Here is a 72089-nt window from a genome sequence, read left to right as displayed (position 1 = left end):
GTTCTATTAAAAATGGGAAGCTTTTCCTTTTTGTAATCCCTCCTTTTTTTAGTTTTTACTCATATCTCATTTTTTTTCTTCAAACATTATTCGAATTTATTGTATTAGTTCTACCTGTAACAAAGTACAGGTTTTGCAGTTAGCAAACCAAATATTTTATTATGCCTTAAGTTAAATTAAATCAAAATTAAAGTGGCAAAGTTCATCAGTTTTCAGAACTTAATCAAAATTAGTACAGAAACGTATTACTGTAATACGTATTACTTACGTTACTGTATTACTGACTTTTAATTATGTAATACGCTTGAAATTACAAAAGTGTGAAATAAGGCAAAGCATTTTAAAAGGTTTAATGAAAAGATAAGATCCCGCAAAATGCAGATTTCTTTAGGAGTCCTCATTCTCTTTACAAGTATAATAATAAAAAAAGATTATATTATAGCTTATTTCATTCTTCTACGTGTCCACCAGCGGCCGAGCTATAAAATCCCTGAACACTGGTAGTTCAGTCCGAGGTTCGAATACCGCAAACGGGCTGGCTGAATGGATGTTTTCGTGGTTTTCCCCAAGCGTGACGTATACACAAACCAGTTTTACTTTGAAAGACCTCCATGAAAGCATCCCTTTCTTTAGTCAGATAGCCCTCGAGAGCTTTAATCAAATAAATCGAAACTAAAGCATTCTTCCATGAAAACAGTTTATTCATCCTTCTACGAATCTCGGAGAGGAGTTTGTTCTAAAATACGGGTATTTAAGGCGTACTTTATGGTTTCATGTGGCTGGCCACTTAACTTTTGAATACTCATATTTTCAGGATTGATCCAGGTACATATAGACTACACTAATTTCGTAAGAGAAAAAAAAACCAATGCGATTTTCAAAACTCTTTTTGGAATAACTCAACTTTCAATTCTAAGACTTCAGCCCCTGCACCTTACAACATTCAGGAATCTTTTTTCCAAAGGCGGGCACTTGCTTATAACGATATTGGCCACTACAAAGGCCAGAATTGGTGGCCATTTTATAGTGGAAGCACCTAATAGGCGACCACCGTTATCTCCTCTGAAGGGACAACACAATGTTATATCCCTGCCTTCTTAGGTATTCGAACCTGGGCCTTCGATATCACAATCAGGCTCCCCTAACCACTATACCGTCTGAGGGCTAGAAAACCATTTAAAGAAATAGAAAACAACATAACTCCTACAACTGGAGGTTTTTCATCCATCATAACGTCTCTCCACATTTGGTGTCCATTGTTATGTAGTAGATAAGTTATCTGAAGTTAGAAAGTGATTAATCATCCTTGGCTCATCTTGATTCGACACTTAAAAATACGGGAAACGTATTCGCAGAAATCGATTGGTGGTCAAACTTTGATGTAACTTGCCATTATTCAGACAAGCACTTCTTACAGCTTAAGAGGGACACTGAGAACTGGCATTCTTACATAAATACAGCTTTAATTGAGACTTCTGTAAACTGTTTATTTAGCTAATGACGATATACAGCAGAGACGAACCAAAGGAATTTCACGGGTTTGTCTTCACACAGCAATGAGACATAACAGCTACATAATACTTCGAATCGTGTGGCTGTTTCGCGTCCTGGTCTTTGGATTTTTTTAACGAATGCTTCAGTTTCCTAGTATTCCATATGTAGTGTAAATGCCAGCCAATTACTCTTAGAAATTTTTCTACGAAAGCATCCCTTCCCTTAAGAAGATAACCGTCTAGTGCTTTGCCATATTCAAATAACCAAGCTTTCGTTTTACATATTTTGTTCTATATACTTTTCTGATTTTGATTACTAGCACTGTGTCATAACCGCACTACTGTGTAATTACGAAATTGCATTGCTATAGATACCCAACAATTTAATTATGTAGTTGTTTTATTTTATTTTGTTTATTTGTTGTTTTATATATTCTCCGTGTTTTTCAACCAGTAACTATCAGTTATTTGTCAAAATCTCATTCAGTCGTCTCTTCGATGCATAAGCTTGTATGTAAAATTCGCACAAAAACAGAATTTGCACATTACGTCGAATTTCTGAAAACCTAATAGGCATATTTTCCTGAAATTTGATATAAATATGCATTTATAAATCCAAAACTCATTTTATGTACAAATGATTATTAGTAAAACTCATAGAGCAGGAATGTCCCAAATCCACGTTGCGCTATTGAACTGAAAATGAGACTAATATGGGGGTTTGTTTCCTTCTGACAGCCAACCAGGTCGCGCAGACTCACGGCATACAGGACAGAACGCAGTTGAGGAGTCAACGTGGCAGTCGATCCCACTCCTCCAGCAAGCTAGTTATTTACACCGGGATGGTTCTCAAAAGGGGATACCGAAATGAAATTGCTTTCCAAGAGTGTTCCAGACATGCTGTATAGGGTTAATATCAGAAGATATCGCTTACCAATTCATATGGCGAATAGCCTCACTTTCCATTTAACCGTCGCTCAGCTGAGCCCTACGGGGAAGAGCGTTGCAGTCTATTATCAGGAACCGAGGACCAACTGCGCTCCTGAGAAATCAAACACAGGGCTCTAAGAGCTCTTCTTTATACCACATATCAGTCAGGGAGCCTTTTCAAATACATGCAGGGATGTGCGGCTGTCCAACATAAAGCCTACCCAAACGTTACGCCTCTGTACCGTAAAGATTATTTTCCCTGATGAGGAAGGGGTGATATCGTGTTCCGGGCTCTCTCCAGGTAAAGGTACACCAAGAATCAGTATTTAGGCTGACTCTCGACTCATTTGTAAAACGCACGGTTCTTCACTGAAGTCTGGTCAAAGGCGCATGTTGTCTGCATTACGATAAGCATGCTGTATTGTGTACTGCAGGAGCGGGATGCAAACAGCGGATCTTCTGGCACACAGTTCTATCTTATGAATCCTTCGGTCAACTGTAGACCGTGAAACTTGGATTCCATTTTCAGCATACAGCTCACATGAGTTCTGTGAAGCTGTAACAGTCCTGCGTCGCCTCGCTGAAAGTGCCAAATAACGATCTTTATTCTTCGTTGTGGATCTTGGTCGACCTCGTCCAGGTCTTTTCGATACGGATCCAGTATCCTGTAACCGTTTCCACAAATTGTAGACGATGCTTGGCATTACATTTAGCTCTGCAGCCACCTGCGTTCATGATGATCCTGCTTCCAATCTACCGACAGTTTTCCATCTTATTTCGTTATCCATACGTTTTTGGTTGCTTATTTTACCTAATATCTAATAAAATTACCAAACTCTTGTTAGAAACACAGCAAATGTCGTGAAAGAGTACGAGCCCGCAAATCGCCAAATCCCTCGTGCCCTTAGTTCCCCTCCACAACCAAAGTTTCGCATACTCGTAAGTATAATCTTAGGTATTTCAACTCTGGAAATTAGCATAATTCATCGACGGCATAATTAATACATCTAATTCAATTCTTTTCGTAAAAAAAGAGATATTATTTGAAAATTCTTTTTTAATTTTGCGCACTAGTGCATATGTATTCGACAAAGACTCTCTTCCAGAACTGTGCATTCTAGGCATTGTGTTATAGTTGCAGTCGATTTGCTAACGCCTTAGTGAAATGGCCACCCTAGTGTTGACAAAAAGAAATGAAAGCCACTTTTAAGACTTCTACACTATTTTAAGACTACTAAGCACTTTTAAGGAATAATAATATCGTTTAAATACCCGACACATATGCTAATATTTTATTTTGAAAAATGTTTTGTCTACCGCAGTGAGCCCAATGCATTCAATTAAGTAAACTGTATTTCCCCCAAATGAACTGTAATTTACAGTTATTTCTGGTCATCAGAATGCCATATGAACTCGACCTCCGAAAATCGTTTTTCTGTGCAGGTCATTTCCAAAGTTTTCGCTCTCTATACTTAAAAGGCATGTTTTTAAGCAGTTGAAATAATTTATAATCTAATTAAGTGTTAACAGTTGAAACTAAGTTCACGTTTGCTCCGATAGCCTTTACATACATTTGAATGCCATGCTAGTCGTGTTGGGGTAGAATGATAATAGAATTCAAATTCAGGCAGTGAGATTGGTTCACAATAGGCAGGGTTAATTTAATGTTACCTCTCGTTTTAAATAACGATGTCAGTGCCTGGCGTTCGAAGGGCGTATCCCCAATTCGAAGCAGAATTTCGCCTTCTCAGAATTCGGCCAAGTAGAACGACAAGAGAAGATCACGATTTCAAATTAAACACGCATCCGGTTGCCATTTGTCGTTTGATTTATTCTGCCATTTTGCAACTACATTTAGAATTGTGCTTTATTGTCGTCTGCTAAGATCCCACTCTCGATGGCCTAGTTCTACTTTAAATTACATACAATATCGCCGACCATTGAATAATGAAGTTTTAATGAAGCAGTAGGATTTAGTAACCCAAAATAAAAAATAGTATATCAGTGAAAAGGTTATTGTTCTTACATATCATTCATTAACATAATAGATAAACTGATGTTTATGAAAAAAGAATTTATGGAATGCTTATGAAATCGAAAATAATATATTCCAAGAGTTTTTCAAGCTTTTTTTTCCCGTATTGCTTGAAGTAAACTATATTTTGTATTAAAACATGTGTATACCGAAGAACTGTCCTTATTTAAAATGAAAAGTTTGTTGTAATTTAAATTTAACGAGATCAGATATTTTTCTAAAGGCAAAATTTATTTCATCATTTACTATTTGTAATTCAGTCATGTCCAAGTAAAAGTATGCTATTCGTGTTTCAATTTTATTGTCACTTAACAGCTGTAACGTAATAATTTTTTAAATATGTGCATTAGTTAAAGAATTTTAGGTTAATATTTTTTGTGAAAAGGTCGTAGCTGTATTTTTGTAAGTAATGAATAAGGATAAAGTAAGTATTAACTCATAGTGTAATAATTTCTAGTTAGATCTTTGTTGGTGTTTTGGAGGTTTTAATTTAATTGATAGATCGGTGGCTTCCAGATTTAATTTTTATTTAAATTTTAGAATGCGTTGCTTTTTTTTTTTTTTTTTTTTTTTTTAGAGTTTTACATGACTTATTTAATTGTTTCATTTCATCCTGCCCAGAGGGAATAGCGTTGGGAACGCTGCCTGAGTCACCGAAAGGGCTCCGACCCGAATCTTGAAGAAAGCATGGATGTTTGTTAATGTATGGTATCTGTGCGTAATGGGGACACTCAAAATATGCGGTAAGCCAAAAGTCTCAGATAAGCAATCTGTAACCAAAGACCTGGGTGACCAATGAAATGAAAGATTTTGAAACACTTGTTTTTAAGAAACCTGAGTTAGTCACCCAGACGGGTATAGTGTTTAGGAAAGCCTGACTGCGATTTCGAAGTGCCTGGATTCGAATCCCGGAGAAGGCATGGTTGTAACTGTCCGTCCTTTCATAGGAGGCGATGGTGGCGCACCTATTAGGTGCCTCCATAATAAAGAGACCACCACATCTGGCTTTGTATTGTGAACGGTTACAGTGTAACTGTTCACAATCTGCCATTGAAAAGAAAAAGAGTTAGTCACCCATTAACAGCAGTGGGGCAAATTTTACAAAATTCTAGGTTTAGCTACAACTATAACCAAAATCAATGTTTGGACACAACTGTAAAAGAGAAAATTAATAAAATATAATATCTCGCTTCAATGCTGAAAAAGGAAAGAAAAAAATAATTTAATTTAACACTTGCAGCATTCAGTTAACAGACCTGTGCTTTATTAAATGAGGCACGATAAATCGCATATCTTACAAAAATGCAAAATAAATTCAATTTGTATCTCTGAGGACGGATATATAAAGTTTAAAACGATTTTTATATCAAATCAAGAAAGTATCTCGAATCTTTTGAAATAGTAACACAAAGGTAAAGGAATTTCAAAGAAATTAATTAGTACGTTAATTAGGGCTTAATTTCGAAAATTAGAAATGCCGAGTCTCATTGAAATAGCTACAGAAAAGATGGATAGCAACATTGGATTGGCAAGTAAGTAATATCCGTTTACACAAACAGATGACAGCTATATTCGTTATTCTTCTGACATTCTTATAGCTTCGTTTCTTTTGAGATTTGGCAACTGATATAGATCTCATTCCGGGTATTTTTGTTTACAACTATTATTTTACGTTCAATATCAATAAGAGGTGCAAAAATAAACGTTTTCGACATATTTTACTTTTTACTTTCTTGTACGAAGTAAAGGAACGTTAGTACTTTTTATATTTATTTTTTTACACTTTATATATATATATATATATATATATATATATATATATATATATATATAATTTAAAGTAAAGTAAAAAGTACAAACGATAAAAGAATTATGTAGTCAAAAACTTTGCGCATTGTGCTGCAAAATTTAGAAAAATGTTAAAAGAAAAGTCCTAGTTCGTACTCTAAAAAGCCGCTGAAATACTGTGGTCCCGTGAAAACATTAACATAAGTAAAATAAGTTGCAATGAAATGCGTTACAAGAGAAAAAAATACAGCATTTGAATATTTACATGTAAAAATCGATACTAATAGTAAGCAATATGCTAATCTAATTAAGGTTAATTTAAAACATTAATAAAAGTACTAACAAATTATTTGAGCAAAAGTATAAAAACTAAGAAGGGGTAAATGGCAGATTAGCCTAATTCGAATCTCATTATGGCTCATCAGGGGAAATTATTTTTTAATGAATTTCGAATCAAGCTAACTCCATATCGCGTTTCGCCGAAACAGACAATTGAAACTATACGCGAAACATTTTTAATTATGTTTTTTATGCCTTTAGTTAATCTGCATGCAATAGTTGCTGAATTATCAACAATTTAAAAGCTTATCCGGATTACGGATAAATTTTAGCCCTGTAATGTACTATTTGTACCCTGTATGATTTGTAAGCTGACAAAAAATGTAAGTCAAGTGACTATGTTTTGATTAGATCGCTGCGAACACTCTGCAAGGACTCTTTTCTGTGGGAACTCACTATCTATCAATATCAATATGTTGGATTTAATAAGCCGTTTTATTTATATTTTTATTGTATTAAGACCTTTCTAACTTGAAGCGCATTTAGGAATACACATAGCGTTTCCCCTTCCCCGTTCTGTGTAAATCGCAAGTAACTGAAAACACCGATACCGTCAGCGAAAACGGCGATAGACCAAGGGAGCAATCCCTTCTAGAATTTTCGGAAAGAAAAAGCTACCTAATACCGAAATTAGCAGTTGGCCGCCCAAACGGTATAATGGTTAGCGTTGCTTACTGCCGTGCCGAAGGGCCCGGGTTCGAATCCCTGAGAAGGCATGGATATTTGTAATCATATAGTGCCCATGCGGCATGGGGGCATTCTAAATACGCGGCGAGCCGAACGTTCTCTGGAGAGGTCCATGGTATGGGTATAGGGGTGGGACTGAGCTAAATCACACTGTCAAGTGTAAGGTGCTCAAGTCTATTGCCAACAACAACCATAAACTTGCACTCCTTGCGACGAGGAATTTCGTGGGCTTGGGATGACTATAGGTTAGAAAAGTGAGCTTTAGCAGCAACAATAAGCAGTTGTAAATTTATTGAACTTCCTAAAGAATAAGATTTTGAAATGCAAAAGTGTTCGCTTTTGAACTAATCGGGATGGAACAAAATAAACTTTGCACTAAATAAGCATCTGCCGCAATCCAAACGACTAATTTAATATTAAAAGTAGAATAGACGCTGGCAAAACAGTCAAGGCAACAGAGAAATGAGGTCACCCGTGTAGCACACGGGCAAATCAGAAAAGACGTAAAAGTAGCGTCCGAGTGGCGCACGGATAAAATAAACAAGTGGTTAAGTGTAACTTTTTATTTTGCCGTAAAGTTTGTAACCTGTATATCACAAATTTTTGTTAATCCAAGTTTAATTCAGACTTTGAAAGAACTGAAAGCATTTCTTCTACGCGTCCTTGCGGTCAACATATCTGTCACTGGAACATACTATCTGGCTTGATTTCGATGGAGAATAGGACTCTGTAGCGATAGTGACTTCCAAGATAAAAGCATTGGTGGAAAATAACTCGTCACTAGTTTGACTGATTAAGTCTCGCCTCTTCCTCTCCATGTCGCCGTTTAAATAGGGTGGGACATAAGAATCCGAAGACAGTTTCTTCATATGTTCTTTATGATGAAATATTGAACATATCCAGGTAGTTTTAGACCACACCGAATCCAGTTTTCTCCGAGAATAATTGAAATTTGAAAATTCGCTTAATGATTTCACACGTTTACAATATAACGAATGTTACGAAGTTTACAATGTAGCTTATCGCTGCGTAGTACTTTTTATTACGTTACCTAAGTGATTAATGTTAAATAATAAAAATCTGAGAGGTATCTGAGAGTACAAGTTTTTGCATCTGTAAGGGATTATGATTTGCAGTATTTTATTCCTGAGAACACATCTTAATTCTTTTTTCATTTCTTTCAGAATCATTACAAGCTAGATGACCTCGCAAACTACTACCTTAATTTAATTTATTGTTTTTAATGCGATAGGTATTGCCTGCTATAGTAATAAAACAGAAGCCAAGTAGGCCGTACCTCTGGGTGAAGGCAATTAATAAGTAACCGCAGGTCATAAAGCGAAGTTGAGTGCTTTGTTGACGAACAAAATGTATGCACTATTTTTAATTTCAAGGCCGATTTAATTTAAAAGGAAAACAGTAAAAAGAATACTGTATGTCTAAAATGTCTTGCAATACCTTTCGAAACCAGTATCATTTCAAACGTTCGATTCATAAAAAATAGTTATTTGTGAAACTTTGACATAAATTTACAGTTAAATAACTTCGAGAAATGAGGTGAAAAGTTCAATACATGCATCTACAAAGTTTTAAAACTGAAACTGTTAGAAAGTTTTACTTTAAGTAAACAGCATTATCACAGTTTAGCTTATTAGACACATTCTTTGTATCAGCATACTAAGTTATACACAGTTTTTGCTGCATTTTATTTAATCTTATTTCTTCGAATTTCATTACAGATATACTTCTCAGTAAATTCGTTCAGTTCTCTCTTCGCGGCAAAGCCAAAATACATAAAAACTCAAAATATCTTCATTAAAATTTAAGAATATAGAAAAACATAAAACATAAAACACCAAATACAGTTAAAACTATAATTTTTTTTTTACAATTAACATTAGAATTTCTACTCAAAAACAAGCATTTCGGGCAGTGGGCAAGAAGGCGGATTTATCGGTGTACGGAATTGTAAGTTTACTTTAGATCCCACTCGGCAAAAAGAAACTGAAGGTGCAGACACTGATTTATTTCACTATTCTGCTAAGTTTCAAAGGCAAACAAGTATGACTGCTCCGTTAGGCTTAGTCGCACTTAAACAACTTTTAAATTGTTGATAATTCTACAACTATTGCATATATATTCTAAAGGCATAAATACCTTAACCACAATATAGCAGTAAACAATATAGTAGTACATTTAAAGCAAAAAATGCACAACTTACTAGCACATCTTTATATATATATATATATATAAAAAAAAAAAAAAAAAAAGAGATCTCACAGAGCCGAGTAACAGTGTGAGTGTGTATATTTATTTATATACTTTTGGTGCTGCCAATTGCAATCAATAAGGGTGGTGGTGCATTTAATTACGGCAAAGCACACTAGGGCTATCTGCCTAAGGAGAGGGATACCTTCGTGGAGGACTTTCTAAGGGAAACTGGCTCGTATGCACGTTACACATGGGGAAAACCACGAAAATACCCATGCAGCCAGCCCGTTCGCGGGATTCGAACCTCGGACCGAACTACCAGCGTTCAGCGTCTTTACCGCTCGGCCGCTGGTGGGCGCAACCAATAAGGGAGGTGCACAGCTACACAGTATAGCAGTCCTATATACAAAAGTTCAACGCTCTGACGCTACTCGTTTTTGAGTTATGCGAGATATATACACACGTACGTATAGATCTCACGAAAAAAATCTATTTTGAATCCATTTTATAATCCGTTTTGGGAAAAGGAGTTCTTTATTCTGTTCTTACGCACAAATGTAACGCAAAGCATCCTTCAAAGGGATTGGAGACTGGTCAAAATGAAAATTTTCGTTGAAATATGATACCCGAAATTTTTCGCGATTACACTATTTCCTTTACTTCTTATAAGGAAGTGGAAATCAAATCTAAGGAATCAAAAAATGATTTATAAAAATCATATTTTTCTTTATACTCAAAAGCCGAATGACAATTTTATATCCAAATACTTCCCAATCTTTCAGTTCTTTAAATACTAAAAAGCTCCGATTCTCTAAGGAGTCGAATCATGCTTTAAATTAAAATGGCTAACCAACGTACACTTAGTCAAAAAAGAGGCGACAGTTCTATATTTATCGCTTTCTGGGCATACTGGCAAAACACAACATGTTCCGAAAGCGCAACTTAGATAACGTTGCTGTAATATACGCATTTTGTCAGAAGATCAGAGTTTTTCTGAAATGACAATTTTGTTTTTCATATTTCGATTGTACGACTCAAATAAAGCTTAAGAAATCAAATTTTCTAAAATTTATAAAAATTATTTAAAAAATAAAAAATCTGAAAAGTTTCAGATTTTAAATAACATCTAAAGAGGCGTTTTTTTTTTTTTTTTTTTTTTTTTTTTTTTGTGTGTGTGTGTGTGTGTGTGTTACCTTTATTTATTAAGTATCATCTTCTACGTACTCTAACTATAAAATTCAGTTCAACCGCAATATTGCAAATTAATTTTAAAATGAGAATATCTTTAGAATTTGCGATACAGAATCTCATGCGTTGGAGATAAAATTGTTTTTTTAGTACAGTGTTGCCATTGCTCGCTTTGAAATCGTTTAGGTTTTTAATCAAAAATTCGTTGAAGTGTTACAAAATCTGAAAGCGATAATAAAACAAATTTCAAATTCAAATTCAAATTTTGATGGCTTTAGTACCGTTGTTTTATCACAATGCGAGAAACATGCAAACATTTATGCAGATTCTTCATTATTTAATTTCTTTAAATGTAAGACAGGGCTATAATAAATGGTGACAACGATTTGAAAAGTGATACAGCCTTTTAAAGCTTACAACGAAAAATGCCAAAACTAAATTAATAGTCCTTCAGGTCAAATTGCCCATTTGGACTAAAAATAAATCCGAAAAAAATCTGCGAATTTTATTTGGATTAAACTTAAATTTCTAATTCTGAAAGAAGGAGTCATGTAAGTTAAATAAAAAAATCTGATGTGTACACCACATGATTTCCTTGTATTGGAATATTAAATTGGAATATTAAATTATACGCATTTTTTCTTGCATTTCATTTAAACTTATTGGATTGAATTAAATCTACTTCGCCGTCAGCGCATAAACCACAATAGAATAAATGCACTCTTTAAAATTCACTCTAGTATTTGTTTACCATAGCGACACTCTGGCGCTAGATTCACTTAATAGTATTAGTAATTATATAACAGTTAACTTATATAATAATTTTATAACGGAAACTAAGTTAACTGTTATATAATCCAATAATTATATAACAGTTAACTTATATATTTCGTTCATATTATAACTCATAATGCACAAAATTTATATCATTTAAAGAATAGAATTATCTAATCGTTGCCACATGTTCTATTCAAATACTTTAATAAAGCTAGAATGATGTATAAAAGAAATTAAGCAAACAAAACAAAAAAGAAACAGTTTTTCACAGACGATTGAGTATTTCTCATTGAATTAATTCAGTTCTCACTTCGCGAGATGGCAAAAATACATAAAAACTCAAAATATCTATATTAAAAATTACGAAGTAAATCTTAAACGCTTATTTCCTCGAAAATATTCCAGAAAGGATTAAGCATGATAAATGGAGGCGTTATCTTTGCTGTTGCGAAGCTAAGTTTCTCTAGATTGGCAACAAATCCACTAGTCTCCTGTTTCAAATGCAAACATCATTGGCCGCCATTAAAAAAGGCTTAGCGGCAATTAAACAACTTTAAAATTGCTGATAATTCTAAAAATATTGCACACAGATTTACTAAAGGCATAAAATCCTTCACCGGAAGATAAAAACGACATAATTCAATCATTTTTAAAGTAAAAAATGTACAATTTACCAACATATAAGAGTAAAGAAACTGAGATCACTGAGCCGGGTAACAGAGTGGATATATATATAAATATATTTATATACGTTTGGTGCGGCCGATTGCAACCAAAATACGAGGTGCGCATCTACATGTTATAGCAGTCCTATATACAAAATTTCAACTCGTTTTTGAGTTATGCGAGATACGTACATACGCACGTACGTACATACGTTCGTACAGACGCCACGAAAAATTCTCTTCAGAATTAATTTTAAAGCAGTTTTGAAGGAAAAGAATATTTTATTCTGTCCTTACGTACAGATATCACGCAAAAACATCGTTAAATTGCATTCGATAGCAGTCAAAATGGATATTTTCGTTGAAATATGCTGCCTGAAACTTTTCGCGATTACAATACTTCCTTTTTACTTCGTACAAGGAAGTAAAAAGAGATATTAATTAATATATATGCCAAATTCAATTAGCATTGGGATGTTAATGTTTTCAGACATCATTTTTTTAACGCTACCCGAATGATTTTTACGAATCTTGGTATTTTTGTATAACTTAAAACGTAGGATCGAATATGGAAAAAAATCAGTTTGCCTTTTCAAAAAAAGTTCAATTTTGTATCAAAATACTTATGTTGGAAATATGCTATGTATAAATGTAATATATTTTCTAAATCACGCTTTCGAGACAAGAAAAACAAATTTATCATCAATCTGCCCAGTAGAACAGACCAAATGACTGGACCAGAGACATTCGTTTAAAGGACAGAGTCCAGGACGTGGTCAGGGCAGTCCTTCTGGCCCTATTTGACCTTCCTGTCTCTAATCCTTCCCGTATTTTTCTCTCTTTCTCTTTCTTTTTCTTTAGCACTTGCTCTGGACACGACAATAACAACAACAACACAACATACCAGAAGAAAATTAACAAAAGTTTTAAGCATTTTTTTACAACTGCAAGCAGTATCAAATTTTACAGGTGAAGATATTCGGAGCAAATCTGCATTAATTCATATCCCAAATATAAGTACCATAAAATTAGTATGTAAATGTAAAATAAAATGTAAAAAATATTATGGCAACACTTCATAAAGGTAAACACTGATTAGCTGAGTTCGTCCACGCCCCACGCATTTTTTCCTCTTTGTTTTTTCAAATATAAGAATGTGCGAAAAGTAATGTTTAAAATGTTTTTCAAAATTATTTAAACTTTAAAATAAAAAATGCTTGAACTAACTTTCTATGCTGTGTTTATAGACGATATATTTCATTATGCAAAAATCAATATGAACTTCTATAAAATTTTAAATGCAAAACTTATATTTTTTCAAAATGTTTGATTGAAAACAGGATTGGATATCATTACAAATACTTATGGCTTTAAAAGATGTACTTTCTAATTTCTGTAAATTGCATTATGCAGGTTTAAAAGAAATCATTGATACATGAATTCGAATATCATAATTTCAAAAAGAAATTTTTAACTTCTTGAATTCGGGACTGTTGAACTCCATAACGAAGGAATATATCTGGTTTTCAAAAATTAAAGCATGTGTTATCAAATCCCTCATAATAAAATGGCACGCATGCTTTAAATCATTACAAATCAAGTAAGATTATAGTCAATGAAATTTTCTGTTAATAAACATAACAAAAATTTACAGGAATGGGTTTAGGTGCATTTTAACCCTCTTGAAATGCTTATTTCATATATTCAGGAATAAGTCTTTCATACAATACAAAAGGAAGAAAAACTTTTCTTCCCTTTTCGCTGATTATTCCAAATATAGTTTGTAAGATATTTTCTCCCTTCCAGCATGCCTTCGTGGTGTAACGGTTAGCATACTGGGCGCATATTCGACAGGTTCAGGTTAGAGTCCCGGAGAGGGCATTGCTCATTTTTCATATCTCCTGTTTCAAAAATCTTAAAGTCGCTACAGTGGCACACGAACTAAAATGTAATGGATGATGCTTCTTCACCACCAGGATTTGGGACCTGTTCCCCAGTTGCCTTTTAAAAGGGGGAGTATATATGGTATTTTCTCCCTCCTTCCAGCATGCCTTCAGGGTGCAACAGTTAGCACATTCGTAGCATATTCGAGAGGTCCAGGTTCGAGTACCGAAGAGGGCATTGCCCCTTTTTCATGTCTCCTGTCTCAAAAATTTTAATGACTGTACAAGTTTCATAGTTACCAATTTTGGGGAAATTTATTGTCATGCGCCCGTCTGCATTGCTTAAATTCGTTATCTCCTACTTTTATTCGAAGAGTATATATATATTGTAAAGTGTCATTTAGTTCTTTAACCAATTATTTTATGTTATTTTGCTTTCCTGTCCTCCTCATTTCCCATTCTCCTGCCAAAATGTAAATTTCTACCTCGCGTGAAATTTAAATGAGGTAGCAAAGAGATATTATTTAAAGGAAGGTTTTAGAGAGTACAGCGTGTACTGCCTGCTGAATACTCTCGAGAGCAGTATTCTGTGTTATTTGCGTTATTCATACCATTAGGCTTGTCACGCTCACTTAGGTTACAGCTAACTAGCGCGTTACTCTAATTGTTTAGCCGTTACGCTAACTTAGTCAAATTCATTATCCATTTAGTGAAATACGTTATTTTTGATTGAGGTTATAAATGCTGGCTTCTGTAAGCACGATTTAGACTTCTGTTAACTTCAGTTAAAAGTGTCCTTTACCCCCATTTTCAGACTCTGTGGTACTCTGCAAGACATATTGATGATTTACGTGAAGTCTTAACATGTTTCGTACATTTTATGCTACCCAAGACTACGAGACATTATAACTTATTACACAATATTTAGTATTTTATTTAAACTTTATTTTTAACGCTAAATTAGCAACGCAATTAATCTGATGCATTAAAAATATGTTATGTTTGATAACTGTATCTATTAACCAAGGGAAAATAAAACTTTGAAATTAAAAACTAAGTAAATTATGAAATTATAAGTTTTTACAATAAGTATTTCTTAATTTTTTACTTCCTCGTACGAAGTAAAGGAATTATTGTAATCGCGAAAAATTTCGGGTACCAGATTTAAACGGAAATTAATCTTTGATCTTTGACTGGACTTTGATCGTTTGCAAATTTGCTTAGACATTTTTTTGACGCCTGTACGTACGGACAGAATAAAGAATTATTTTTCCAAAACAGTCTGTAGAATGGATTTAAAATAGATTCAATCTATAATTTTTCGTGACATCTTTACGCACATATGTACGTACCTATATCGCCTAACTCAAAAACATTTAGCGTAGAAGGTTGAAATTTTGTATATGGGGCCGCTATAACATCTAGTTGTATGCATTTGCCTTTTTTATTAGAATCGTATATTATAATCGGCAATACCAAACGTATATTACATCTACACATCCACTCCCTTACCCGGCTTTAACGCCTCTACCCTGCCTTTATTTCCGCAATCTGTAGTAATTATCATATACTTCCAATTACATAAGTGTTTTAAATGACGAAAATATTCGTGTTTTGGAAACGCCATTTTTTTTATTAATTTTGAACAAATAGCGAAATCTAATTTTTAATTCGCTCTTCCAGTTCCTATACTTGCGTTTGAGGAAGTTTTATACTCGTTATGAAAATAATTAAATTATAGGAAGTTCGACTCCCGTGCGACCAAAATTGACCGGGGTATTTAATTTTAAAATTTGTAATTTATTGTCTTTTTCAACTTGTCTTGAGAACTAGTTAATTAATTTAGAACAATTCGATGAAATATGTTTAAATGAATTGGAGTGAGAACTGCGTATAATTTAATAGGTCGTATAAGATAGTTATGTACTGTCTACATCAGATTTTTTTTGCAATAGTGAAGAAAATTTCAATGCAAATTTACTTAGCGCAACCTTTTCTTAAAGGAAAAGTCTAATAAATAGCATCGTGTAACTTCGTCTAATAATAAATCTTGCATGAACATGTAAGAAGAAATGCTTCCTGGATCATCTTTAACAACACTTTGGGCGACATTGGCTAAGTTAAAAAAAAAAGTTTACAGATATGCTATCTGCTCAAGAAGTAAAAAGCATTCTGTAACATCTGTGTCCAGATTTGCTTTCGGTGACATCCGAATGTGGGCTAACCCAATAAATAATTTCTCTTTTCCCTTTTGTCACATTCCCTTATAAACAAATAAAAAGTGGATCATAGGAAGTGTGTTTCTTCCTCAACACCTGGGACTTCTTGCTCATCGTGGGTCGTTAATCGCTTTTACTTTTTCTTCAATTTGCATACGAGAATCTCAATCTATGTCTTAAAAATACGCTGTTCTTGCACATCACAAACATGACTCTTCAACAGGAAATGAATTCATTAGTTACCGTTTAAAGATATTTTCATGCAAATGCACAAGGCGTTTTAGCTTGGAGTCATACATTCATACAAGTATCGTATAACGAGTTTAGAGGTAGATGCGTGAAACTCAACCCAATGAGATTATTTCTTCAATGGAATTGTACTTCAGAAAATGCATAGGTCACCGAGATCGTATAGAATGAATGGATTTGCGTAACACTTCTAAAACGTAGAAGCTTTTATTTTGTGCTACAGTTTCTTGGATTCGTAGTTAATGCCAATTATTCAGGTATAAAATAAATTTAATACTTCGAATTGAATAAAAATTAAAAATTTTGAAAAGTCTGTAAGGGTTCAGATTTTAACGGTCGCACAAAAGGGTTTGTTGACGTTGTTATACGCTCTCGCTGAATTCACAATTTACCAGGCTGTTGTTGCACCCACTCCTGCTACCCATTTCTTTTTTTCTTTTCATCTTTATTATTAAGCATTATTTTCTTCGCACTTACGCCGTATACAATTCAACAGCAAAATTTAAAAAACAATTAAAAGTAGCATGTATTTAGAATTATCGATGCATTCTTAAGTGTTGGTATTACACATTTTTCAATTCTTTTCAGCCTTTTCTCAGGTTATCGTATCAATGTACAGTTTTCTTAGCAAGATGGCTAACAAAATTTGTTTATCTTTCTATTCTTATTAACGTTTTGTGTGTTAAATTTATTAATTAAACATCATATTTTTTCGCACTTGAGCCACATAAAATTCAGTTGAAAAGCAAAAATCATAAAATATTTAAAAACAGCGTAACGGGTTTGAACTAAAGCTGGTTTGAGACCTCATTTTTTAAAACTGTCTTTTCATAGGAAGCCATCAAAAGTGTCGTATATCAAGATCCTGTTCCTTCTGAAATGGATCTCATGGCAAGACTCGTCTGTGCAGCTGCTTTAATCAAAGAGACTCCCAGTGTGTTTGAACATGCCCGGTAATAAATAGTCCGTCGATGTCAAGCATGTTTGGCGTCTGATTGTACAAACTTGGAGCATGTGTTGTAACATTCAAGCTGTCGTACACCATTTGTATTCATGTCCAATAAATGTTTCAAATTAATCACTATTGTTTCTTTTCCCATCTTCTACTCCTGCTACCACTTACCCCTGACATTTCTTGGCATGGGTTCATATGCAATTCTTAATCCTTCCCTATAAAGTTTGTCGCAACATTTACGGTACACCCTGTATATTTACGAAATGTCCCATGCCTTCTCCGAGATTCGAACCCGCGTCTTTCGGTACGGCATTCAAAGTCACTAACCGCTATCCCGGTTCAGTGGCACAAATTTAAGTAAAAAGAGTTTCTTTATGTATTATAAATTGCATGATATATGTTTTCTAGGAGATAAAAAAATGCATATAAATTGCATGATATATGTTTTCTAGGAGATAAAAAAATGCATATAAATTGCATGATATATGTTTTCTAGGAGATAAAATGCATATAAATTGCATGATATATATATAAATTGCATTATATATGTTTTCTAGGAGATAAAAAAATGCATATAAATTGCATGATATATGTTTGCATGATATATGTTTTCTAGGAGAGAAAAAATGCATATTGGATTTAAAACCTTTTAAGCATTCTGGACTGTCGCGGTGCAAATCAATAAATTTTTCATAACTATTAATACTGCTCAGATATTATAAATACACATTTTTATTTATATATTTTAGCTTTTATGTGTCTACTTCCCAGAATCCCATGAAAAAAATCCAGTAAGAAACAGGTAAGATTTACCTAAAATTATTAACCTTTTCTCTTGAAAATGCTTTTATTTATTCAATTCGGATAACAAAGATGAGTTTATTCTCAATATGCCAACCACTTCCTGATTTCCTAGACGAATTCCGCTTTTGGTTAAAGTAGTCATGTACTGTCGTCTAATCAGTTTAAAAGACTAAATTCGTAATCCTTCAAGTTAAACCTGAATCGAAATATTCGCATCACGTATCTACGGCACGTTTAAAGATTTTTCTATTTTTTTCTGTTGGCAGATGTCACTGATAAAAACGATGATTGGAATATTACTTTTCCTTGCGCTAGATTTCAGAGTGTTTATTTTAAACTGCCGAAGACGACTTTTGTTCCACTTTTTCTTCAAATGAATTATTTCGAAAGCATAAAAAGCAACATAACTTATCCTCTTCTCATTTTGCTTGAAGTTATTTTATGAAATTAATTCCTAACGTAAACGAATTCGAAACGCTACACTTCATTTGCTTTCAAACATTCTAAATGAAGCATCAGTTACCATTAAGAAGGATGAATTTAAAATTAATAACAATTCTGAGAAACGAAATAGTACATGTTATTTGCTGAATTTACAAAACGTAACTACGGATTAATAAATTTCATAAGTATAACTGAGACTAGTTTCACATCTGCATTTCCATTAACTGAGCCTGTACTTTTTTAGAATTAGTTAGTTTTAATTAAGTTCTGTATATAATTCTATTCTTAATTACTATTTTTGTTTAGCAAATATTATATTTTCAGGCCCCAAAAGTATTTCATTCTGTCGTAATAATATTCATAATATATTATGGGAAAATTAAATGAAAATTATACGTATGGTCAGCCAAGTAGGCCTAAAGGCAGTAAAGGAAATGCTTGAAGACAGACAAGTTGTCTGGAGCGATATACTGAATAAAGGTTTGTAACTGCCTCCCGAGGTTTAGGTTCATACATGGAAAACTATGAAATAAATATACAAGCTTACAGAAGAGAATTTAACTGAATTTAGATTCAAGAAATGGCACTATTAGTTTAGGTAGCCTTGTGTAGCTGATTGCATATAGGCAATGACAGCTACTTCGAAAAGGTGAGATTACAAAATATGGCTTCTGATCTAAATCAAGTAATTGCAGCTGTCTTTCCGGGGCTTAAAAACATGCCCTTATTCGGAATTCAGCAAGAATGGTGGCAATATGGTGGTTAAGTAAGGGTGGCAAAATGGCACTATTGGTTCTAATTTTACATTATTAAGGTAGGAACGTGACATCGCAGAAACAACTGAGGTTCTAACGGACGGTAGTGATTAACATTTGTGTATTTAGAGATAATGAAGACTGAAATTGCGCAATCAAACGACCTATTTGGTTCATCATGTTGAATAAACCTGGCTTTTAAGAAACCTTTATGCAGTTTTATGCGAATCAATCTGTAAGACTGAAATGTGATGGTGCTCATTTTAAATAAGCATTCGAAGGATTCTCTTGGAGCACTCTCTAATTTATTCTGAAAGGAGTCATTTCAATTACCTGCTGATTAAATTTCGCCCGAATAGGGCATGTTTGACATTCTAGCAATGTTGTCTACAGGTGAGTATTTTGTCTGAGGATGAGATGTGCTTCCATTGTTTCATTCATGTCAACAAGTTTTTGTGTCTGTACGACTATGCAATGGAAATACAATGGTTGCCGCCAAAAAGGAAGATTGAAATCACTCCATCTCCTGGAGGAGACAGGAATCTGTTTTTAGGGATACCTTGTTTGATTTTCTGAGCTTCTTAGAGCACAGACTAATCATCATCACTAAATTTTTCCTATGCTATGCTTTTTCGAAAATGACAAGGTATTATCTGAGAATCGGTGCCATTCTCTCTCAGGAAACTACAAGTTCTCATAAGTATCGAAGTGGGACTGCAATGGGTGTAAGTTACCCAGAATCTGGTTTATGCAGAAAAAAGAAACTAATGAGAAAGTAAAACATTATTTTATTAAAATTCTTTTCATTTAAATCAACCTGATTTTCAATTTCCGAATAAGCACTTCACAACTACGATTGTGGTTCATGCGCAAACATGGGAGGAGTATCAAAATAGAAACTAGGAATATTTAAATCTTCTATTTCCTTTCTCTGTACAAGAGTACAATAAAAAACTTGATATAAATCTGTACCCAGAATGCTTTGTTCTTAATTCGAAATTCTTTCAATGATGAAAAAAAAACGCAGTTGTAAATTCATTATATTTTATGACTCGGACTTATATTCAATTTTAAAATATTCAGAGTTATCGCTCGCTTTACCACTCAGAATATAGATGGGCAGAACAGCAGGAACAGTATGTCATGTTAAAATATTCTAGAATTCATTTTTTCCCTTACTAAATAGTGAGTATATCAGTGACTGAAAAAGAACAGATTTGATTTAAAAATCATGTTACAGCAAGTTTATGAATCTGAAAACTATTGTACCGAATGTACGAATTGTGGCATTTTGGATACTGTTTATGTGAAAGCAGCCGTGGTCTGTTCTGCAAGCAAATATAGAAGACTATATTATTTTTTTAATTCTCTGTTTCATGAATGAGTCATGTAGTTTAAACAGTTGGTATATACTAATTCAGAAGTCAAACAACAAAAATACGTTGATTTTTGTTGTTTGACTTCTGAATTAGTATTTATTCGGCGTGTTATTGTGTCTTAGTTGGTATATAATAAAGACGCATTTTGAGCTACTGCTAAATACTGTTAATAACAGTTATTCTGAAGTAAATTTGCATATTTTGTTAATAATATACAACAGTTTTTAGTATTTTTAGTATGCGTAATGTCAATGCAAAAAAAATGTATCCTTGGTATCAGGAGAGAAAACTGTTATAGAAAGGAAAAAGAAAAAGAACAAAAAATATTCAGATTGTCATAATCAAAGTTGGTTTTGCGGTTGCGAAACAAATCTAATAATTTAATTAATCAAGTTCGAGAGTTCAGTTTCAGGCAGCTTATGAAGGAAACCAAAAATTAAAAACTAAGCAAGCTAACAATTAGAACTCAGAAACTGTTAGTTACCTAAAAACACTAACAATTATATTCACACAAAGGTAACGGAAAGTCGTGATGAAGTGCAGTTTCAAAACTAAACTAGCAGCAACAATCTGGTAAATGTAAGTGATCTGGTTTTTATGGTCATGTGTTATAAATGTACATTATTATATGTTGGAACTTGACTTAATTAGCACACTTTTCTATAAATGCTAATTACAGCGTTTTTACTAAATTTTAATATGCCGAATGAAGAAACACCGAACTCAAACTGGTTAGTTATTCAAAAACCCAAGGTTCGGTGTATTGCTTCAGTAGCCTGTAGTTTTTGTACTTCTTTAAAGTAAGAATATTATTCAGTTAGTAAATTATTTTAATAAATGGAGAAAGCTGGTATTAATAAATGAAGGACATGAATGTTTCCTAGAACGTTCTGAATTACTTAAATTGGATACAATAATTATGTTGCTGGTTGACAAGAATTGATAAAATGATTTAATTTACATCCCAGTATTGGTAATTCATATTAAATTAATATTTCGGAGAACTTCTTGACGTCTGTGAACACACTTTAATACGGCAGAAGAATTTAATGTCTAGGAGTTATAAACTAGTCCAACTAGTATTTTAATTTGAACATTTAATGAAGATTTTGTAGAGTAATTTGCAAACCAAATTGCCAACAAAAAGGAGTTTATAAATATTAGAAATTGAGAAGTAAACCAAATAATTTCTAAAACTAAAACTCACTAAAACGGTGTCTTAATTGACATAAGCAGGTGTCTGTTGTCTTAAAAAACAACTTTCGATATGAGTATGAATAGAGAAGGAATTATAAAAGGATATTAATAAAGGAAGAGCAACGGATGAATATCAAATCTTAGACTAGAGAATTTTGGGCAAAGATAAATCTCAAACAAGCCGATAATTTTCTCCCAACTGCACAGAATCTGAACAAGAATATCAAAACATGTCACCAAGAATAAGATAGCCAGTGGTATTTTTATGTAATTACAAAGTTTCTTCACCTACTAATATTCTTTTAAAAATACCATTTTTTCTAATAAAATAAAATAACCTTTATTTATTCAGTAGTACTATACATTAAATAGACCGGGAATAAAAATTCAGGTCTTCTAAATCTGAATCTAAAAAGCATTTTAGGCTTTGAATAAATGAGTTTTACTGATGTCATTTTGAATGATGATTTGATGATTTGAATAGATGAGTTTTACTAAACAGAAGGCTTTCATTATAAATAAAATGCGATTATTTTGTTTCCAATATTACCTGGATTTCTAAAATCAGCTGTAGAATGATGCACTCTTAATTTTCTGGTAGCAATTTAGCATTTCATGTTTACTATTTATCTGTTTTAACTTTTAAAATAGTCTTCCCAACCCTTCTGTACTTACTTTAACTAAAACACTTCTAAGAAAATACAAAACTTTGAACTGTTATACAAAACATTTTTCGTTATACATACGAATCAAGATCCAAGAGTTTTAATTACGCACTTCATTTGTTAAACTTCACTTACATTTTAGTAAATGCGGATATGCTTTAAGTCCTTTAAATTTGCTTTTCTTGAAAAGTAAAGTATACTTTAAGTAGAAATGTACCTTAAATAACTGTACTTTAAATTTCAAACTGAACTTTAAATAGATTTTTTTAATATTAAGCAATAGTTTTTTTATTATTATGATTCTTATATGATTGATTCAAAATATTGGAGATTCAAAAGTCTTTTAAGATTCGGTTACGGATTTGAGAAACTTTTCGTCTCATTCTTAAATGCTGCTTTGTTTTTAACTAACGTGTAGAGACGTTAGGTATTTTTTTAAAGCAGAAGATGTGAAAAATGAGCAACGTCTTCGCCAGGACTCGAACCACGGACCTCTCGAATACACGCCGAGCGTACTGACCACTACACTACGAAGGCATGCTAAGATGGCAGGAGAAATACCTTATAAACGTAACAAGAAATACTGTTATAAGTTTAATCTTTTGAAATCTATGGTCAATATTATTTCTAAAATTAAGAATGAAATTTTAATTATTGACTTCAAAACCTAATTTTAACTTGGTTTTTTAAGTAATAAAATCTTCCTTGAAAAGTTAATGGCGTGTACGGCAGGTTCTACAACAAAACTTAAACTACTCAGAAGAACCTCGCACGCAATGCGGTTTAATGTGACCTTTTAACAACAGATGAATACCAAATAAATGTTCTAATGACAGTTAATTTATCTTGTCCTTCTCCGTTCTCAGCTTTACAGAGCAAGGCCACTTATATAATTATCTTCTGTTTTACGATCCTCGTAAAATAAAATTACCTGAGCCTTTCCATTCAAAGCGTTCTGAAAGCAATCAGATCAGTTTAAGCTCTCTTTCAAAGAGACCTCACATCTGTTGTAAAAGTCGATCATTATTTCTACAAAAAAAGGTACATATTGAATCCTGAATTCTTTTTGATATGCGCATCGTGGATGAACGTGAGCTGTATTAATCATCCTATTAAATGCTTTTCAGTATTCCGTCTTGGCGTGCACATAAAACGAACTTTCAAATGAAAGTATTATGTATCTTTGAAAATGTTGTAGAAAAAAAAAGTGGCTAGTGTATAGATAGCTTCATATATATGAAAACGATAACTTTAGTGGGTTCTATAAGGCATATAACCGAATTGTCTAAATATCCTATTAAGTACTTTCTCTTAATGTAAATTTCCCATATTTTAATGTAAAAGAATACGTCGACGTAAAAGAAAATAATTTCTTTTAGTTTAAAATTTAAGAGTACATGAAAATTCTTAATATAATATTTTTTACTTGTTTTATCATGTCTATAACTGAATGTGGCTTTCAGCAGAGAATTTTGAAGAAAACGAATCTCATATTTTAGGTAAACAGTTGCTCCCAGTTTTGTATGAAGGCAAAACATTTTTGTTAAAACTTCACTTTCTTATAATAATAACACTTTTGTGATTATTGTTTGAATAAACGTATGAATACTGATATAAAAAATTGAAAAAAATGTGTGATGTTGTTTCTTTAAAGAAAATATTTAATCCAGAAGCTGAATTTTACATTACTGAAACTAGTATCTAATAAAATCATGTATTTCATTTCAGTAAAGACTTCTACAGCCTGTTCTCTTTCAACAATTACCATATTTTGTATTCTTCTTTGAAAAAAATCGCTGCATTTCGAGGCAATTGTGCACATAAATTTCAGGAGAGCATCTTGAGAAGACTGTAACTACCTCAGCTTCAGCTGGGAACTGGGCAGAGAGTCTCTTGCTTAACCCCTTCGCGCCGGGTAGCCCAAACGCGTGCTTATCGCGGAGGCCGGCAGTGTCTTACGCGAGCGTCTGTCCAGGGCCGGGGGCTTTTTTGCTATTAACCCTTTAACTGTCAAGTTATTTTGATGATTTGGGTACACAAATTGTCAAATTTTTTTATTGGAAAAACCAAATGTAGCCGAAATAAACATCTCCCGATATATAATCGGGTATGACAATACGATGCACTCAAAAAAAAAAAAAAAAAAATTACCCCGAGAAATACTTGGGCGTGACATTTTCGAACACCAGTGCTGTGCCCAAGATAATCTCGGGCATGACAGTTAAAAGGTTAAGCCTAAATACATGAAATTTCCGAAGTATCAGCGCATTGTTTAATAATGCTCTTAGAGTATTTAAACGGCTTATGCTTTATAGATAGATAGATATATACTTTAATTACCTTATTTCTTGTTTAAATGCATATTTTACACATTTTATTTTCATTACACACCAGTTTATGACTTTTATACATCTGAAAACTAAATATATTACTTAAAATTTTCTTTTCGTATGAAAAATTTGAAAACAGGGATCTACACACAGTCCTGCGTTACATTCCTTGCACTCGTAATAACTCATTTGCTGTTTTGGAGGATTTTTCAGGGAATGTGAACAAACGAAGCATCGTCGTCTCATTTTCTTATCAGTCTCTTCTGAACAAAGTTTTGGAAAATGTCTTTCAGTTAATCTTTCAGAATCAATATCAGAATTTCAGAATCAATATCTGAAATATTTTGCATCATTTCTGCTATTTCATGCTCTGTTAAACATTTTCGACGCTTCGACGTTGCAACGGTAAAAACAGAAAGAATTCACGTCTAACAAGATCTAATTATTTTCTAAAAACTGAACTGCAAACCGAAATACCCAACGCTTTAGCGAAAATAAAACTTCTCTACTTACAATAAACAACTACCACGTGCGAATTTAAAGAGACGTCATAAATCACGCCATTCGGAAACATTTATTTTCCCTTTTGTTTATATAATCAAAAACACGTGTATGTGAGTCATGCTTCTCTTATTTCGAGTAGAAGGTCTAATGTACATGTATCTGAAACCATATGAACATACAGTGCCATCTTGTGGCAGAAATTATAGTTTTTAAAACGTTCCAGGACACTGGCACAAATACGTGACAGTCGGGGCTGAACGGGAAAACGCTTTGGCACGCCTGCGTGTCAGCTGGTAAGTGAGTGTGTTCGTTGCTGGCACGTAGACGTGACAGTCGGCGCGGAGGGGGCTTAAAGAGATCAGATTTTTACTAGTCAATTACAGCGAAGTCGGACTTTCAGATTAACGGGCGTTATGTGTGCCTACTTCGCGTAGACATGACAAATATTTGTTTAGTCAAACCCAAGCCCATTTACACGATGGTTTACACAATTACAAGATGGTCATTTGCATGCTTCTAAATACGTAATCCAGCGGTCTCAAAATGGCGACTTACGGGCCTTATTTGGCCCCCGATGAAATTTCATGCCTCCTACTTTAATATAATTGAAGTGTATTTATTGTTAATACAGTGTTAATACATTTAGATACAGCAAAATTTCACCGCATAGTGGATTGAAATTTAATGTTTATTAGGAGAATAGAAAAGCACTGGCATGTATTAGAGCAGTCATTACATTCCAGTCGAGTACAAGGCTATTATTGGCACAAACATATGCATTTTTCCTGCATATATCAAAGAAAACTTTAATATATAAAAGAAAGAGAATACGATGTCATTATTTATTCTCAGTTCTTCACCATTCGGAACGTTTTGTCTAAAAATTCGGAAACTTTAGTAATTTGTAGTAATTTTAGCTTATCTTGAAAGTAAGTTATTTCGCGATTAATTCAATATTGTTCTGAAATGCCCTGCTGCGGTAAGATAACTTCCCCGCAAAGCGGGATTAGGGTTGCAGAAAGTGACAGGGAGAAGAAGGGTTGCAGGATTTAGCGCGAAATCACCCCATTTGGCAATATTTGGCGACACAACTGGCGATATGCAATAGATGGAGTGAGAACATGCTAGAAGGCATTCTTAGTGGTTTTCTCGAATGTAGGTTAAATCTATATATGCCCTGTCTGTCCTGGGAGAGAGTAGTATTTTGATTTCAGAGATCAGCTTGAGAGCAACGACCGAGTCAGAAGCTGTACTTTAGTGCGCTGCCGTGAAGCTGTCTTCACCGTTATAGCCTGAAGGCTCTGTTGCTACCTTGACGGAATTTTTACAGTTTGCACTAAGAATAATTCACTTAGCGGAATTCTTAATTTAGAGAAACTTACTTTCCTTATTTTTCATTCATGCACGAGACAAAAAGAGGTCCATCGTTCATTCCTTCAAATACATTTAACAAAGTGCGTAAACCACATTTTCCTTATTATCGCTTATACACTGACTACCAATAAGTATTTGGACACCTGTGATAGAAAGGAAAAACTAACTTTATTCAAAATCAATAGTTGGTAGAGCCTCCACGAGAGTTAATTACAGCATGGACCCTCCAGGGCATATTTTCCACAAGTCTTTGTATGACAGCTAGTGGTATTTTCTTCCACTCGGCTTGGAGAAGACACAGAAGTTCCTTCACCGATTTTGCACGGGTAGTGCACCCCTGAATTCGGCGATGCAACTAGTCCCAGAGGTTCTCGATAGGATTCAGGTCTAGACTCTGGGCAGGCCAGTCCATTCGACGAACTCCATTGGCACCATACCAAGCCTTGGTTAACGTCGAAACATGATAACTGGCATTGTCGTCCTGAAAGTAAAAGGGGTCCAACCCGTAAAACTGCCCCAACGTAGGAAGCACATTGTCATCCAAAATAGTGCAGTAGGCATCGGAGTTGAGCTTACCATGAATGGGGACCAAGGGTCCCAGCCCATACCACATACCACACCCAGACCATAATTCCACCTCCGCCGAACTTGACTGTTGGCACAATGCATTCTGGCAGGAGACGTTCTCCAGGTAGACGCCAGACCCAGACCCTGCCATCCGAACGGTAAAAGGTGAACCTTGATTCGTCCCTCCAAAGAACCCGTTTCCACTGATCTACGGTCCAATTTCGATGTGCTTTGCACCACATTAACCGAGCAGCGCGATTGGACTTTGTGATCAAAGGCTTATGGGAAGCAGCACGACCATGAAAACCAAGCAGATGTGCTTCTTTAAGCATAGTATTCATTGAAACAATACTCCCGGATGCCTGTTGAAACTCCTTGCGGATGAGGGCCATCGGTTGGGTGCGGTTCTTCCGAATTTCTCTGGACAGCCCTCTTCGGTCTCTATCTCCCAGTTTCGTTGGTCTGTCGACTCGGGGCACATTCCGACAATGACCGCTCACCTTCCACTTCTTAATCACATAGGCCACTGTCGATTTTGAGTACTTCAGATCGCTAGATTTGTCCCTTAAGAATCGGCCGCATTTGTGATACCCGATAATTATACCTTTCTCGAAATCAGAGAGCTCCGAACTGCGAGGCATCTTGCACGCGGCTAAAGCCGATGCTGTGTCCTACACGATATATACCGGCGGATTCCGTGACGTACCTTAGAACCGCAGATATCGTCATTTGCATAGGTGTCCAAATACTTATTGGTAGTCAGTGTATTAAATACGAATGTAAATTTACGTATATCTTAGGAAATTTTGAATAAAAAATTCTAATTTTTTCCAGATGTGCTTAGAAATACATCTACTTTAAGATGATGTCTTAAAAATAAATTTTTTTAAATAAATAACAAAAAAATGTGCAAATTATATTTGGATTAAACCTAAATTTCGAATTCTGGAAGAAGGAATAAAGTACGTTTAATAAAAAAGAAGTATTAATAACTATATATCAAATTAAAATAACACTGAAAGCTAAAATTTTGAAAGCTAATTTTTAAAAACTACTCGTGCGATTTTTGCAAAATTTGGCAGTTTGGCATAATTTGAGTCAAAGAATCGAAATATGGAAAACAGTTGGCATGTCCTTTCAGAAAAAGTCCGATTTTGTATCAAAATACCTATATTAAAACAATACTATGTGTAAATGTAAATACCTATCCCAAGTCGCGCTTTCGAGATATGAGAAACATAAGTTGAATTTCGTCAATCTGTCCAGCAGAACGGATATAGAACTCTCACCTCCCCCTTTTTTTTTTGGCCGTGTACATACAGACGTCTTGCCTTCTGAGTCCATTTTATATTCATTTTGCAATCCGTTTTCGAAAAAAGTCCTTTATTCTGTCCTTACGTATAGATGTCACGTAAAAAAATTGTTCAAATGGTTTCTAGAGAGATGAAATTGTATCTTTCCGTTGAAATATAGTACCCAGAATTTTTCGAGATTACAGCGCTTTCTTTACTCCGTACAAAGAAGTTAAAAGGAAAAAAAAAAAGGTTTCTTTACCTCTGCTCATCATTCAATAATATATCTATCTGCTCTTATTTTCAACAGAATCAAAAGTGTACGTATATAATGTAATTTTCTGTACCATTTTATTACGTTTTTACAATACTTTAACTCTGTTTGTATCAAACAGAGCTATAAATATTGTAAAATGTTGTAATATGATAAAAATTAAAAATTTGTGTCAGACAAAAGTACCATTGATTCCTCAAACCAGTCCAATTACAGAACTTATCTCTGTTATTTAATTGTTCTTGAAATTATTACAAAATATTTATTGCACATGTATAAGTTTGCAAACACACGATTGCATTTTCATTTTGCAATACATTAATACGGTGATCAGTTTTACTGGCATGTGTTCTTATCTGAGTCGAAGATGATGACTCCGCTTTCTTTTCCACACCTGAAAGTATCACAAAAAAATATATTAGTTTTAACAAATTTTAGTATTTAGCCAAAATTAAACATTAACACATAATATTAATTAGTTTTGTTTTAGTCAACAAATAACTGTTATGTAAATCTTATTTATGCGTGTATTTTGACTAATAAAATCTATTAGAAGTGTAGTGAGTGTAAGGTGCAGAAAACTATATACATGTTCTAAATTGGGAAACTTTTCATCTTTGATCGATTATCTCGAGAATTGAAAGATACGTTTTCCTGAAATTTGAATGAGCATAGATTGATATACCGCAAAAATAAATATTCCATGCAATTATAGCATATATGTGTGTTCTGCATATGTAGCATGACGTAGGCTCATCGGCGAAGAAAAGTCTAGAACAGAAGCTGCAAGATCAAACAAAGTAAGCTTCTAGGAGGTATGGTCCATTCTAACTGTCCTGCAGCTCTCACAGAGTGACTTCATATTGAAAATGAGGCATTTTATGAGTTCTTAAAGCAATCAGTCCTACATATGCAGAAGCGTTGTTTGCAGATTCTGGAAGATTCTCTTTTGGAAAAAGTCAATTGCTGCTCTCCCAAGAGCGTCTCAAACATGTTCCATAGCTCTGGAAATCTGGCTAAGTTATCTGATTAGCATTTTCACTTTCCAAAAAATTGTCCACCAACTTAGCTCTATGTGAACAAGCCTTGTCATTCATAAAAAGAACCGGAGATTAATTGTACTCTTGAAAATTTAAAAATCTGATCACATTCTGTACCTAAAAGGAGTAATGCGTTCTTAAGGGAAACTGTCTTATACTCCCATTACACATGGTGAGCAGCCCAACCGGTATTAGCTTAGCGTCTCTAACTGACGTGCCGAAGGGCCCGGTTTCGAATCCCGGAGAAGGCATGGATGTTTGTAAATTTATAGTGTCCTTGTGGCATGGGGCGCTCTGAATATGCGGCGAGCTGAAAGTCCTCTCGAGAGGCCCGGTTTCGAATCCCGGAGAAGGCATGGATGTTTGTAAATTTACAGTGTCCGTGTGTCATGGAGGCACTCTGAATATGCGGCGAGCTGAAAGTCTTCTCGAGAGGTTGAATCCTCTCGAGAGGCCCGGTTTCAAATCCTGGAGAAGGCATGGATGTTTGTAAATTTATAGTGTCCGTGTGCATGGGGGCACTCTGAATATGCGGCGAGCCCAAAGTCCTCTCGAGAGGTTGATGGTATGGAAAGAGGAGGGGTGGGAGATCTTTGGAATTGTCCCTCCTGGTGTGCTCTCAATCAAAACTGGGTGAGGCGGAACTAAGCTAAACCGCAGTGTCTTCCATAAGGTTGCTACGAGGAATTTTGGGGGATTGGGCTGACTGTAGGTCAGACAAGTAAGCATTAGTCAACAACAGCAACAACAACACATGGTGAAAGCTATTAGTGGCACCTATGCAGTCGGACATTGTTTCGAGCCCAGGTCGAAATACCAGTATTCAGCGGTCTTTCCCACTCCGCTACTGCTGGAGTTGGGAATGTTTACGCCTTTTGATTTAAAGATCGGTAAGTGTTAATATCTGCATAACAACAAAAAATTGAAAAATTTTGAAAAATTATCAAAAATTTAAGATACATTCATGTTGAAAATTTTTTATTGTAAATATCATGTATGTCATCCTATTATGAATTTTATGATTATTAGTTTGTAAATATTCAACGCAAAATAAAAAATTTTAAAAAAAAACCTGTACTGAAACTTATAAAAGCAAATTCTATGTAACATGGGTATTGAAGGCGCCAGTACGTATCTATCAGGCATTTGAAGAATTCAGGTCCATAGCAAGGGTTCAAAATTAAGTTTTAGAATTTGATTAAAAAAAAGAAAAAAAAACGAAGTGAGATGAAACCGTGGAAAATAATTGCATCTGTTAAATTCTCTCATAAAATTTTAATTGCTTTTTTCTTTGTTGTTACTTTTCTCATCTATATTCTACACGTGATTGTATTGTTGAACATAGCATTTGTAACGACATACATCCGTATGAGATTTTTCTTTTAAATTTCTAATTTCATTCGGTACGTATGCATGAGGAGTATGAGGTGTAGTTTTAAAAAATAATAAATCTTAACAAAACTAGAGCTCTTAGTAGAAACAATGTGAAGATCTACAAGTTCCGCAAAAAAGAAAAACCGAAAGGCTACTTTTAATCTATGAGAGGAAAACGTGTTTCAGAAATAAGATGCGTGATTTTCATTTAAAGATTAGTATGACGTATGCAGATTATCTACGTATGCAGATTAAGATGATAGCATTTCTCAATCAACATATCAGTGCTTAGTTTTATACAGATTCGATAAAAACAAGGAAAGCTTATAAGAATGATTTTTATCCTGCATTTTGTATCGGCAGAAGAAAATATTTTTTGCCCTTATATTCTTGCGTTCTTTCTTTCATTCTATTACTTCATTCATTCATTTTAATAATAGTGATAAGGGCAAGGTAGGCAACCTATCCGCAGACGAACCGTGTAGAGTTATTCTCTCTATTCTCGACTAAAATACTGTCTAAAATGTGGATTATATATATATTTTCGATTCAGCGTAGACTTAAATAAAGTATCTATAGTTGAAATGTGCTAAAACTGAAATTAGCGGTAAATAATAATTTGAATTACGAATTCAACAAAACCTACACTCAGAGTTTGCTTTAGTATGATTGTTCTATGCACTGATAATTTTATATTAACTGACAATTTTCCATATGTATGAATCTAAGAGATAATAAAAGCTTACGTAACTTAAAGTAATCTTCAGTCTGTATTAAAAAACTATTCATTAATGTATATAATAATCATCATTATACAGAAAAAGGTAAGAAATTTAGAACCTAACTCACAAAGGCGTGTAAAAATAAAATCAAAGTAAGTAAAATCCCAAATTCCCTAGTGAAAAACATCAACTAATCGTTTCCAAATTTCCAAAGTTTTCCTCAAAACTTCCAAGTTTTTTCCCCTGAAATGCTTACTATTCGAGATTTACAAAAGAGGAAATATTATCTCTATTTCTCGCTTTTTAATAACTTTATCAAGCATGCAAACATTCTCTACCTGCAATCAAATGGTATTCGAATGGAAAGTTCTTATTCGATTCACTTATTTAACCTCTATTTATTTTCTAAAGAATTCAAGTCTCTCAAAACCCTTTCTGAAAATGATTACAATAAATTTGCAATAAACATTCAGATATATTTATGATATTATTGCATTCAACAATAAAAATCTTATTGAAATAAGAAACATCTATACCCCCCAAAAACAAAATCTTTAAAATCCAATAAAAATCAATTAATTTTATATTATCTGGATCTTAGCACTTATAATCTTAAAGATGTAAGACTTTATGATAAAAGAAGAGAATTCAATTTTTCAACAATTAAACTTATAAATTGGAATACCAACATCCCTTAAAGGTACAATTTTTAATCACCTCACCAGAATTTTAAAAGCATGCTCAGAAATTGAACAATGTTCTTATTAAAATTTTACAAGAAAACGAAATTTCAATTAACTTTATTAACGGTTTATTTAAAAATGCTGGAGTAGTCCACACGTTATAAAATTATTTATTAAAGTTAATGAAAGTTTTTGTCTGAAAGCTCTTAGGGAAGGATAAAGAAGAATATTTTAGAGGGTATTATAGTGTAATTTGTATAAATGACTATACATTCTTCCTTGTCTGTACTTTTATTAACAGAGGGTCTACTTTGTTCTAAGTCGCCATGATAAGCCCACGAAAATGGAAAATCGTTTTGGGAGATTTCAAACTTTCCATCGCCAATTTTTTTCGCCAATGGCGCAAAACTAGCAGCCATTAGCGTCTTTTTATGCTTGCCTTTTGGACTACTGTCTTTTGTTTCTTTGTTCTAATAGTGTTGAATTCAAAATTGTGGTTATTGGTCAATTATTATACATTTTCTAATTTACATTTTAATTTGAATTTTTATTTGAATTTTAATATCTATATATCTAATATATACGTCTATTTTTCTTGTAATTTTTGGACGTTGAATTTATTTCATATGGAATTGTTTTTATACGTTTTTATTTCATATGAATGGAGATTTATTGCGTCGGGGAGGCATTCAAAATTTTTGGCTAAACTATTATAATTAAATTATTTAAGATGGTTCTACTTTGGGGTGAATAACGCAACGATTTTCCTGGGGAATTCCATTGAATTTCATCTTCCTCCTCTTGATAACGAATTAGATTTTGATTGAATTCCTTTTCCTATTCTTGTATTTTTATATTGTTTTCGGAATTTCTTCTGATTTGAAAACAATTAGCTGATGTTTCTTATTAGAAAATATTGTGATTTTATTGATTTTGATTTTACCTTTTTCATGTCTTTGTGAATTAAGTTCTAATTTTCTTACTTTTGTGTGTATAATTAACCTTGCAGCAGCATATTGCGCGTAAATAATATTGGGATATTTTTTTTAATTTACGATACTGTAATAATCTTTATTATTATAATTTATTTCAAATATTATTTATAGTTAGTTTAATAGTGTTATTCAGCAGAGTACACAAGTGAGACAATGTAACGCCCTGAATGCATTTATAAAATTAATACATATTTTAATACTGTGTCTTAGTGCAGTGGTCAAAAACTAAAGTTTCAGTCGGGCCGCATGCACGATTTAAAAACATCTGAACGGCCAAAAAAAACATTTCTTTACAAATTCAAATTTTACAAACTAGAGTGGAAGTAGAAGTCCAACTTTCCTTGATCCTCTGACAGCCATTCTTCCATGAAATTCATGGACAAGACAACGACCATTTCCTTTAAATACTAAGTTAGAGGTAAATAAAACTTTTATAATGAAAAAATAATATCAAACTATTTTAAACGCTCGTTTTTCAAACAATAAAAATCTTATGCACACTGCGCATAAAAAGGGGGGCAGTTTTATATCTCCCGTTCTAATGAGCCGATTCACGAAATTCAAATTGCGTTTTTCATGTCTCGAAAGCGCAACTTAGGATATATATTAGATTTATATATAGCTTTTGTTCTAACGTAGGTATTCTGACAAGAAAATGGGACTTTTTCAGAAATAATTTACCATATTTCGACTCTACGACTCAAGTTATGCCTCGATATTATATTTTGAAATTTTTGATAAGAAAAATTAAAAATTTATCTTGGCGAATTTTTTCCGTTTACGCCAAGAATATTTAACTTGGCGAACTTCTTAATTTATAGCAACCTATTTTTCTTTCCTTTTTCTTCATTGTCCACAAGCGAAAGAAGTCATCGTGCGCACTTTCAAACAATTTTAACAAAGTGCATAAACCACATTTTCGTTGTTATCGTTTATAATAAATACGCCAAATTTCGAAACGAGCCAAAATGTAAATTCCCGTATATCTTAGGACATTTTGAATAAAGAACCCTAATTTTTTGCAGCTATACTTAGAAATACATCTACTTTAGCAAATAGCAAAACTTTTATGGGTTATTATTCAAAAATGTTTTCAAAGAAATTATAACAATTATTTAAAAATACAAATTTTTAAAATAAATCATAAAAATAGGCGAATTTTATATGGAATCAACCTAAATTTCGAAATATGAAAGGAAGAATCAAATAAGTTTAATGAAAAAGAGATATTAATAAATTTATATCAAATTCAATTAATATTACGAAGCTAAAATTTTGTGAGCTAATTTTTTAAAAACTACTCTTGTGATTTTTACAAAATTTAATAGTTCGGCATAATTTAAGTGGTAGAATCGAAATATGGAAAAAAATTAGCACATCATTTCAGAAATAGTCCTATTTTGTGTCAAAATACCTGTATTAGAACAATGCTATATATAAATCTAATACATATTCTAAGTCGCGTTTTCGAGACATGAAAAACGCAAGTTTAATTTCGTTAATAGGCCCAGTAGAACGGAAGATATAGAATTGTCTTCCCTTTTTTTTCGAATCGAATTTACTTAAAAATATGTAATGAAACTATGCACGTTAGATAGGGAACAAATAAACACTTAGAGCCTTTATTGATTAAGCATTTGCTTCGTGGCCGACGTACTACTAATTCAAACGGCACTTTTTATTCAAATTTTAAAGGCGTAAAATTAGCGTCCGGCTTTATCGAAGGGAATCTTTAATAGCTTATTTCTGTTGATTACCCTTTCCTAACGACCGATCTTAAAATTCAGAATGATTTCATAATAGGTAATTTTCAATGCTTATTATAAAATCATTTTGTATTTTTGCTATTTTTACACGATGCCAAATTTAAAATCCTACTGGGTATGCGAGGTAATACGGTGTTTTGCTGTCAACATCCGACTTCTAGCATTATATTTTGGCTCTTAACGGAAATTCGATGCTCGTAGTGCTGCCATCTGTTGAGCAGATTATGAACTTTCCCGTTGAAAGTAGGAGCAATTGTGATTTAACGAAGGGTGATACTGTTCTTAAACTAAGGGTATTTTTACCATTATTTTCCCCTTCTAAAAACATTTAGAAACTTAAAACCGTTTTGAGACTTTAACACTTTTATTAAGTTTTTTTTAATTAATTATTGATTAGTTTAAAATTTTCTCACAGATATCCATTTTTACTTAATTACTGTAATTAATAGCATTTTATTTAAATCCTGAAAGCTGTGTAAGGAATAAATTTAATTCCGAATATTTAAAAAAATACGGTTTGACGCAGTAGTATTGAGAATCCCGCCTTTCCCGAATCTATAAGCATAAAAAAGAATGATAATAAGAAAAAAGGTTCTAGAAAAATTAGGTTACAAGTTTATTATCACAGTGTGCAACATATTATGTGCTTCTGAAGTTCGTTGGGTTTCCTTATTTCTTACTCTGAATGAAATGATGTAATATTTCAAATCTAGTATTTTCTTCAAATACCATTTTTAAGTATAATAAATTACACACTCACCTTAATTTAGTCTTTCTTGCGTGTTGCCAACAAACTAAGAGAATTATTCCTCACTGTGGATGTTACCGTTTGCAGGGAAGCCAGGTATGGGTTTAGAAACTTCTGTACCCTATCGATGATGTTTTTCTTCTCATTTTCTTTTCCTTCTTTCTCTGATGCTGGATGCAAAAATGTCTGCACTCTATCGATAAGGGAATTATTTCCCTTTTCTTTTCCTTCTTTATCCGATTTCATTAATCTGTGAGTGAGATTTGATCCTAGTACAAAGAAATTAGTATTAAAACTTTAAATGATCACAATGAATGGAAAGAAAAAATCATCCGAAAGACATATTAAGACTCATATCGACCCTATTTCCAAGCTGAACCTATTAAGACTAATATTAGCAATTCGAGTTGACTTGAATATTACATCAGTAATCTACTTCTACTATGCAAAAAAACTGTATATCTGCCGCTTTCTGCTTATTTTCTTTCACTGTAGATGTCTGTTACAGTAATAGTTTCCAGAAAGGTTAAGGTTACGTAAGTCCTACCGTCTAAGAAAAATTGTTATAAATCTTAGAATCTGTGAAAAAAATCAGTACTATGTGGGGGTAATAATATCTTGTGTTGTTGCAGATATATACTACAATAAAACTCCATATAGTCTACTCTCATGGATAAAATTAATCAAATTTATGAACATGAACTTTATACGACTTAGATAACAAATATTCTAAGTAGTACCACCTACAGCTTAAGTCGTACTGCATTTTAAATTGGACAATTATAACAAAACATTCTTTTTCTCAATTAATTTATTTATACAATTAATTACAACAATGATCGCAAATATATTTTTTCATTTTTTTATTAACTCCAGCACATACGTTGTGTACCCATCCTTTGCATTTAGGCCCTGAATCATATTCTTTCCGTGGTTTTCCTCACAAATATTACAGGAAGATGGACACGATGTGACAGCTACTGACACTTTGCAGACGCCAGGAAAGCAGAACGGTCTGTCTACGAATACCGATATAGGCTGCCGCTGTTTCATAGCGCTCCGATAATAACTCATTTTCTACAATTAATCCCCACATCCTAGTAGTAATCTATTTCATTTACCTTGTCAAGATGTTTTTCTCAAGCGCACAAGACATCCTTTTCAAAAGATTTTAAGTCGGTATCATTTTCCATAAATGCTAGGGAGTAATAATTAATTGAAAGCGACACAGTTTTCGACTCAGCCCAAACTTCGTTCAGTCATAAGGCTCATAAAGACCTGTCCAGCTGGCAGCCACCGTGAAACTTAAAAATTTAAACAAAACAGCTCATCAGATCTAACATCCACAAAAAAGAACGAGGATAATAACTTGAACTAAAATTCCATATTCAATCGGCCCACAAGCAGCTGAGAGGCAAAGTCGCTGAACAGTAGGGGTTCGAATCCCAAGAACGGCCTGGCTGCATGGTCGTTTACGTCATTTTCCTCACAAGTAACGAGCCAGTTTCCGTTAGAAAGTCTTCCATGAAATCATTCCTCCCCTTAGGCAGATAGCGCTCGAGGCTTTGCCATATTTAAATAAACCAAATTCAATCTTCCTGCTATTTAGCTCCCCAATCAATTTCTTTGCCACTGTCTTTAATTTTATATAATTTTTAAAATCAGTTTCCAGATCGATCTGATGATTCGGCAGAAGATGCTTAGTTGCTTAGATGTTTAGTCGTCGAAGTAGACATTGTTGCCCTTAAAATGCAGCGCTACAAAAATGCACCTGTATCAGTCAAACAACTATAGATACTGATATAGGCTAAACAAATACTGCACGAGATAGCCGCATAAGCATATAAAGACTAGTCCCTGGCTGATAATGTTGCCTGTAATTTCCAGGAATTGATCTAGAACTCAAACCCTAGAACTTTGGAAACATCTTACGTACAACGCAGTATTCATCGCCGTCATCTTTTATTATCAACATCTATGTTGGGATTCTTTTTTCACTATAACAACAAAACAAAAACAAAAACCCACTTTCTTATTTGCTTATGTAACAGTTTCTAGAACCCTATCAGAAAACATTGTGTTGCTATATCTAGTATATTCCCCAGATCTGTCACCCTTTAATCATTTCTTATTCTCCAGTGTAAAATGGGAGCTGAATTGACACAGTCATGGTGATATTCCAGATATTTACAAAGCAGTTAGATTGCAGAGACCTTGGGTATTTTGGAAGCAAAAGTGATGAAAAATGAGCAACACCCTCGCCGATAATCAAACCACGAAGCTCTGGAATACGCGCCCAGCGGGCTGACCACTACACTACGAAGGCATGCTAAGAAGGCGGGAGAAATACCTTATAAGATGATATACAGGAATGTTTTCCATAACTGTTTCAGAGACCCTCAGTAATTCTTAGGGCTCTGATTCTCAAGGCAGTTATTTTAAAGGAAGCAATCAGTAATTTTAAGAACATTATTTTTCAGATTTTTTTTAGGCAGAACCTTGGAACATTTTGAACATAGGCTGTGTAGGCACATGCCTATTTATCTGTCCGTATGCATATACGCATAAGAGAAGTAAAGAAAAAAATAACGAAGTATATTTCTAACATGTTTAATAAAATTTAGTGATTGATGTGTACGATTGTATTACAGTTCCATAAAAAACAAACTTTTCTGCATTTATTATAAACTTTGTAATATAAACATATATGCATATAAACTTTGTAAGGTGCATGTTGATTTTATAACAGTTATTTTTAATTTTGAAACTCTTTAATTTCATTTCTTGTTTCCCACTTAGGAATCCCTACCAGGAGGAGTTTTTAGAATCACGTTGAATGCAAATGAGTTTTAAAGTAGCATTTAACGGAAGTTCAATTGACTTTGATAGAGAGTGCTTAAAAGTCCTTAGTAGCGTGTGTTTCCCTTCTTGCTAATTCATTCCTGAATCTATTACGCTCGGCCGTATTGTACGTGCCCAGTGATAATCGCCGGCTAGTTTAAATTAAGGGCCATCTACATTAGATATTTGTGTCTAGCTTCGGCTAAGTTTATTTTAGTTTTAGATCAGTTTCTTATTTTCTTACCCTGATTTAAAAGCCCAAGTATAGGCTTTTTTGTAAACCCGAGAAGGGGCCAACTGTTGTTATTTTTTTGAGTGAATAAAAGGGTATTTGAACCCTTCTCGAGTCTACGTTGCAAGTACTTGAACTCAGCGATAAGTAGCTACTTAGTTCGCTAGGTTCCACGACATCTCATCATTGCCAAAGTAGCGAGGGACATTACAACTTAAAACCTTATTTAGCATAACCCTTAATGTATGCAATTTTATTCTTTTTGTTATTCTAACTTTAGATCTTTTTAGTTTACTTGTCATTCCTATAATTTTTATAAAGTTGACTGTGAGCTATTAATTTTGAAACGTAATCATTATAACTCATTATTAAATATGATTCTTTTGTTTGCAGTGAATACAGAGGCTGTTCACACATTTTTAGACGACGTATATTGTATTCACAAAACTAAATTACATACAATTCTTGTGTTTTAAATGTTCTATTTGACATCCCTTATTCTGAACTATCTTTCGACACTGCAATTTCCAGGATAATAATGCCTTTTGAAGTGGCAGAAGAGGTATTCTATCCCATTCCTCCCGAACAGCTTTCCAGAGTCCTGTTAGGGTTTTGGGACAACATTTGGATAATGCAGTTTTTAAAAGTCCGAAAGCACAAAACTCCATAGGTGACAACATCGGGAGATTTAATAGGGATATCAGTGAAGGGTATGGCCTTAATACCAGTTTTTTGTTCCATTTCTTTTATGAAATTTACAGTGGATTTTGATGTGTGACTGCTAGCTGATGGAGTCCTGATGGAGTCTCACAGATGGATGGCACTGTGGGTAAAGCGATGGTATTTCATTCAAGAAAATTGGCGATAAAATATGTTCCGGATAGTATTTGGAGTTAATCTTGACATTTTTTTGCACTCTCTTTATTTTTAAATTGCCATTATAAGGAAAACCAGCAACAATCATGAATCCCTAAGAAAAACTTTCTTCCGATTCTTTGAACCACATACTTAAATTTTTTTCTCCCCTTTTATGATCATAAATGGCTCTTTTTTTGTTACAGTCATTTAAATACACCCATGCTTCATCTATTGTGATAATGTTTTTCCATTTTTCTTTGAATAAGTGTTTCTCATATAGAATTCTGCAGCGTGTCCTGGGTTGAGTGATATGCTTTGAAAGAAGACGATGCACATTGCGTTTTTTCGCTTTCTTAAGATTTAAATCAACGTTTATCATTTTGTTTACAGTGGACACCGAGCATTTTAATGATTTTGCAACTGTCCTTTGACTAGGGAGATTTTCTTTTAACATTAAACAACGTACCTTTGCAATAGTCGAAGATGTCCGTTTTTTCCTTGAATACTTGTTTGGAATTTTTGTCCCACTTGAGGCTCCAATTTGACGTTTTTTTTTCCTTTCCTGTTGATGATATTACCTATCGAGACGCTTTAGATATCACAAAACCATGACTCTCACATCGTTTTTGGATAACGAGTATGCATATTTCTCTTCGGAAAGAGCGTAAATGTAGCCTTCGAACCACTGCTTTGTTAAATTCGCCATTTTGAATAAAAACAAAACTTTCAAGCCACAGACGATAATTTTGACTTTTAAAAACATAATAGAATTGCAATGACTTCTTATGCAGCAAACGATTTTTTATTACCGCTTACCAAAATCGTCCAAAAAATGTGCGAACAGCCTCTGTATATGCACCAGAGTTAATCAACACAGTTAGTCACTACTGGTTACATTTTAAGATATAATGGCAAATTTTATATTCAAATTTAATTATTTTTTGAACTAATTATTATTTAATAGCTTGCTTTTTAAACTTTTTGCACTTGGATCACATTTTAAATTAACATTTGAAACGAAAATTTAACATTTTATAAAACTGAAGTCTATTATAAATTCACTTTTAGACTAACCTATGGTTTCTATAAAATCTCTCAGCCCTTTCATAGAAGTTGAAGATTCTTCATCCTTGCCTTCTTTCTTCGTAGGCAATCGAAGAGGTAAAAAGCCAGAAGGTAAAATCTTTCCTAATGGCCCTTTTTGCAAGTCGGTAATTGTTTCAGAGAGTTTGCTTTGAGGCGAAGCTGTTGCAGTTACAGCCAATAGTATCAACAGCTGTAATAAAGAAAAGAATAATTAGTCAGATTTAAAATACTATATTGTGCATTATAATTATTTGATATGAACTACGAGATTTAACATTGTTACTTCAATTTTAAGCAGTTTATATACTTTAAATCAAGCTGCATAAAAAATACCATTTTCCAACAATCAAACTTTAGAAAAGAGCCGCCCAGTCGTTATAGTGGTCAGAGAAGCTGAATGCGATGCCGAAGGGCCTGGGTTCGAATCCCGGAGAAGGCATGGTTGTAATTGTCTGTTCCTTCGTAGGAAAGGCGATGGTGGTCCATTTATTAGGTGCCTCCATAATAAAGAGACCACCACATCCCGCCTTGTGTAGATTAATGGACAGAGTTGTAATTGTTCACAATCTGCCATTGGAAAAAAAACTTTAGGTGTAGGTGTATTTAATTATGGCAAAGCACACTAGGGCTATCTGCCTAAGGGAAGGGCCTTCGTGGAGGACTTTCTAAGGGAAACTGGCTCGTATACACGTTACACATGGGGAAAACCACGAAAACGCCCATACAGCCAGCCCGTTCACGGGATTCGAACCTCGGACCGAACTACCAGTGTTCAGCGACTTTACCGCTCGGCCGCTGGTGGGCCAGAAACAAAAAAACTTTAGAAAATATTATTTTAAAAGGCCTCCCCTCGAATCTTTCAATATCAATATCAAGAGGATTTCTCAAAGAATTGTTGAGTCATTTGGTTCCTTTGATGCGGAAGACATGAAAAATGAGCAAAGCCCTAGCCGGGACTCAATCCTGGACCTCTAGAATACGCGTCGAGTGTGCTACCATTGTACTACGAAGGATGCAGAAAGGAGGGAGAAAATACCTTATATACTCCCCCTTTTAAAATGCTACTGGGAATTAGGGTTTCAATCAAAGAATTCAATGAAGAATCATCATCCACAACCCTTTAGTTCGGGTGCCACTGTAGAATCGTTAGGGTATTTGAAGCAGGAGAGGGAAAATTGTGCAATGCCCTCTCCGGGACTTGAACCTGGACCTCTTGAACACGCGCTGAGTGTTCTAACGTTTCACCACAAAGGCATGCAGAAAGGAGGGAAAATATACCTTATAGAATAATTATAATACAACGATAATGCTGATGAGGTCCTTGTGTTATTATATCTTCTGAGCAAAAGAAATTGCAGTTTTCAGAAGAATAACACGCTAGCAACAGGAGCTTACATTAGCAGAGTTCCTTTTCAAAGAGTCCAAAATATTCCGAGAAAAGCACGATGACCAAATCTTTCCCCATTAAAATACACACGGGACACGTTAACAGGCGAAATAGTCGCTATCCAATCCGTTCGTAGTGAGATGAACAAGGGACTTCACTCACGTTTCGACGCATTCTTTTGTTCATTTTCCTTGTTTTGCACGTGACGCTCTCATTTCGTCTGTAACTTATTTGAAATTTTCACATTGTTTTATGTCTCAAAATTAGAAATTAAAAGTTAATGACCTAAAACTGCAATGGTATATTACAGTACAAACGAAAAAATTGACAGTTTCACTTAAGCATATGTCGAATTTGCGCAATACTTACGGAGGTCCCACAAAATTTCTGTTAATATTATGGGGTCCTGGGGGTCGCGAAAATCTCAGTAATAAAAAGGGGTCGTGACTGAAAAAAACGTTTAAGAAACCCTGCTCTAGATTACTATGGTAATATTGATAACTGGTCCCCTTTTGAATATAACTATTAAGTAAACGTATTTTTTAAATTAAAATCATATTTTTAATCTTCTTTACCGGTGTGTCCCATTTTGTGTCGTTTCTAACATTTCTTTATAATGTTATGAATTGTGAACTAGTGCACACTACAAATACAAACTAGCCGCTTTCTTTGCTGGAACATGAGTCGATTCTAACTAAGTACTCAGTACTTTAAAAACTTCTATAACTTCTGAATATTTTTGCATTCAATTGATGATAAACCTTAAATACAGCGTTTGGAAACTGCTGAAAATTTTCGTAAAGATTTCATTTAACCATACATATCGCCATGCGTTGTTATAATCAAATAATTTAAAATTCTGATCAAACATTTTGCTGCTACATCTTTCTGCTTTTATTTAGTTGTCATAATATGCTAACATCTAAGGAAACAGAAATTTTAGTCTGCTATAAAAATCTACCTCGAAATTAAGGAAAATTTCAGTGAAAATATTTCATCAAAAAGTAAAAGATAAATTTTTTTTAATTCTTTACGTTTCTCAAAGGAAATCACTGCTAGGAAATCGTGTTTTAAATGTTCTATTCAGAAACTGCATGTGATGTAGATAAGAAATTTACAAACATAGCATATATTCCGGCGTATAAGGCGCACTTTTAATACAAAAAAATAAGATCGAAATTTACGCGTGCTCGTTATACCTCAGATATAAAAGAAGGGAAAAGATCAGCATACAAAAATTATATTTCTACATGTACCTAATTGCTGTTTATTTAAAAGAAATGACTTCTATGAATTTAAAAATTTCTTTATCTGATAACATGAAAAGTTCGTGAAATTCATCTTCTGTTATACACTGAGGAGCCAAAACATTATGACCACATAATAAATAACGCGTTGCGCTATCTCTGGCCTGCAAAATAGCTGCAACTCCCCTTGGTATGGATGCTACAAGTTCTTGGTAGATGACTGGCGAGAGGTTGTACCAAATGGTCTAAGCAGCGGGTCACGCAAAGTCCAGCTATTCCGACATGATGGTGTTTGAGCTCAGAGTTGGCACTGCATGATATCCCAAATGTGCTCTACTGGGTTAAGATCTGGCGAGTTAGGTGGCCTGAAAGGCGCCATTTAACTGTACAACTGATTGGCAGTTATGTTCGGATAGTCTGCAGCTTTCAATGTTTATTCTACCGCAACAAATTGCCCCAGAGGGGAACGTCCAAAGCAAAATACCGCCACCACCAGCCTGTGTATGACCTGCTGCAAAAGGGAGCAACTGTTCGCCTAGAAGACGGCGTATTCTGACAGCCATCGACGTGATGAATGAGAAATCGTGATTCAACCGACCAGGCAACTGTCTTCCACTTATCCATGGTCCAGTCTCGATGTTCCTGGGCCCAGTATAGGCGTACTTGACAATGACGCTTTGTCAACAGAGGCACACAAGTGGGGCATTTGTACGCAGTCTCATATCCAACAGTGTCTGCTGAACTGTTCCGAAACACTTGTACTTGGATCTGCACTGTATTGGGCTGTCAGCTGAGCCAGTGTCATGAGCCCATTTTGCTCTAACAATCGGGGCAATCTTCGAAGTCTTTTTCTTTGATGACGCGTGGACGTCCAACATCTTGGCGTCTATTGCTGGTTTCCTCGTTATTTATACACTTTGCATAAATACTAGCAATGGAGATCATGAGCAACTTACCAGTCTTGCAGTTTCAGAGATATTCGTCCCGAGTCTTCGGGCCATTACAATCTGCCCTCTATCAAATTCGCTTAGACCAGCATCACTCGCAAAAGTAAGTGCAAGAATAATTCCATACTTTCTCTAAGCAGCAGATAAATATCATTTTCACTTAACCACATACCCTCCACATCATCCAGACGAGTTCATTGAAAAATGCGGGGATGGTCATAATGTTTTGGCTTGTCAGTGTATATTATATTTTTAATGTTCGAATTATACAAGGAATAATTTCGTTCCATGCTTATATTCTGCATTGAAAAGCTATTGTTAGACTGGTATGACGCGTTTGGCCTCATTTTCCTTCTTTGTTCCTTCCATGACTTCGATGTTCAGTTCAAAATCACGGTTTCAAGTGACTACAGAAAAAGAAAACATCTAACTGCTAATTCCTCGAATTCTTTCGGGTCGCAGGTATATTATTAACTCAAATAATGTTCCCTTTTTTCTCAAATCACTATAATGACATTCTTGTGCACACCTGCATGGAGTAAAAGCCCCTTCTTTTCAGAATTATTTATCCCTCATGCATTTCTCCCCACATATATATTGTTTTCCATATGGGTTTGTCAATTCAATATAACAATGTTCGAAAGCCTGTAAAAAACTTCGAAAGAATCACTTCAAAAGATTGGAGCACAGCACATGTATCTTTTAGGTTACTTCGTAAAGAAAAGGGTGCGCGTTATCTAAAAACTAAAATGTTTAGTTTGAAATCACAGTTATATTGTATATTTATTCTTGTTTCCGAACAGAAATATTAATTTTTATTGGCAAAGAAGAGCTGCAAAAACATTGTTGCTTAAGAGAAATCTATTTTGTCTGAAAACAACATCAAATATAAATCAAGTTTATGATATAAAAATGAAGCAACAAAATATTTAAATTTAAATTGTATTGGACCATGGCACGTTTCGAGCTTTTTATCTGTTTCTTCTCTCTATTGTTAAAATATTGCTGCTAACTGTTCTACACTGGATAAAATTAAAATTAAAATAAACTTCATTAGATTACTTTCAATCACAATAATAATCGCATAAAAGATCAAATAGAAAATAATGCTGCATATGAAAGAATCAAATAGATTTTTTCCCCTTGACTTGACAAAAAAAAAAAAAAAAAAAAAAAAAAAAAAGCTGTAATGAAAATTCTCGAAAAATAAAAACTGTATGTACAAAGTCCTGTTTACTTGATTATTATTAGTCCTATTTACTTGATTATTTTCCTAAAAATATCATTCAGTTTAATATTCAAACGCTATTCATGAAAATAAAAATGAAGTCGAAGTTTGAATATTCTTATAAATAAATATTACAATGAAACTGGGTCGGTGACTTTTCACTTGTAAAACAATAATATCTAACTCTAATTTTATATTTTTAAGTTTTATTACATATTGCCGAAATCAAATCATATTAGTAGTTAAAATAACCATCTCTTTTTCAAGCAACTGGTTCATGCGAAATATTTACAATAGACAAACTATACAAGGTAACTAATATGCGTAAAACAATTATAAACGTAATAGAACATTTTAATAAAATTTTCTAAACATTTTAATTTTTAAAAGTGTTATTTAATTTTAAAAAAAGTATTGCTTTTACAGAAACACTGTAGGTTTGTTTCCCGCTACATCTACATTTATTGTTTTTGAGTAATAAATAAAACTTGCGAACTTAAAGATTAATAATTCTCTGGCATGGAGAATAATGCATTAATTTGTTTAAAAAAATAGCAAAAATATTGCACGCATAGTTTGAATACGAGTAACAATTATTTAAACTAATACTCACCAATGCACTTACAGCTGACATTTCACTAATGAAAAATAACTGTTCCTTTCTCTCGGCTGGCGATTACATCAATGTTTTTCACGGTCTGATTCTTGAAAGCGAAAAAGAAATCCTCACTTCCGAGGACACGAAATCGTTAAGAAATATAGTAAATGCGGAAATAATACGTGCTAATACATTCAAATCCGTGATATTTCTTAATTTAGTTTAAAGCTTACGTAACCTACATCTAACAGTTTAGTTTTAGATTCGACATCTCAAATTCCTTCGTTATTCGAAGCTGTTTCTGAACCCTTATTCTAGTTAATTTATAATTCTTTGAAATCTTTTCAGCATATTTTCATTCTTCAACAGTTGAAGTTCTAGGAATCATATTTATTTGCTTTATGATTTTCTAAACTAAAGTGTAATCCTATTTTACTCCCATATTATTCTTATAAATATTATGTGTAAAGTTATATTAAGCCGCCCAGACAGTATAGTGATTAGGGAAGTAAACTGAGTTGGCTTCCGACCCAGGCATAAATATATCCATGTAGAATTGGTTACCAACTCAGCGGGAGTTAACCACTAGCTGCCAGGCCGCAGCTCTGGCCATCCCCGGCTGAGCAGACGACATTTATAAAATGCAAAAAAGAAATATACGTGTGCATACAAGGCACTTGAAGAAGAGTACAATCAAAATATATGTATATATATATATATAAATACCAACTCAGATACAGATATATGCACACTTACATACATTACATACATATATATATTTCGAAACAAATAAAAGTATACATACTCTCACTCATATTCATATATACATCTATACAAAATATACGTTATCATGATGGTTAAAATTTACATAAAGCATGCCAATGAGGTACGCGGGATCCTTAGTATAAATTACGCACCATAAATAAAAGATATAAACATGAACAGATACAATACAGCATTCAGATACAGTACAAACTTTGTGTATGAAAACTTCGTACAGCATAAATATAAAATTACATATTGAACATGCATATCACATACTCTGTTGCTGACATATTGAACTAGCTTCTATAGTTCTAACGTGCATACTGCTATGCTTTGCAGAGCAAGTAATCTGTCTTCAGGTTAATAAATGTGCCAATTCAAGAACAGTTAATGCCATACTGAAGGTGCCATGTCTATTTCTAAGAGAACTGTGCTTAGAAATCGCATTGTTAGAACCTAATGTGTGTTAGATACGACTAAAGTTTGTACTTTATGGCTACTATCTTCCAGCTTCAGAAGAGTAATTGCTAGTACAGTAGTCAATTATTGTTTTCAGTTTCCGCTGGGAAACTCTGTTACTTTGTAGATTCTGGAAACAATTTGGCCAGAATCTGGCTCCTGGTTGCTTGAGGCAGTTAAGTGCTGTGTGTGGGCAGGAGAACACAAAATGGTCTGGATGACCCTCCTCCCCATATTCAGTTACCATTCTCTCTCAAGCCAAAGCGGCAGAGGTATGAAGGGAAGGCCCATAACCAATGAGGAAATACTTCATGTAATTGCTATTAGTTTGGATTGTTGTCTTGACCTTGGGAATGCGATTGTATACACGTCTCCCTGTGGAGGCTTGATCCCAACCTTCTTGCTACATTCTTAGCAGCTGAAAGAATGTCCGACTCTTTATATCCTAGACTGGCCTAAGGGTCGGGACTTCTCGCGAAGTGAATGAATCCGCTGCTTCCTTTGCGACTACATCTGCTCTCTCATTTCCTTCTATTCCCGTATGAGCGGGCACCCAGATGAGTGAGGGTCTTTGCGAAGCAGGCATGTGGGTTATAATGTCTGTAATGCTGCTGACGATAGGGCTGCGAGAACGAATTCCAGCTATCGCAGGGAGGCTTGAGGCTGAGTCTGTCTAGATGATATTGGGCACCGCGGGACTATTCTTCAGGTGGAGAAGAGCTGCTCTGATAGCTATGAGCTCCGCCTGAAAGACAGAGTTTTCAGAAGTGAGCTTTCTTTTCCACTCGTACGTTAAAGCTCTTCCAGAAAGTATACAGAATCCGCTTCCCGTGCCCCCTGGAGTTTTAGAGCCATCAGTGAAAACACCATTTGCAAATCCTGAGTCCTGTTTTCTATTGAAGTAGGTAGTGTCCACAAGGTTACTTTTAGCTGTGCGGCAGGGAGCTTGCGGTATGTGATGCTCATAATCGGTATGGATATGGATTTGTCCCCGGAGACTCATGGTGAGTCGTAGCCTACTTACGTTAGCCACTGCCGCCTCTCGTTCAACTAACAAGTGCAGAGGCGGCGTGCCTGCGATAATTTGTAGAGCTGCTGTGGACGTGGTACGATAAGCCTTGCAAATGGGAAGAAGCTGGTGTCGCTGTAATGAGAGTAGTGAACGTCTCATTTGTGAAGAGATTTTTAGTTCCCCAAATAGCAGAGGCATACAGAATAATTCTTTCCACCACTGTTCTTGTACCATATTCTAAGCAAGTGACATGAGAAACTCCATCTTAACGAGGTTGTTGATTGCATGGAAGTAGTCAGTCTGTTCATTCTTAACTTTAAATGTGGTTAGATAAGCCTTCAGAACTGAATGAAAACGTATAGTATATCACCTGTATGGTGCTCAAGGCTCTTGCCAACGGTAAGCGCAATAGCACACTCCTTGCCACTATGAATTCTGTGGGCTTGTTCTGATGTTATTGTCAGACAAGCAAGATAAGTCACAACATCACACAATAAGACATATTAAGAAATTTAAAACACAAAAAATAAATGTGTTCTTAGATTAAATCGCGTTCCATTTTTGTTAAAACTTTCGAATTCGCATTAGTTTTTTTTTTTTTTTTTTTTTTTTTTTTCCCTAATATGTCTTTCTTTTATGTGAATTTTCAGTGAACTACCTTTTTTTTTTTTTTACAAATAATGAAGTGGATGCCCTATATTTTTTTCCTAGAAAGTCTTTTACCTTGTAGAGACATTAGGTTATTTCGAAGCAGGAGAGATGAAAGATGAGCAATGCCCTCGCCGGGATTCGGACCACGAACCTCTCGAATACACGTCGAGCGTGCTGACCACTACACCACTACTGAGAAGGCGGGAGAAATATCGTGTAACCTAATAAATCAGTACGTAAAAATGTCCACAGCAAAAAACGTTATCTTGACGACGAAGTTATTCCGAGATCCAGTGTAAGATGCATCATAAAATAAAAAAAGCCCACCGTGTTGAAAACTGGTTCAGTGATTATAGAATTTCATTCGCCACTGCTATTAGATTTATGCATTCTTGGGCAGAGGAGCTGTCATGCATCAAATGATATGATAAATAGCTTTATATGTGTGAAAATGCTGCAACTGATTGGAATAATTACATGCGGGGAATGTGTTCCTTACATCTGTTGCAAAGATTCAATGGACGAATAGGCGGTAACAATAAAATAGTTGAAATCGATTAATGTTTGCTCGTCCGACCTAAGAACAACTGCCAGAGTACTTCCACAGCAGTGGGGTCGCCCCGTGCCGAAGAACTCGGGTTCGAATCTCCGAGAGGACACGAGGGGTGGGAACCTTCGGACCCGGGACCCCGGAGTGCTTTTCATCAAAATTGGAGGAGGAACAGAGCTTAATCGCACTGTCACTTATAAGGTGTTCATGGCTGTTGCCAACGGCAAGCGTTATCTTGCGCTTCTTGCCTCGAGAAATTTCCTGACCTTGTGCTGACTTGTACGTAAGACAAATGACCACTAGTCAACAAGAACAGAGGATTTTTGTTGGAATACGCCGGAAAGATGCCAAGCGCTTTGTCGTTCAGACCTCAAATAGCGGTGCTAGTCGCTTATGGAGAAAATTATTCAACATATATTGAGTTGTTCGGAAAGTAATTTAGCTTTCTCCCAACAGAGGGTTTTATTGTGTTTTTTCACAACCCACTTCACACTTATGCCGTATAATCATTATATATTTTGACGCTTCATATTACAAGGCTTGTTTGTGAAAAAGTTCAATTCATTCTACGCAATAGTTTTTGATTGGTACCCTTTCAAATATGGAAAGTACACTGGTGTGCAAAATTTAAACAACAGGTGTTCTTTTTGACATAAATCCACGAGTTATCATCTGAGAGACATGAAATTCAGAAATAAGAGACATAATTTTGTATTTAAACGATGACGAATGCATAATTGCGCAAAAATGAATACAATGCATACAGTATAGAATTAAACAAAAACAGACTTTATTGAACTCATAGTATCGTTACACGTGATTGTCTGTATAAGAGGAAGAACAACAAGCAGATGTTCCTTGGTATGGGATATGCCCTCCCCTTACTGCAATAGTTACTTCTAACTGTCTCCCCACACTCAGCACCAGATTGTCCAACAGATCTTGAGGTGAGAGTGCCCATTCCTCAATCAGCATCTGTTTCAGTTGTTGGATGTTCGCCGAGGATGTAATCGTGCCTCAAGGCGTCTCCCCAAAGCATCCCATACATGTTCTATGGGATTTAAATCAGAGTAGTACGCTGGCCAATCCCTTCGAGTGATATCTCCACTTTTCTATAGCTTCTAAAAAGCAGAAGTTCGGTGTGGCCGTGCATTGTCATCCATAAAAACGAAGTCTGGTCCAATGGCACCTCGGAATAGACGCACATAGGGAAGGATCACCTCCTGTCAATAGCGATCTCCGGTTACAGAACTTCTGTCGAAAACGTGGAGCTCTGTCCGCCCGTTCAGCATAATGCCTTCCCAGACGAGATCTCCAGGACACCGCAATGGTCTCTTTCCGTGATGTTACTGAGATTAAACCGTGTCCTTACCTCTCTCCAAATAAGCTGGCGTTGAGAATCGCTTGGGGCACTAAAACGACTCTCATCCGTAAGGAGAACACGACTCCATTAATGAGATGCCTAGTTTTTGCGCTCCTTGCACCACTCTAAACGAGGGTGCCGATGGCCAACTTTCAAAGGGATGCAGCGTTCAGGACGGCGGGCGAACAGGTCATCTTTGTGAAAGTGTTTGGACACAGTAAACCACGACAATTGTCGCCGGTTGCTGTACACAGTTGCTGAGCTATGGAACTTGCTGACTGGTTTTGGGCCCTTTCGCCTGTAGGACGATATATCGGTTATCTGCTGCAGTTGTTGTCCAGGAGCGGCCACCACCAATCTTTCTAATAGCTATACCTATGGCTTGGAAGGCTTTCCAAGCCCGCGAAACGACACTTTTGTTGACTTCGAAATCTTCAGCCACACTGGTCACACTACGCCCCTCCTCCAGCTTTCCAATCATTCTTCCACTCGTGAAGTTATCAAGATGATTTCTTGTAGCCATATTTCACGAAAGATTTCACCTCTATTTGCATCGAATGTCTTTAATTGCGTCTCTGTCTTTCCTTTTATGGTAGTCTCGAGTGGAGCGCGCCGACCGCACGCATTTTGCGTACGATCACGTAACCTGTGACTTTTTTCCTGACGTTTGCATATGCATGACCTTTCTACTGAATTTCGTGTTCATTGTACTGATATAAAGAACCCCTTTTCTGCAACTGCATGGTTATCTGATTAAAATTTGCATTGTTGCTTAAGTTTTGCACACCAGTGTAAAAAGAAGCATTTTCGACATATTTTACTTTTATTAACTATCGAAAAGGTAAAAATGCTATTCAAGCAAGAAAAAAATTATCCGATATGTATAGAGAAGACGTATTTTCAGAACGCCAGGGCACAAACTGGTTTGTAAATTTTGAGCTGGCAGTTTTGATCTTGAAGATGCAGTACGTTCTGGAATGCCAGCTGAAGCTGATGAAGACACAATAAAGGCATTAATTGATGCAAACTTGCAAATAACAGTTCATGAGATCACTGATAGACTAAATTTATCAAATTCGAACGTTCATGGTCATTTGAAATGCCTAGGTTTAACCTCAAAGCTCGACAAATGGGTTCCTCATGTTCTTATGCTCTCCATCAGCTGCTTCAATTGACCTTCTAGAACGTGGTGCCGCTTTCAGATCAAAATTGCCAGATTGAAATTTTGCAAACCAATTTTTCTACTGTCAATACATCTTCTCCACACACATCGGACAGTACTTTTACCTTTTCGATAGTAAAAAAGTAAAATATGCTGAAAATGCTGCTTTTCACTTTCCGTATTTGAAAAGACACTGCGTAAAATCAATCTAACTTTTTCACAAACAAGTCTTGCTATACCAGCTGTCAAAATATAAAATGACCATACGACTTAAGTGTCAAGTTGACTGTGAAAATACAATTAAGCCCTCTGTTGGGAAAAAACGAAATAGCTGTCCGAATAACCCAATACATGTGGATCAACAATCTAGTCAGGCTGCTGGATTTATGTGGAAAAAGTACATAGGAAAAAAAGGAATATGTTTTTGAGAAACGGTTGAAAGCAGTTTCGGAATTAAAATATTCCTAGGGAGCTTGTGAGTATTATTGTTATTGTTGCATACTGTGTCGTTTATTTTTATATTCGTGCTTCACGAGCTGGCTAGATATCTCGGTTGATTAGCGATTAAATAATTCACAATTAATTTGGAGTGGATATAATGAGGGAGTACCAAATAATTTATGATACTAAAGTGACTTTTTATTACTGGTAAAGCTTCAGTGAGGTAAAATAGTTCACACAGATTTAAGCTTGTTTATGAAAACAATGTAAATTTCCCTCTTTCAGACCCGCTTGATATTTGAATGTCACTTGCTTGGATGTCACTGAAATAAATTTTAAGGAACTATAAATGTGTGCATATTAAAGTAAAAATCAACATCACACAGTAAATGTCAATAAAATCTAACCCATTGTAATATACTTTCCCTTTTATTTAAACATCTAAGTAATATCTCTAAGCATTTACGCTTCACTGTTTCGACAAGAACAGCGACATACGTTTTCAAAACAATTTTTTTTTTGTTTTGTTGTTGTTGTTTTTGAATATTGCCACTAAACGCTATATAAATCATCACCTGAAGCCAAGGAGGTTAGAATAGGAGCAAGCAGGACATCGCCAATATGAAGCCAAGAAATTATCAAGAAGATGACGTCAAGATTCATCATGGACGCAGTACAGTGTACTGGTAAGACTTTGAAACCTATTGTTAAATAAAATTATACTGATTTTGATAGCAAATATCGACGACCGGAGGCTCAGAAAAGTATCTTTAATCATAATTTGCATAAGATACCATTGAATCCTTGCGATTTTTCTGTAAACTAAGTAGAAAATCAATAACGTTAAGTATTAAAATTTTTTAGAATGGGAGACTTACGTTCAGTGATGTATAGATAACATACAAACAACACCAGTTAGAAGGTAAACAAAATCAACCAGAATCCCGCTTATGGCAGCGGCCATGATAAGTGATGACATCATACGTGACGTGTCATGGCTTCATTTTCATTGCACGGGACATAAAGATTCTAACCTCCTTGCCTGAAACATAAAAATTTAAACATCATCCATGGAGTTGTAAATACGTATATGATTTCTGCCAGTAATTAATAAAAAAATTCGTACGTTTCCCTTTATTTCAAAGTTATATGAGAAGCAAACCGAAAAGAAAGTAAAGAAAACAAATATAATCAGTAGACAATGAAATTATGCAATTATCTTATCAGCGAGGGGCATTTATACAGCTCCATCAGCTGCGTTACTGTAACTTCGGAAATTCATCACGAATTTTCTTTTTACTTTGCTACATCTTTTCAAGTTTTAGTTTTAACATATGGATACAGTATTTGCTATTTATTATTATATTTTTTTTTTCGAATCATTCTGGAGCTGCATAGAGGTGGACATGTTGAATAATCAGTATGCTTACTATTTAATGAATTCATTTTGAGCTTTTATCTTGTTGTAAATTTCTAAAATTATTTTTGTGAATAGACTGCCAAGTCAGAAGCGTGGAACAAACAGAAATTGGCTGTATAAGTATATCAATGTTACCAACATATATCGAGCATAAAAACGCGCATTTATTTTTTGACGTAGGCAACAATCAAACTAAGCACTGCTCTGGGCATCATACAAAAACAGAGTTTTAAAGTTTTTTACATAATTTCCTTCGAAGCGAGTTTTTATGTAATAATATTTCCTTCCATCCTTGTATTACATTGGAAACATCTTCCTTCTTTAAAAATAAAACAGAAGAAAAAGAAGAGAGAATGTCGTTCGAAACGTTTTTCCACTAACACCCTGGCCTCAATTCGACACAGAATTCAACAAACGAAGAATTCCTTCAGCACAATACAAATTCGGATTAATCATGTGCAAGATATCAGCTTGCGTAAAGAATGAGATTTTTATTATTATTAAACTTCAGAAGCCTTTCAAAAGCGTGCTATTTTTCTTACAAAAGGCTGTGCTTGGATTGAAAAGATTTTTAATACAAGCTCTGTGTTGAATAATCTCTTACAAAATGGAATGTCGTCTTCCGATTGCCATTTGGTTTTATTTCAAAGAACTGCTTCCCACGGTTACCATAAGCCAAATGACTGTAGAGGATAAAAACAAAAGACAACTGGACAAAAACAAAATCCATTGGAGGTGTAGTAATCAGAAAGCATCTTTTATATTATATTTAACACGATTATTGTGATATCTGGAATTACGAAACATTCATAAAATTGGAAGTAATGTTCCAAAATCAAAGTTTAGATCCTGAATATTTCTCTCTTTTATTTCTTCCACAGTTATATATGATTTTTAACCCACATTTCATGCACATTTATTTTTGTCTTATTGGAATTACTCAAACTTTCTTCTACATCAATAGCCAATCTGACGGTATTTAAACAATTAACAATATTTTTTTTTCAACAATTGTTTACATATCAGTTTGAGGAATTTTTTAAAAACATCTTCTTTTTCATTTGCGGTAATATTGAGGTACACTAACAAATTTTCTACTTTACTTTTCAGTTCAAATATTTAATTGAAAGCATTGTGGATCTTCATGAGTATCGAAATCAGTGCCACAGTTTTAGACATTTAGCCCAAAATGGCGTTAGCCTAATTGGATTATTAGTCCCAAAAATGGATTTAGCAGCTTCAAATGGCTGAACCACTTTTCAGATTGTTACCAAAACATATTATCTCCCTGTATGACTTTTAAATAAATTAAATAATGAAGAATCTGCATAAATATATGTACGCTTCTGGCACTGTGAAAAAGCGATAGTACCTACGGCCATCAAATTTTAAATAACGTAGCTCTCCATTTGAAGATGTGCACCTGGGAGTCCAAATTTGGAATTTCTAATCTTTCATTTTTTATTTTGTAAATCTTTTATGAATTTTTAACGAACTGAACGATATGAAAGCCAGCAGTGTCAACACTGTGCTGATTAAAACATTGTTATCTCCAGCGCTCGAGACTATTTATCGAAAGTTCTAAATATATGCTGTTTTTAAATATTTCGAGATTTTAATAATCAACTGAATTTTATGTGGAGTAAGGGCGAAGAATACGATATTTAATTAATAAATTTAACACGCAAAACGTTAAAAATAAAGAGACAAAAATATTTTGTAAAGCCATATCTTACTACGAAAACTTAATAAACTGAGAAAAGACTGAAAAAAATAGAAAAACATATGCCAGCTCTTAACACTTCATCGGCAATTCTAAACACATACTGCTTTAAAATGTTTGTAATTTTGCTTTTGAATTGCATGTGGCGTAAGTGCGAAGAAAATGAGGCTTAATATTAAAGCAAGAAAGACAAAAAGAAATGGGTTAGCAGACTGCTAGCTCTTCAAGAGCATCGAAAAGAATTAACAAACTATTTTGAGCCGAACCAGCAGCCGAGCGGCAAAAGCCGCTGAACACTGATAGTTCGATCGGGAGTTCAAGTCTCGGAGAACGGTGGAGGGCTGCATGAGCGTTCTTGTGATTTTCCCCATGTGTAACGTGGATATGAGCCAGTTTTCCTGAAAAAGACGTCCACGCTCCATCCCCCCTTTCCATGTAGTGCCTAAGAGCAGAACACGTAATAAGTAAAAAAAACCCTTTTGGGAGACCTTTGAGATGTTTTATTTATTTAACGTTATAAAGTTTAAATCGGAAATCGCTTGTTAGCCATCTTTTAAGTGTATCAGTTTTGGTTAAGATAACGAAAACAAAAGGATTGTGACTCCAATTTATATATAGATAGTATCCATTTTATTTAAATATTGAGTAATAAGTGTTTCTGCTTCAGAATATGTTGTTGTTGTTGCATATGTTAACTTATCTCACGTAGTCAGCCCAAGCAAACGAAATTCCTCGTGGCAAGGAGCGTTAAATTACGCCAGTAGTTGGCAACAGCCTTGAGCACCATTCAGGTGTCAGTGCGATTTAGCTCAGTTCCGCCCCCAATTTGGAGGCGGATTTGATGGAGAGCACCCCGGGGGACGGGTCAAAGGGTTTCCTACCCCTCTCCCCTTCTACCAACCCCACGAGAATACTTTCGGCTCGCCGCATGTTTACAAACCGACACTATGCATTTACAAACATCCATGCCTTTTCCGGGATTCGAACCTGAGTCCTTCGGCGCGGCAATCAGCGACGCTAATCACTATACCAGTTGGGCCGCGATTCAGAATATAATTTGGTAAAATCAACAATTATAGTTATTACATGTTTTAAGTTCTCTTTCCTTAAAAGTAGAATTTAATGTTGAAATTAATTACTTAAATTGAAGCTTGAAACTGAATTTGTATTTAGTTAGAATAAATAATATAAATTTCAAGAAAACATTCTGTTCTTGAAATATTAGTTTTTAAAAATGTTTTCAAATTCAGATAATTGTCAAAGCTGATTATGAAAAAATAAATAAATAAATAAGATGATTCTTATCCATCTTGTTATTCAGCTTGTATAATCAAGCTCCTATAGCGCACTTATATGGCAGCTAGCAACCAGAAATATCAGACTGTACCAATTCGGCAGCTTTTTACTTGCTTCGTACTTGTGTTCGACTTAGCTCATGGTAGAGGTTTAGAGTGTGCCAGCGATTAACTCTTTTGAATTTATTTTGCATTTATTATTTTATTTGATTCACTTTAGTTTTGAATACTCAGCTTCAGTAATTGTCACTGAACTTGTAATTCAGTAATGGTTAGTATACAAAATAAAGTACGATATTTAGTATACAGTATAAAGTAAATGTTATTCAGTAACGGTTAGTGTACAAAATAATGTACGACTTTAGTATAGAGTATAAAGTAAATGTTATTCAGTAACGATTAGCGTACAATATAAAGTACAATAGCTAGTGTACAATATAAAGTAACGGTTATTCAGTAACCACTTAGTGTACAAGTTAGTGTATAAAGTACAATGGTTAGTGTATAAAGTACAAAAGTTAGTGTACAATATAAAATACCGTAGTTAGCGGACAACATAAAGTAACGGTTATTCAGTAACGTTTAGTGTACAATATAAAGTACAGTAGTTAGTGTACAGTATAAAGTATAGTAATCAGTGTACTAGTAGTTAGTGTTAAAGTAACTAGAATGTTCTAGTTAGTTAATGTTCTAGTTTCAGTATAAAGACATTTTTTACGTTTTGTTCCCCATACGCACAGCGTAGATATCAATGCATATTTAGTTGGTTTTAAACGTTGTTTCATTATTTCCGTAATAATTTCGGTGGGGATAAAAAATCGCCAACGATACCAAAATGCTCAACATTGTCTTAAATTTGATTAGTAAAATTCAAAATTTTACTAAATTAATATAAAAGTTTCATTTGGAAGTAAAAATGCTGGCAGGAATCTGACGTTTGATAGGGAACGAGAAAGAAAAAAACTGTGAATAAATACTATAATATTGTTCCTTATATAAATATATCTTAATAAACAGCAAGTTTTAGAGAAATTACAGGGATTATTCGCTTATTTCTGCAAGATTTTTATTAATCAAGTAATTAAAATTAAGTAAGTATAAAAGCGTTAATTGGTAACAACTTTTACATTAAAGAATAAAGTATTGGAACAAATTATCCGAATTTTTATGAATTTTAAATGTCTCATGTAAGTAAATTATGGGAAGAGGACCAGTTTTTACTCTTTCCGAAGAAACATATTTTCATTTTTCAATCGAAGAAAACTATGTAGAAATATAATGAAAATGTGTGAAATGTCGTTTTAGTTTACTTACCAGTGTTCCTATTGTACATTACGTAATGTAAAGAAAGAGCTAGTGTAATTTTTTTTTTTTTTTTTTTTTTTAATATTCTCGTTTGAAGGATAGGGAAAATAATTTGTAAGAATTGATTGCAATCAGTATACTTTAAAACGATTAGTAACATGTTATATCCGCTGAATATGATAATCAATAATAAAATTTTTTAAAATTTATTTATTGCGCAGGAGCAGAAAGGCAATCATTATATATTTTCCATGTAATTCGTTATTTTTCAAGCAGAAAAATACAAGGGCGCTAAGTAAATGACAGCAGTATGACACCAGGCATGCAGGAGACAGCACAAATTCGACAAATCTTGTAGTTTTCATTTCTTTCAGAATTCTTAGCCAAGCCTTAAGAACCTGAAAAAATATATATATGTAGCAATATATAATCATAAATCTTTACGCAAAAATCCTGGTTATCAAAACTTATGGAATATGACCAACTCTGTTTTACTGTCTGTAAAGAAACACTCTTCATTGGTTACGACAAGTAAATCAAGTACAAGGCACCATGAACGTCATGCTTGTTAGATATAAATTCTGTTTGAAATCATTACATATATATAGTTACACATATATTGTATACTAAAACCACGAATCTGCTATACGTGCTCGTAGAAAAAGACACATTTGGCACTTTGCCAAAAATCGACATAGCACGTTTGTATAGCAAGTTTAGCCATCATTTAACAAGGTAAGTTACTGAGACTCTCCCACGACAAATTTCAGATTCAAATTCAAAGCAAAGCGCATGTTTAAACTTAGCATTCTGGCAAACAGTCACTTTTAAAGTCTGTCTTTTTAAACTCATCTTAAGGTTTAGGTTAAAATAACACACCGAATAATGATTATTAGAGAAGTTCAACAGCAAGATCTTGCTGGACTAGTTTCGATGGTTTAAATACAAAACTATCCTCTTCAGCTACGTAAGTGCGAATGAACGTGATAGAATGTGGTGATAAGAATGACAGGAAATGAGTCAAACTACTGGCGCCATCTATTGATGAAACAAGAAAACTAAAACATAGTTTGCCATAGACTAAGCACAATCGTACTATTACCACCGTTTTCATGGCAATTTTAGCACAACTTTGACTGTCCATTGACAGGCAGGGACAAATAATTACATAAATACACCTACACATTGCAGAATATACATTTAGTTTTAATAACCAGTTATTTTATGTCAATTACTTTTACTGTCTTTCCATTTGCCTGCCAGAATGCTAATTTCTAGTTCGCGTGTATTCAAATGAGGTATCAATAGATAGTATTTAAAGTAAGGTTTGAGAGGGTTAGAATCAGAGAGTGTCTCGCCTGCTGAAAGCCACATTTTCTCTTGATTCTCATGAGTGCTGGGTAACTGCGCCGTTGCGTTATTCTCTCCATTGTCACACGGATATTGGGTCTGAGACAATTTGCGTGTTTTGAGCCCTTTGCAGTCAGCCTGTTGCCTCATTTACGATTAACTTAGTTGAATGTTAATTCTTTTATGTTTCGAGTTAAGCCGTAAATGCTGGCTGGTTCGGCAAGCACGAGTAGTTCCTTCTGTTAAACTTTTTTCTGAGTTAAATAAAAATTTCTTTTGCGCCCTTTTCACGTGTCGGTCGTAATTTAAAAGACGTGATAAGTCACTAAGTCTTAGATAGAGTCCTCCACCAAAACGAACGAGGCTTTATAAAGTTGGTTAATGTGGGTGACAGCATTCGCGCCGCTATTAGTCACGATGCTTTTTTAATTCCTACTAAGAGCTCACACTCTCCCTATATCTTGTTCAAATTTTCAGTCGTTAATAAAATGCCTTTTATTCATCCATTCAAGTTAAAATACATTTTTTTAAACTTGCAGTGGAGGACACTTGATGTTAATACAGTTTTTTTCACATATTAAAATTTTTTTAGTTTTTAATTTTTTAAAACATTTTTTCTTTGTTGACCTATGTAGGAATTGACTCTTCGTGGTGTAGTGGTCATCCCGCTCGACGTGTATTCGAGAGGTCCATGGTTCGAGTTCCGGCGAGGGCTTTACTCATTTTTCATGTCTCTGCTTCCAAATAACCTAAGTGCTCTACAGTGGCGGATAACGATTCTCCACCACCGGGATTTGGCGATTGGGTCCCCTAATCCTCAGTCGCCCTTTAAAAGTGGGAGTAAATAAGATATTTCTCCCACCTTCTTAGCAAAACATCGTGGTGTACTAGTCAGCACGCTCGACGCGTATTCGAGAGGTCCGTGGTTCGAGTCCCAGCGAGGGCATTGCTCATTTTTGATGTCCCCTGCTTCCAAATAACTTAATGTCTCTACAGGTTTATTTATTAAATATCACAATCTTCGCCCTTATGCAACAGAAAGTTCAGTTCAACATTAAAATCACCAGATAATTAAATCATAATTATCTGGTCGAGCATATCTTTAGAATTTCCAATAAGCAGTCTCGTGCGCTGGAGACAAAAATAAGTTTTTTTTTTTTTTTTTTTTTTTTTTTTTCGTACAGTGTTGGCACTACTCGCTTTGAAATCATTGGGTAACCAAAAATTCATTGAAGTTTCACAAAATATGAAATACATGATAAAACAAATTCAAAATTCGGCTTTCCAGGTGTCCATATTCTTGTGGACCAAAAACGCTATTGAAAATTTGCTGGTTCTAGATACCGTTGTTTTTTCATAATGCAAGAAGTATGCATACATTCATGCAGATTCTTTATTATTTAATTTATTTAAATATAATACAGGCCGATAATATTTGGTGGCAACAATTTTAAAAGTGATACTACGCATTTAAGAGTTTTGACACAAAATACCGTTTCGAGACTAATATCCCGTTCGGGACCAACATCCCTTTCGTGCTAAAAAGAGGGAAATATTGGAGACTAGTGATTTCAACATGATGAACCTTCAAAAAAGTATTATATGTATATTGAGCGTTAATTCTTTATTTGCTGAATGATTAAGATAGCTACTTACTCTGTACATTTTTTCTTCAGTATCCAGCTGATTCCCTGTTGTAAAACCCGACGCTGGTTCCACCAAGTGAGCCACTTGTTATTTCTGGTCCATAAAGACCTGCTCTTTGGCTGTAGAAACCCACGGGAGCTCCGCCGAGAGATGCTGCGTATTCATTCCCGAAAATCAGCGGCCAAGGTATGTATTCCACGTATGGAAAAAATTGACCATTTGCAACAGCTATCAAAGCAAACAGAGTAACCTAAAATATTTTCAAATAATTAAACATACTTGGAAAATCATTACCTTATATTGCCTTAAAAACTAGTATACTACTAGATAATTTTTTTAAAAAATGAACACGATATCTAAATTATTCATGTCAAATTATAGAGACTTATGAAAGTTCTCAAGTATTATGCTATTAATAATGAACTCATTTTGGTACTCTTCTATTATCGAAACCCGACTAATAAATGTATGTAATTACGCACGTGTGTGTGTATATAGCTGCGTATATAGTATGTGTGTGTGTACACATATATACATAAGTACGTACATATCCAAAGGCATAGATGGACACATATATCCATACATATGGCCATATATGTCTGAATTCGGTCCCTATAGCAGAAGAGTACCTTCAACTTCTAAGCTGTTCTTTTTTAAAAAAAGAACACCGTGTCTACAACGTAATCAAGAAAAGCCATTTTAGACATCATATAAGGAAGTTCTGGTGGATAAATGAACACATTTGTGGGAATATGTAAAAGTTCCTTTCCTAAAGAATTTAAGAAATTAAAAAATTTAAGAATGTGTGTATGGTCTTATGATTTAGAAGACCATCAGATGATGGACACATTCAGAATTCATAGATGGAATTTCATGCAACATTAAACATTATTCATTACAATGTACAAAATAAACAACAATATGCACAAGATATTTCGAGCTAGAATAAAATAAATTCATAGTTCTAATGTATTGGGTTGTCTGGTTCGTTTTTTCCCAACAGAGGATTTAATTGTATTATTTCACAGCCAACTTGATATTTAAGTCCCATAATCATAATATATTACAAGGTTTGTCTGTAAAAATGTTCGATTGATTCCACGCAGTAGTTTTTGGTTGGTAGCCTTTCAAATATGGAAAGTGAAAAGCAGCATTTTCGGCATATTTTACTTTTTTAATGTCGAAAAGGTAAAAATGTTGTTCAAGCAAGGAAAAAAAAATATCCGATGTGTATGGAGAAAATGTATTGACAGAACGCCAGTGCCCAAACTGGTTTGCAAAATTTCAATCCGGCAATTTTCATCTTGAAGATGCATGATGTTTTAGAGGGCCATTTAAAGCTAAAGAAGAGCTTAAGAACATAAGAAACCCATATGTCGAGCTTTGAGATTAGATCTAGGCATTTCAAAATTTCAAATGATCACGAACGGGGGAATTCGATAAACGCAATCTCTTAGCGATCTCACGAGTTGTTATTCGTCGGTTTGTATCCATTAATGCCTTTACTGTCTCTTCATCAGCTTTAGTTGGGCTTCCAGAACGTGACGCATCTTCAAAATCCAAACTGCCGCATCGAAATTTTGCAAACCAGCTTTGTCACTGGCGTTCTGTCAATACATCTTTCTGCATACACATCAGAGCAACAAGCCTTATTTATACCAACTGCCATAATGTGAAGTTCGCTGTGAAAAAATGCAATTGAGCTCTATGTTGGGGAAAAGCGAAATTTCTTTCAGAAGAACGAAATAAATCCTGAAAATTTCTATTTTAAAACACACTTTTACGAATCAAGGTACAATCCTACAGGATCATCTTTCATTTGGTTAAATTATTTTGCCAAAAAAAAAAAAAGGTTTATGTACATACATATCTATAATACAATAAAGTAACATTACGACAGGTTGTTTTCGCATATTATAAAATACCTAAAATTAATCTTCTAATTTCTCCACATTATTACTTAGTTTTTACTTACCAAAATACGCATTCTTCAAATTCAAGTATAGTAGAATGATATGAAAAATAATATTATACGCTTAAATTAATTTCCGATGTAATCGAGTCAAACACATTTAATGAAAAATAAATCCCTAAAACTCTCGCTTTTATACAGATACTGTTTAGATTAGCTATTCAGCGTGATGTGTCGAGTTTCAAATTAATTGTGCAGCATGTCTCGACGGTGAGCTGTCAAAATAGAATTCTTCGAAAATAAAATGCAATAGTGACATTCGCTTCAGTTATATGAGAGAAATAAACATGTAAAATATACCTTAGATTAAATAACGCGGAGGTAGCGGCGCTAGGTTTAGGCTCAGGACAATAGAAATTTCGATTCCCCAAACATACGGGGAAATTTAGTTTTCAAAAAAGACGTGCTGTTTAATGAAGTTTTTGAACCTTTGCGTTAATGTAAGGTAATTAGTGTTATTCATATTCCGTAGGTGACATTTTTATGCAAGTCTTAAATATTTTAAAGCACAGGGATTAGTAAAATAGTATTCATAATAAAAAAAAAGTTTCTTAATTCATTACTTTTAGATATCTGATACAGAAATCTTTATAGACTTAGACTGCAAATATCAATTGATTTTATAAGATTGTATAACTATGATGTTCTTGAAATAGATGCAGCGAAGTTGCTGGATAAGAAATGTCTAAGAAAAGGTGCTGGTAAACCATGTGAAGGCGAAGGTGTGTGTGTGTGTGATTATGGCAAAGCCTCGAGGGCTATCTGCCTAAGGGGAGGGGTGCCTTCGTGGAGGACTTTCTAAGGGAAACTGGCTCGTATACATGTGAAAGCGAAGGAAAGGCCTTCTTAAGCCACATCACTAGGCTGAAAGATACATGGGCCAGATCATACGAGACAAACCTAAAATGCCAGGGAAACATTATTGCAGTATTATGGGTCACCAGGGAAACCAAAATTGAATTAGAATCGCATCAATCTGAAGTTATGGTCATTCTCATGGCGTTATTCAAATATTACAAGAATACACCTTCAATATGCAGCATTACTATTCATTTTTGGACTTGGATCTTTGAAAGTTCAGCTTTGTAAAACAAGCTGTGATAACTTTCTCCTAAATCCTGCCATATCGTTTTGCAGGATAATGCTCAGATGTATGTATCACAAACTATAATAGGGTTGATTTGCTTGCCTGACGGTGTTTAAATGTGCTTTGCCATCAACCATACTCTTCTCAGGAAAATTTCCAAGACTATGACTGGATTTCTGCGCCGAAAAAGCCAATTCGTAGCATTCATATCCGAACTGTGTCATTCGTGCTTCAGGGAAGAGAAGCTTCGTCAAACCATCAAGAGAACTGTGACTTCTACATATCTGGCAGCAAACTGTACACAACCTTAGTGACTACCTCTAAGGAGAGTAAAGTTTTCGTAAAGAATGTCTTTTTTTTTTCATGTAAATAAGGAGTTACCACCATAAAATTTTCAACCCTCTTATCAATTCGGTTTACTGCTGTAAAAAATCCTTCCACTGGAAAGGAAGTACGCTGGTGTTAACTAAATTAATAAATCAAGCTCGTACATTTCTCTTATAATATAACAAATATTTACAGTGTACGTATATGATAAAAATTAATAACTGATTCGCTTTCTATGTCAAGAGCGACGAATAAAAACAAATCTGCTCATTCTTTAACTTTCCAAGGTCAAATAATTTGCAGTATGGACTAAATTAAGAAGAACATTTTTAATTAGAAAGGCTCAAAAATTTGTCTTAGTATAGGAACCAGGCTTTTTTGGATATTGATTGTTTCGTATTTTTAATTCGAATTTAAAATATTTCATATTTATTTACTGTTTCAAAAATTCTTTTATCTCGTGCGTATTTTTCCATGTTGTTTGAAAGTCACTTCGTTACGTAGTCAGTAGATTTTCAGACCTTTTTTGTAGAACCTCTTTACTACAGAACAGAGCCTAATTATTACCTAGACTCAGGACCCTAGCCAGCAAATCAACCTATAGCTCCTCATAATCTTGTTATTCTCTCACAAAAACGTTGGAATTCTTTTAAAAGTAAGCAGTGCCGGAAACAAATTTTAAGAACAATTTTGTACATTTGATTTATTTTTGTTTTTAATTTTCTGTAAATCATATAACAAGGTATATGTCAGCAAAAATGAGTTGAAGTTATTTACACTCTTTCAGCAAAAAGAAAAAAAAAAAAAGAGTTACTTTAGAAATCCTTTTTTTTTTTATTTTAAGTACCTTGATAATGTATAAAATGCAAAATAGATGATATACAAAATATGCAAGTTTCTATACTTGCGTACTTTGTATAGCATCGATATTTTTTGGAGCTGGTCAAAATGTGAGGAGAAAAGGAAACAAATTTGAAGCTTCAATTATTTACATTATTTAATAAACGATTATTGATGCTTACTGTAAATTTGAACAGTATTACAGGTTTAAAAGCATCTTTATATGTCTAAAAACTTACTGAATAATTTTAAAAAAATAAATAAAAATTTCTTTTGTTTTTAATCTGAAAGGTTTCAGATTTTAAACTACGTCCAAAGGGGCGCTTTCTTAACATTTTGTGTGTTACCTTTATTTATTAAATATCCTGTTTTTCGCCCATAAACCATAAAATTCAGTTCAACAGCAATATCGCAAAATAATTTTAAAACGAGCATTTCTTTAGAATTTCCGATACACAGTTTCGCGTGCTGGAAATCTGTTTTTTTTTTTTTTTTTTTTTTTTTTCCACCTCTTCCATTAAAGTGTTGCCATTGCTCGCTTTGAAATCGTTGAGTTTGTTAATCATAAAGTGTTACAAAATATGAAATTGATAACAAATTTTCAGTTCAAACTTTGGCTTCCACGTACCCATATTCTATGGAAGATTTCCTTATTCAAATTTCGATGGCTCTAGGTACCGTTGTTTTATCACAATGCGAGAGACATACATATATTCATGCAGATTCTTCATTATCTAATTTCTTTAAATATAATGCAGAGCGATAATATTTGGTGGCAAAAATTTGAAAAGTGAAACAACGCTTATCGTGAATCGACGCAAAATACCAAAACGAAATTAATAGGCCTTCTGGACAAATTGCCTCTTTTCGAGTAATAATAAAAATGAGTGCAGAAAATTAACCAAGTACGTTACGTGTCCGCAATTGACTGAAGCATCGCGTAAAATGGCAGCAGTCTACTGAACCGAGATAAGCGAATTTTATAGATGTGTAACACTGCTTTCAAAAGTTAAGCAAGCAGAAGTAAATTCGATGCAACTGATAAAGTAGCGCTTTGAACTTACTCAAACTGCGTATGAAGATAGACGGCTCTGTTATATATTCACGATTAAAACATTATCGAGGGCAAAATACATTTAAATATGCCCGTTATATATAATACCATATTATACTGTATATCGTTTTTATTTGATCGATATTTGTTATTATTTTTAATCTAAATCATTTTGTTCATTCAAAAAATACATAAGGCATTTTCTTCCTCCTTTCTGCATGCCTTTGCGTTGTAACTGGAGGCACAAAATTGGCCTGATGTTGTGACGCTGTAATAATACAAAGAACACGTCCACTTTCTGTAAATAAAGGCTTCCATGCTTCATCACCGTACCACGTGCACTGCAATACTTTAGGCCCTTCAGCGATTCATCGCTAAAACCAGTAGCAGTACGCTAGGCGTTTATCATGGCCAGTCTGTATTAGTTCATCAACAATTGCAAACTTGTAGAGCATTTGCAAACTCGCAAAGCATATGTCAAAGAGCTGCTAAGAAAAGCGGCTCGTAACTTTTTGTTTACTCGGGGCACGGGGCTCAGGCTTCTCGGGGGTGCGGTGCGTCGTTTGGGGCGCCTCGGGTCTCTGGCTGCCTTCGTTTATGGTTTGACGTCGACGTGGTCTTGTGACCATTATGTCCGTCTTTTGACTGATAGGTGAGTCGGACTGCGTCCACATATTTGTACCCTTTGTATCGATTAAGATCAGAACACGTATAAGGTATTTCTCCCGCCTTTCTAGCGTGCCTTCGTGGTGTAGTGGTTCTGCAGGCTGATCCGTTATTCCAGAGGTCCGTGGTTCGATTCCCGGCGAAGGCGATTGCTCATTTTTCAGCTTGTCTCCTTTCAAAAAAATCCTAATGTCCCTACACACGAAGTGCAACATGTGGTCCTGCATTATCTTGTTTGAAAATGGCGTTTGGCAGGCCTCGAAGATAGGGCACAACCACTGAACGTAAGACGTCAGAAATGTACCGATCTGCATTCAAATTACCTTCGATCCGAAATAGAAATGTCCGTGTCATGTACTTAATGGCTCCCCAAACCATCACACCAGGTGCAGGGCCGCTATGCCTATATCGAATGCAAGTAGGCGACTCTAGATACGTATACGGCCATCAGAATACTGCACGCAGAACCGGGACTCGTCTGAAAAGATGACATTGTGCCACTCCTAAATGCAGCTTAGTCGTTCGGCGCACCGGGATCGCTGTGTCTCTGTATGTTGCATTATCATGAGAAGACTAATAGTTCACGCTGATGCAAATGTCAACGCACCGTACGACGCGCCGTACGAGCGGATACTGGGCGTGCTGCAAACATGCCCATTTCCTGACTAATGGTCCGTGATGTGGTTGTACGGTTTTGCAGGACTGACATCAAAATGTGTATGTTTTCTCGGACGTTAGTCGGGGGAGGGCGTTCAGATTCAGCATGCCGTTCAGTATGACCCTCAGCAACCCACTGATTCCATATTCGCATGACAGTGGTTGGACGTCCACCAGTGCGACGGGCGATATCACGGAACGATAATCCACAATCTCGATAGGCAACGATCCTGCCTCTATCGAATTCCGACATTTGCTGGTAAGCATTTCTTCTTATAATTCGAGACTTAACACGATATTCGGAGCAAACCCCAACCTTACAAAGCGCTTTCCGAATTAGAAATCCACTACACAACGTTTGTTTTGCAGTGCTTCAAATGTCGTTTCTTCTTCCTGCTTCGTCTAAATGCGGTGAAATATTAATCATTTACATAACCCAACCTCTTCTTCCTTTCATGTGATTTTGACGTTCGTCAGATTATTTCTTCTTTGTATTGCAATTTTAATGGCCAGCAGTGTAATATAAAATACCCTGAATATGAACCCTATGGAGTGGTTTTCCGAAATGTCATGTAGACAGTGATGTTTGCCTTGTTTTAAAAAGGTCCAATGCGCAAAATTTCATTAGAATCTTAATAAAGCTCTATGTATAAATTACATGCACAAACAAAAGACTACTTTTCTTCATATAAAGATTTTATTAAAATATGTTTTTAATTATTTTAATTTTATTGCAAATTTTTTACCTGTTTTGCATTACTGTGTCGTTGTTATATTTTCTTATTACTTATTTTCTGTTTTGTATTTTATTTCACTACATTATTCTGTATATATCTTTCGAATTTGGCTTTGTTTGTATGCAGGAGTTATGTAATGCTGTAATGTAACTTATAATGTGCGTAATTATCGTCATTTAAATGTTAATAAAAAAAGTAAAATTAGAAAACTAAAAGTAAAAACTAAAAGGCGTGAATAAAGAGATTAATCAAACAATGAAGTATAAATTTTTAATGCATGTATGCAGGAATTATGTAATGCTGTAATGTAACTTATAATGTACGTAATTATCGTCATTTAAATGTTAGTTAATAAAAAAAGTAAAATTAGAAAACTAAAAGTAAAAACTAAAAAGCGTGAATAACGAGATTAATCAAACAATGAAGTATGGATGTTTCTACCTATGAAAATGGACTGCATACCTTCCGAAGTACGTTTACTTCAATTTTTTAATTTTAATATAGCAGAATTTAATATTGTGACCTATCAACTTTATGTCTGAATCGTTTTTCAGAATCTAAAGCCTTCTGCCCGAAAAGAACATTTATATGCTTATAAGTTGTAAAGCATGTTATGTTAATTAACGAGTTATTATGATTTACTAAAACTTCCCCTTTCCATATTCTTCCCCAGAATGCAAATAAGCTTTGATTTAAGAATTTAAGCTGTGGGTTTTGAATCTTCATTTTTGAGATGCTGTCTTGCTGTAGTTTTTTTCCGCCAGCTCTGCTTATCTACTCAGTGATTTTATGTCTTGAGCACTATCGCTAACTAATAACACATCTGTAATATTTAACACGTCTGTCACAGCAAAGTCGTGTAAAATACTCTATGAGGCCATTTTCAAATTCTAGTGTTTCCTCTTCCTATTTATCCTAACATTCAATTCAGTATCTAGATTTCGTTTGAATTCGTAATAATTACTTTATAAGGTATTTCTCCCGCCTTCTTGCCTTCGTGGTGTAATGGTTCTGCACGCTGGGCCGGTATTCCAGAGGACCGTGGTTCGATTCCCGGCGAAGACGTTTGCTCATTTTTCATCTTGCCTGCTTCCAAAAATACCTAATGTCTCTACAACTTAAAAGTTAATGCAAAAAAATACGTATTAGAATCATATAACAATATATGGAGAAAAGCTTCCAGAAGCCGAAAACCAAGAATACGGAACACCTTTTGGGTTCCTTAGAAACAATATTAATCGTATAAATCTGTGTGTTCACGAGGCACCGGTGATTGACACGGTTTCAAACTATACAAATTCTGGGAATCACATTCAATGCGAGGGAATTTGAAAAGTAAGGCCGCTGTGAATCATCGGTGATGCACATGACAATCAGGGTTTTAAGATTTTTTTTTAGCAATGGCATGCCCTCAGCCGACTTTGACTCGGCCACTACTAAAGCCAGACGTGGTGGTGACTTTTTTGTGGAGGCGCCTAACAGGACAAAAGGCAACGAGGCAACGATGACATCCTAGCCAAAGAAGCAACTAGGGGTCAAAATACACAAAATTTATCAGTACCACGGCCTTCAAAAAATCTTAACCATCAAATCTAAAGCTGAATGTCAGAACTGGTGGTACAACGCCGAACAAGGAAGAAGGACTTATCAGTTGTTCCCAAAAGTAGGCACAGCTCCCAGTTTAATAACTAGAGAAATTACGTGGTTCTTATCAGGCCATGGCCCTTTTCCCACGTATTTCTACGCAAGGAAACTAGCAACTTCAGACCAATGTGCATGTGGAGAAAGAGGCAGTCCCGTCCATTATATATTCAAATGCCCCCTTACAAGTGAACATCATCTAAAATTCCCGAATTCAGAGAGTGAAGTGACTCTCTTCATTAGCTATCAAGAACAACCATCACCGAAAAAAATCATAATTATAATGAACTTTCTGTCCACAAGAGGCACTGAGCTATGCAGCACAACCTAGAATAATATAACATACTTAAAACATAGTATATAAGCAGACCTGGAGCTGCCCTCCATAGCATGTAAGTGCGAAAGGCACCAACTGTAAAAACACCAATGTACCGGGTGATCAAAAAGTCAGTATGAATTTGCAAACTTAATAAATCACGGAATAATGTATATAGAGAGGTAAAAATTGACACACATACTTAGAATGACATGGGGTTTTATTAGAACCAAAAAAAAATACTGTTATTGGGCCTTTTTCTTCGAGGAAATGCGTGATTCTGGTTTTGTAACTGCTACCGTGACGGGTGAGAGGTACGCCGATGTGTTACCGAATCGCATCGTCCCCAGCCTGGCTGATAAACACCTGCTGGAACGTACGATTTTTTTATGCAGGATGGCGCTCCACCCCATATTGCTAGACGCGTGAAAGATCTCTTGCGCGCGTCCTTTAATGATGATCGTGTGCTCAGCAGCCACTTTCATCATGCTTGGCCTCCTAGGTCCCCAGACCTCAGTCCGTGTGATTATTGGCTTTGGGGTTACCTGAAGTCTCAAGTGTATCGTGATCGACCGACATCTCTAGGGATGCTGAAAGACAACATCCGACGCCAATGCCTCACCATAACTCCGGACATGCTTTACAGTGCTGTTCACAACATTATTCCTCGACTACAGCTATTGTTGAGGAATGATGGTGAACATATTGAGCATTTCCTGTAAAGAACATCATCTTTGCTTTGTCTTAATTTGTTATGCTAATTATTGCTTTTCTGATCAGATTATTGCTTTTCTAATTATTGCTTTTCTAATAAAACCCCATATTATTCTAAGTATGTGTGTCAATTTTTACCTCTCTATCTACATTATTCCATGATTTATTAAGTTTTCAAA

At 34.6% G+C, this 72089-nt stretch overlaps 1 protein-coding gene and 1 long non-coding RNA gene across 2 annotated transcripts; both read right to left on the bottom strand.

Moving 5' to 3' along the window:
* Window positions 1-29214: 29214 nt before the first annotated feature.
* Window positions 29215-46880, bottom strand: LOC118191253 (uncharacterized). Its single transcript, XM_035362054.2, has 4 exons — window positions 46772-46880; window positions 41338-41539; window positions 36345-36601; window positions 29215-29398 (listed from the first exon to the last, which is right to left on the bottom strand). The coding sequence occupies exons 1-3, from the start codon at window positions 46790-46792 to the stop codon at window positions 36351-36353; spliced, it is 474 nt and encodes a 157-aa protein (XP_035217945.1). The 5' UTR covers window positions 46793-46880; the 3' UTR covers window positions 29215-29398; window positions 36345-36350.
* Window positions 46881-59092: 12212 nt separating this feature from the next.
* Window positions 59093-63970, bottom strand: LOC118191246 (uncharacterized). Its single transcript, XR_004758553.2, has 3 exons — window positions 63875-63970; window positions 61909-62149; window positions 59093-59300 (listed from the first exon to the last, which is right to left on the bottom strand). It is a non-coding gene; the product is annotated as an uncharacterized LOC118191246 (long non-coding RNA).
* Window positions 63971-72089: the final 8119 nt, after the last annotated feature.

Source organism: Stegodyphus dumicola, chromosome 12 (assembly GCF_044657685.1).
Source record: "Stegodyphus dumicola isolate Sdum_Otavi_A_Nest chromosome 12, ASM4465768v1".
In the NCBI taxonomy this organism is placed as follows: domain Eukaryota; kingdom Metazoa; phylum Arthropoda; class Arachnida; order Araneae; family Eresidae; genus Stegodyphus; species Stegodyphus dumicola.
Note: the sequence above shows the minus strand (reverse complement) of the source record. Positions and strands in the feature narration are given on the sequence as shown.

Bases quoted from the DNA above. Each gene is read 5' to 3' on its own strand.
- LOC118191253 (XM_035362054.2), bottom strand. From the start codon at position 46,792: ATGTCAGCTGTAAGTGCATTG. The intron at 41,540-46,771 runs GTGAGTATTAGT...TCTTTATTACAG, and splicing joins TGTCAGCTGTAAGTGCATTG to CTGTTGATACTATTGGCTGT. The intron at 36,602-41,337 runs GTTAGTCTAAAA...TCTTTGTACTAG, and splicing joins AGATTTTATAGAAACCATAG to GATCAAATCTCACTCACAGA.